Genomic DNA, 72,089 nt, shown 5'->3' with positions numbered 1-72,089 from the left:
GAGTGACTCTTCTCATGTGAATACACTAAAATATGGATATTCTGCAACAGGTATTTCTTATCACTAGTTATGCATAGTAAATATTGAGAGATACAGAAAACTCATAGTATAAGAATATCCCTTTCTGGAAAAATTCAGAATCATAATACAAATAGCTAAATAGTCTTTTAATTAAAAAAAAAAAAACCTGGAGCCAGAAATTGGGATAAATACTGAAAGATCAGAGAGACAAGATAAAAAGCCACCTCTTACCTCAAGGACTTCTGAGCCTGAGAAGCTTTCCTCAGCCATGAGACTTTAGTTCCAATCTCCTCACAACTACATACCTTTCTCTACCTACCCATATCATTTTCTGTCTCAACTTTCCCGGTGCTGGGATTAAAGGTGTGTGACACCACTGCCTGGCTCTGCTTCTCTCCTAGACTGAGTCAATCTCATGTAGTCCAGGGTGGCTTTGAACTCACAGAGATCTAGACAGATCTCTGCCTCCCAAGTGCTGGAATTAAAGGTGTGTGCACTACTGCCTGGCTTCTGTGTTTAATCTAGTGGTTTGTTCTGTTCTCTGATCTTCAGACAAATTTATTAGGCCACACAATATGTTACCACACAGAATTCATAAACCCATATTTTGTAAAAGAGGAACATTGTGATCAGCTTCAGAAAATTAACCATTCTGATATAAATTCACTCTTGTTCTTCATTTTTCAATTGATTCCCATTCCATTTCGATGTTCAGGAAAACAACTGACTTTATCATGAGATGAAGTATGATTTTCACGTTTTCTCTTTGATCTAGTTAGCCTGATGTCTCAAATGGAACAACCCCTTAATTTAGAGCCTTGCTGCATCTGCTTACGCTGCACTCTTTGACCAACACCCTGGGACACTTGCACAGTATAAGACAGTATTGCCACAAATACTTATGGGGACATACTGGCATGTCAGCAGGGGTGTAACTGGGTCTGAAGACATGCAAATCACCAGAACCCTTGGCCTTTTAGGGCAGAAGACAATAAAGGAAACAGATAATAAAGGAGAAAAAAGCAGCCAGCCAACAAAGACAACTCAAGAATCAACACCTATACCTATAATCATCCCAAACCCAGATGTGTAAACACCTGTGTAAAAATATATTCAACAGCAGAAAGGGCAATGTGGTACCACCAGAACCCATTGACCCTCAAACAGCAAGACCTGAATATTCCAACACAACTGAAGCACAAGAAAATGACCTTAAAAACAACTTTAGGAAAATGATAGATGCCTTAAACTGGAAATAAAAAATTTCCTTAAAGAAATCCAGGAAAAGACAAACAAACATTGGAAGATATTAATAAATCCCTTAAAGAGAGACACACAAAGAAACAAACAAAATCATTGAAACAGGTCAAGTAAATGGTTCAAGGCTTGAAAACTGAAACAGAAGCAAAAAAGAAAACACAAACTGAAGCGATTCTGGAAATGAAAAATCTGAGTGAGTATCTTCAACAAATGTTGCTGGGCTGTAGCATGAATCTTAAAAAGTCTTATTAATAAAATCAAACCTGATGCCAGGTATTGGGGTGAATGCTGGAAGATTAGAGAGACAGAACAAGCCACAGCTTCCTCACCTCACCATTTCCTCAACTGATCCTGTTTCCTCAGACTGGAAGCTTCCGTATCCTCATCCCAATGGATCTCAGCTGAACTACTCCTCAAAAACCTAAAAGCTTAACCAGGCTATAGTTCCTCATCCTCATGCCTTAAATACCTTTCTGCCTCCTGACATTACTGCCTGGGATTAAAGGCGTGAGTCACCATGTTTGGCTGTTTCTAGTGTGGCCTTGAACTCACATAGATCCAGGAGGATCTCTGTCTCTGGAATGCTAGGATTAAAGGCGTGTGCTACCACTGCCTAACCTCTATGTTTAATATTGTGGCTGTTCTGTTTTCTGACCCCAGATAAGTTTATTAGAGTGCACAATATTTTGGGGAACACAATACCACCACACTGGACTAACTGGATGTCTTCCTATAGAAAATGCAAATAAATCCATATCTATCAGCCCACACAAATCCCAAGCCCAAGCAGATTAAAGATCTCAACATAAAACCAGATACACTGAACTTCATAGAAGAGAAAGTGGGGAGTACCCTGAATGCATTGGCACAGGACTCAACTTCCTGAGCCAATAGCACAGCCACTAAGATCAATAATTAATAATTGTAACCTCATGAAACTGAAAAGCTAAAGATACCACCAATAGAACAAAACAGCAGCCTATAGACTGGGAAACGATTTTCACCAACTCCATATCTGGCATGGGCCAATATCTAAAATACATAAAGAATGCAAGAAACTAGATATCAAAAACTCAAATAATCCAATTTTAAAAAACAGAAATCTAAACAGAATTTTCAGGAGAAGAAACTCAAATGGTCAAGAAACACTTAAAGAAATATTCAACATCCTTAGCCATCAGGGATATGTAAATCAAAATGAATCTGAGATTCCAACTTGCACCTGTCAGAATGGCCAAGATCAAAAATAAACAGCCCATGCTGGTGAGAATGTGGAGCAGGAGAACACTCCTCCAGTGCTGGTGGGAATGACAACTTGTACAGCCACTTTGGAAATCAATATGGAGGTATCTCAGAAAAATAGTAAAGGATATGCCTCAAGACCCAGCCATACCATTCCTGTGCAAAAACCCAAAGGATGCTCCATCCTATCACAAGCATACTTGCTTTACTATGTTTATAGAAGCTTTATTCATAATAGCCAGAAAGTGGAAAGAATCTAAATGTCTTTCAACTGAATAATGCATAAAGAAAACCTGGTACATTTACACAATAGAGTATTACTCATCTGTTAAAAACAATATCTTGGTGGGGGCATTGAGGGGGAGTGTATTGAAGGAGACTACTAGAAAGGGAGGCCATTTCAGGGTCAGGTAAAAACCTGGCACAGAGAAATCCCCCAGGAATCTACAAGGATGACTCTTAGAAATAGCAGATATGTAGCCTGAACTGGCCATATCCTATGACCAGTCAAGACTTCAAGTAGAAGGTGTGAGAAACCAACCAGTCACATAACCCTCAACCTACAGTCTATCATGCCTATGGGATGTGCTGGGGTAGAGATTAATGGAGCAGCCAAACAATGACTGCTCTAGCCTAAAACTCATGCCAGGAAAGTAAGTAAGACACTGCTAGGAGAACCAAACCCACAGGCTAGATGACCCAGAGGTTAAAAATCAAACATGACTGGAGGAAAAAGATGTCAATGTAATGATGCTTAATAGCATTCTACTATACTCATCGATTGGTGCCTAACCCAGTTGTCATTAGAGGGGTGTCATTCACCAACTGATGGAAACAGATGCCGACTCACAGCCAAATGTAAGGAGTTCAGGTGATCCTTCAGAAGGTGGGGGCAGGAATTGGAGTAGCAAGAAGGTCAAGGACACCACAAGAATACTCTCAAGCTGCCCCCACCAATAGTCCCTCTATGCTTTCCCAGATTATGTGGTTACTCCATGACATATATACACATTGAGGATTTGGTTTTAGAAACCACAGATTTGAAAGAATATGTAGTACTGAGTCCACAATACCTCACTCAATATAATCTTCTCAAAAGTCCATCTGTCTCCCTTCAAATTTCTTATTTTTTATTTGTAACTGAATAGTGTTCCATTGTATATATGTACCACATTTTCATTATCCACTTTTCTATTGAAGGACATTTACATTTGTTCTATGTCTTACCTGTTGCAAATATGTAATCAATGAGCATTATTGAGCATGTACCTGTAGAAATGGATGTCATGTTCTTCTAGTTTATGTCAAGGATAGATATACCTGTATCATATGGTAGATTTATTTTATGGGAGGACCTTTTAGACTAATTTCCCGAGTGGCTGCACCGATTTGCCTTCTCATCAACCGTGAATGATGACTCCTCTTTCTCCATGACCTCACCAGTATTTGTTGTCAGTTGTTCTGTTGTTCTTAGCCATTTTGACTGGAGCAAAATATTTAAGGAAGTCGATCCATTTGGGATGATAATGCTTCCCATAAAAACCACTAAGTAACAAAACCTCCAGTTCTAATTCAGTAAAACCTTCATTCAAATGGTTGGTCAAGGTATGTTACTATGAAACAATACAGATTACCAACATAGTCCTTAGCTTGCTCCCCAGGGGTTGAGGTAGGACCGTGCTGTTGAAGACACCACATACATTAGACAAAGGACTCAGATGAGCCTAACTGGATCTGTTCTGAAAGTCCCTCCCTTCCTGTGGTCTAGCTTTCATGGCTTCAGAAAATAATATGCAAGTTGCTAAGGGAGGGAAGCAATTAAACAGTCCTTCCCACCTGTGATACCTATGAACCATGACAATTACATTAAGATTAATAATGTAATATACATTAAGATTATATATTATATATATTAATAATTAATATACATAAAGATTCAATAAGTGGCACTCACATAGAGTAGACAACCAACAGTTATCTAACTGGACTTCAGGCTCACTCAACAGGAAAGGAATCATGCCTGGTACAGGAAACCTAGCCGTCATCCTGAACTAGTGCTGTCATAAAAAATAATCCAATTTTTATAGACTCAGCATAATCCCTTAACACATTTAAAATATTTTCATTATTCCCACAGATAAGCAGAGCTACCAGCACAGATAAGCCACCCCTCATCAAAGAAACTTCTTTTTACAGAAAATGGAGATCATCACAGAAAAACACAACTGGATGAAGTGCAGAGATCAGTAGGTCCTAGGAATCTCAACCCCAACAGACACAGCTCCAGCACCCATAGTTGGGGAACTTTGCAGAAGACAGGGTAGAAAATCAGGAGGTCTTTCATAGAAATGACTACATAAACAGGACTGTTCAGGTTAACATGAAAGTAGGATGATACCATGGAATCCCACTTCTAGGCAAAAAACAACTGCTGGTCTCTTTCAGAGAGGAACTCTCTTATTGACTGTCCAACACAGAATAATCAGTCTTAAAACCATTTGCACACACACAACAAAAATTACACAGCAGGCTGATTTATAGTATTTGTGTATAAATATACAAATGTGTGTGTGTGTGTGTGTGTGTGTGTGTGTGTGTGTGTGTAACAATAATAATAAAAAAGAGGCTATCAATTTGGGAGTGGAGGGGAATAGAGGAGGGTTTCCAGTGGGGTGACTGGGAGGGGCTGAAGGGAAGGAGGGGAGGGGAGAGTGATCCAATTCTATTTCAAATTGTTTTAAGTTAAATAAGAAGAAAGAAAAAAATACATATGTGCCATCACAGGTCAAGAGATAGGGCTCACTAGAGTCTAATTAATCCTTAAAAGAAAGGTTACTAGACTTTTTAAACTTTGCTTGTGAGCTTGTGAGGTGGCACAGTGGATAAGAATACTGACCACTTAGACTGAAAAGCTGCGTTAAATTGCCAGAACCTATATTATCAAAGGAAAGTGCCTACTTCTGCAAACACTGTAGTGCAAAATTACACCACACACACACACACACACACACACACACACACACACACACACACATTAATATATAAACACCAACACTTATATCAGTGGCCATTATTTCTGGAGTTTTCTGTATATTCTTTCATTTTCATCTGCTTTGAAGTCACAGGGCTTCTTTTATGCCAATGAGTCTATAGCCATGAAATGATGTCTCAAAGATCAAAATATTTAATCAACAATTCAAGAAATTATATACTTCCCTTTGTAACTCTGATGTTTGTGATGGCTAAGCCATAATACTGTTTTTTTTTTCCCTTCTTTTGCTTGTTAACATGGGCTTGTGAAAAAGGAAGAAAAACAGTTGTTATTTAAAACACCTAGAGTTAAAAAGGGGAAAATCTTGTAAGTGATGATACCAAGACATAAAGCTATCTCTTACGAAGTAGACTGTGAAATTTGATGGAGAGAAAATGTTTTCAGCTTTTATAAATTGTGCCTTATCTTTCTTCCCATCACTCATTTTTCATTCTTCAAAATAGACCCATTTCTAGGATATTTTCTTCTCCAATTTGACAGAAATCCTAACTTGGTAGGAAGGACTCTCTGGGCATATATAACAGATAGGATCCAGGAAGAAACGCCAGCAAGAGAATTAGTACAACCGGCAATCAGGGAGCAAACCACAGATGCACTTAGGAGAGTAAGCAGTCAGAGCATACATCATTCCACAGTCTGTTAGTGTTCAAAGCTATAAACCATGTTAACAACGTGTTGAATAAAATATGTTACATCTTTCTATCTTGATAAATTTACTTTCAGAAGGGCAAAATGTGTAAAGTTGTTTTCTATACGACTTAAATTTGGAAAACCATCAAATTTGAATGCATCTATTTTGCACATTTCTCGGTTTTGAGATGAATTGGCTATGTTTAGATGAGTAATATGGATATGCATAATTCATGAAAGTTATATATTTGTTTTATAAAATTTATTTTTATTGATTTCAATTCTACAAATCATTCATTATAGTGCTATAATCAAGGCTGCCACATAACTTGTGTTATAGTGAAGGGTCAGCATATTTGGGGATACAACAATCATTTCTAAACAGCCCTGGAGCTAAGAAATGTTTATAGATAGTTTAAATGATTGAAAATAATAAAAAGTGACATTTTCTGGCTTATAAATTTGCATGATATTTAAATTTAAGTATGCATAAATTAAACTTCACTGGGAGACGGCTGTGCCTGTTCTCTAAGTATTGTCCATGGCTGTTGTCCTATCAGCAACAGAATTTAACATTTGAAGTACATATCTCTGTGGCTACAATCCTAAAATAGTTACCATCTGTACTTTATAGAAAACTTTGTTCTTTTGAGTTAAAAGATCCAAACATAAAGAGTTAAAATATGGTTATATTTTTAAAATAAGCACATTTAGGTTTTTAGAAAATTGTAAAGGAATGAAAGTGTAGAAAAGTTTAATGACTGTGTCTTAAAATGATTTTAGAATGGGGTCTAAAAAGCCAGTTCTTATACCCCAGATAAGTTCTGGTCCCATTGCCAGGGGACCCACAAACACATCAAGCCATGCAACTTTCATCCACATTCAGAGGCCTAATTCAGTCCCACGCAGGCTCCCCAGCTGTCAATCCAGAGTTCATGAGCTCCCATTAGCTTGGGTCAGCTGTTTCTGTAGTTTTTCCCATCATGATTCTGACCCCCCTTGCTCTTACAACTCTTTCTCCCACTCTTCAACTGAACTTTAGGAGCTTGGCCAAGTGCTTGTCTTTGGGTCTCTGCATCTGCTTCCATCAGTTACTGGATGTAGGTTCTATAATGACAATTAGGGTAGACACCAATCTGAGTGCAAGGGAAGGTTAGTTCAAGCACCCTCTCCACCATTGCCATGAGTCTTTTGGTTTGGTTGGTTGGTTGGTTTCATTTTTTTTTTGGTTTTTTTGAGACAGGGTTTCTCTGTGTAGCTTTAGAGCCTTTCATGGAACTCACTCTGTAGCCAAGGCTGGCCTCGAACTAACAGAGACCCGCCTGCCTCTGCCTCCCGAGTGCTGGGATTAAAGGTGTGAGCCACCACCGCCTGGCTCCATTGATATGAGTCTTAGCTGGGGACAATCTGGTGCAATGCCCTACTCAGCCTTGATGCAGGGGGGAGGGGCTAGGTCTGTCCTCAACATGATGTGACAGCCTGTGCTGACTAGCCAAGGGAGGCCTTACCCTCTATGAGGAAGGGATAGGGGTGGAATGGAGGTAGGTGGGGGACAACAAGAGAAGAGGAGGGTGGGGGAACAAGGGTTGGTATGTAAAAAGAAGAAATTATTTTAGTAAAAAATTATATTAAAAAAAGAAAAAAATGATTTTTGATATAACAAAATGTTTTGAATAAAATCAAATGGTAAAAGAATTGTTGTAATTGTGTCAAATTCAATATCCAGAATTTTAATTTTGTGCACTTTACTTTTTAAAAAGATGACTGTTATAATAAAAATTCCATTAATGTGACAATCTACATTAAATATACAGTTCTAATATTTAATCCTACCTCATTGCCAAATTAATAATTTTTTTATTCAAATTATGATTGAACCTACATAAAAATAATACAAAATTAGATTCCTCATCAGTCAACAGCAACCATGCTCAATTGTTCAGAGACTACTAACTTTGACCTAGTCAACAGGACCTCTGAGAAAAGCTAGTACATGGAACTAGAAAATAGTTGCCTCTTACAGAAAAATCTGCTGCTTCCTATTGTAAAGATTTATAATTTGAGAGGGTAAATAATTTTCCATTGTCTCTATAAACATGTCATACCCCACAGCACAAACACTGGCAGTGCTACTCAGTTATGATTTATAAGGACAGAGGACAACCTTGGTTTCGTACAGTGTTAGGACTTACAGCAAAACTGCTGGAAATGGGGGCATGTTCCCAAAGTTACATATGAATGTGTCTTTGCTCTGTTCGATTTCAGGGTGTCATTCTCATTTTTCTTTTGTCTAGGAATGTAAGCTCCTTAAATGTTAGGGTAAGAGGAATTTCAAAACCAAACTTCTGTTTTCTACCAGCCTGTGGGGTATAACTGACAATCGTGTTCTCACTCATGTTGTATCCCCAAACATTTCTAATCTTATCAATCCTACATGCTGGGAAGCTTTGATTGGAATTCTGGCAACTGAAGACTTTTCTTTTGATTCTGGTAGAAGCACAGTTTCTGTTTCCTTATGGAACCTGGCCAGTAAAAGTGGCTTCTTCCAATCCTAAGAAAGATTATAAAATCCTACTGATACTCCAATCTTACTTACTATGTGTTATTCCCTGGAAATGACTGTAGACTGCTGGATCTGAAATGAAGGCTACATAAAAATGAAGGGAATGTGAAGTATGCAGTGGATAAGTCTCAGTTCCACTTTTGCTTTTCAACCTTAGGAGTCCTTTCATTTTGTACAGAGTTATACTTGGTTAAAATTGTATGTTTGGCTTCCACAAAGAAAAGAATTTCAGGACTAGTCAATATTGAATTCGTTACTTTTATACATGTATAAAATACATTCTTATTTCTCTCTCAACTTCCAGTGTCTCCCTCCTACCATATGTCCTATCAAAATGTCATTTTCTTATATTCATATGCATTTGTTTGTTTGCTTCTATACAGTTATATAAAGAAATAGGTAGTTTTAAAAATAAAGTCTTTAAAGAGACAGAAAAAGTAGTATAAAAAATAAGCCACATAAAGATGGATATTACACAGACAATCTGGATTGTGTTGTCTTTGGGATTTTTAACTGAAGAGAGATATTTGATTGTAAAGACAACAGTTAAACCAATATGTATATTTTAAACATACCTTGACTTCAAAATTTAGATGTAAGGATATGTTGCTTTGGAAAGGAGGCTCTGCTTTTGTTTCCACAGAAAGCCAGAGACTATGGAGTTTTTCCAGATTAAGATACATCAGGTTTGACCAGCCAAGACTCCCTAAAAGGTCTCCGATGACACCATGGCCCAGATGATCCAACATCCAGAACGGTTTCAAGGCAACTGGCTCAGATGATACACCCTCACAGACTACTCCATAATCCTAAAAATTTCTTTGTGTTCCCATTAGATACAGTGCCCCCCTCCAGCAGGAAGTAGTAAAAGAAACTATGCCCAAATTCCCAAATATACCAAGCTGGCTTTGGAGATGAAATTGGCTCACTCTTTCTCTAAACCCAAGCATATTCCTAAAATAAAAGGTTAAGAGATTCTTTTGTCCCATATCAGATTGGCCCTCTGGTGTGGGACAAAAACAAAACAAAACAAAACATTTTTATTTAAAACAGGTTGATTATAAATACAATCTCCTTCTAAAGAACAAAAGGGGACAGTATAGATAATGATAAAAGGGTAGATTATTGAATCTACTTTTAAAGAGCAAATTGTTTAAAATGTTTTACATTGCTATGGATTTTAGTTTATTGATACAAGTTTAATCTTAATTTTGTTATATTGTATATATATTTCTATTCTCGTTTGAGGTATTATGTTTATGTAACTCATTTAAATTGTAATGGATAATTTAAAAATACAGATTAATAATTAGTCTTCTATGATAGTCAAACTTATAGTCATGTTAAGTTTTCTATATATACATAGATATATTTCAGATAGATAGGTAATCTTCAAACACTTCAAAGACCTACAGAATATGGCATTTAAAATGTATTAAAAATTTAGACTTTCTGGACAGTGAGACATGTCTGCTCTTGGCAGCACCGATTTACTTCAGAGAGGAGAATGGGCATCAAAGACACTCTATATGGAGTTTATCTTCTTCTTGACAAAAATATTCATTTGGGCAAGAAACTGCTCTTGCCTGGACTGTTTGATCAACTGGACATACAGGACCCATAGGAAGGTGACCACTAAACTTTGCTTAACAAAATGGTCCTTCAGATTCCTGCTTCGCAGAGAAAACTGCCAGACATTCTACAGGACACAGAAAAAAGTGAATGAGAGAATCTAAGCCTATGGGCTAAAGACAGATGCCCCAACTTTACAAAAAAACATTAGGTGACTGTCCAGGCTGCCAGCTGTCTCTATCCACTCTTGCAAGACTCTCAAAAGTTGCTTGCGTCCTTCTCCCATTTCTCAGGTAATATTACATCCTTTTGAGGTCTTTGATGTAGTTAAAGACTAGTTATAATTTCCTCAGTTATGATAAAAGATAAGTTTAGTATAGGCAGGACTAACAGAGAGGAGATAGGAAAGGACAGGAAGACAGAGAGGGGAGATACCAGCTGCCATCCAGGGAGCATCATGTAGAGGCAACAGGTAAAGCCACAGAACGCGTGGTGACATATAGATTAACAGAAATGGGCTTAGTATAATAGTAAGAGCTAGACAATGGTAGGCCTGAGCTAATGGCTGAACAGTTTAAATAATATAAGAGTCAGTGTGTTTATTTTATAAGTGGGCTCCAGGACTGGCAGGGCTTGGCGGGAGCTGGAGAGAAAGTCTCCAGCTACATGCTTGTTTGTTTGTTTGTTTGTTTGTTTTAGGAATCAGCGAGTTTAACCAAGTCCATGTGTGACCATCTGTGGAAATCTCCATTGGAGTATGGGGTGCTCACAATTTGTCACATAGCTTAAGACAGTGGCTCATCATTTCCCATCAACTATCATTGGCCACTAGATCAGTAAAGGAGAAGGACTAGTTCCCTTGAGCCCTTCCCTACCTATGGGAAGAGACAGGACAATTCTTATAAATGCTGAATTGTAGTCAAGGGGAGTTGCACTGAGTTCGTGACTGGGATGGCTGCATCATGTCCAGAAGATGGTGTTCAGTAGCCTGTCTCGCTGTCTTCTACCTTTTACTTTCTGTCCCCTTCTTCCACAATGTTCCCCGAGCTTTAGAATGGGTGCATATAAATGTCTTCTTTAGAGCTGAGCATGCAGTCATTACTTATTTGATAATACTCAATACCTTGGGTAATCATGCGTTCTAAACTCAAAGCATTTCACATCAAAGGAGGCTTCTTTGGTTAAGGTTGAGAGTAGGATTTATCTATGCTAGGGACATAAACGCTTGAAAGATAGTTTGGTACTATGCCAATTTAGTTAAACAACATTAGAAGGTTACACTGTTTGGGCCTATTGTTTCTCTAGCCATTGGGTTACTGAAAGTTACTGAACAAGAAGTTGATTCCCTCCTATGGAACAAACCACAAGTACAATTAATGAGTGGCTGGTTATGCCCATAATAGCTGGACAACTTTTGCAATTGGCCACATTCTGCAAAGTAGGTTAGTATTGTAGTTTTTGATGGTGATTTTCAGCATATAAGAGACGAGAAGAAAATTGGTACCATAAGAAAGACAGGCACACAGAATACCCTAAGTATGGACCCCTCAAACAGAGAGTCAGAATTCAATGTCTTTACAATATTCATATATAGTATTTTGGTGAGATTTGTTCAATGAGCTGTATGGATGTTATCTTTGGCAATGGGGTTGGTCTTCCTGTCAGTTTTCAGGAAGTGACCTGTCCTGGCATCAGCCTGGGTTGTTTAGGGATCTCCACAGGAACCTCTTGGCCAACAATTCAATCAAATGAAAACCAGTCCCACCACTGGAAGTCTGAACTGGCTACAAAAGATGGTCAGTTCAGATTTGATATCCTCCATTAAGAGGAGTTATAACTAAGTATTAATACTATGAGTATTCCCCATAGATTCCAGGAAGTTTCCACTGCACTCAGTTTCTACTCTCCCAATACTTTCCAATTTTGGCTGTGTTTCCCACCATTCTCTCTCTGTCTATCCTTCTACCACCTGATCCCTACATCTCCCATCCCCATCTACTCCCAGTCCACCCCAACATTTATACAAATTCCCCTTCCAATGGAAGGACATGTGCCCCCACACACACACAAGAATTCTCTTTACCTAACCTTTCTGGGTCTATGGAGTGTATCATAATTATCATTTACATAACAGCTAATATCCACTTATAATTGAGTAGACACAAAATTTGTCTTTCTGGCTGTGGGTTACCTCAGTGAAGATGATTTTTTTGTTCCATCCATTTGCCTGTGAACTTCATGGTGTCTTATTTGTAAAAGCTAAGTAATACTCCATCGTGTGAATGTACTATATTTTATTTATCCATTATTAAGTTGATTACATCTAGATTGTTTCCACTTGCTGATTATTATGAATAAAACCACAATAAACATACTTGAGCAAGTATCCTTCTGGTAGGATGGAGACTCCTTTGAGTATATGTTCAAGAGTGGTAGAGTTGGACCTTGAGGTAAATCAATTCAATTTTCTGAGGAACAACAATATTAATTTCCAAAGTGTGTGTACAAGTTTGCACCACCACCACCAATGAAGCAGAGTTCCCCTTGCTCCACATTCTTGCCATCATGAGCTGTCACTTGTGTTTTTGATCTTAGCCACCCTGAAAGATGTAAGATGTAATGTAAAATTAGTTTTGATTTTCATTTCCCTGATGGTTAAATGCTGTGGGACGTTCTGTATGTCAAATGTGTTGCTCTGATTGGTTAATAAATAAAACACCGATTGGCCAGTAGTCAGGCAGGAAGTATAGGCAGGACAAGCAGAGAAGAGAATTCTGGGAAGTAGAAGGCTGAGGTAGAAAGACACTGCCAGCCACCACCATGACAAGGAAGATGTAAGGTACCAGTAAGCCACAAGCCATGTGGCAAAGTATAGACTAATAGAAATGGGTTAATTTAAGATAAAAGAACTAGATAGTAAGAAGTCTGAGCCATTAGGCCAAACAGTTTATCTGAGTGATTATTTTATAAGTGGGCTGTCAGACTGCTGGCCTTAGTGGGAACTAGAGAGAAAACTCTAGCTACAGTTAAAGATATTGACCATTTTCTTAATGGTTTCTCAATCATTTGAGACCCCTCTATTGAGAATTTTCTGTCTAGATCTGTACTCTGTTTTTAATTGTATTATTTGTTTTGTTGATGTCTAGTTTCTTGAGTTCTTTGTGTATTTTGGATATTACAACTCTATGGACTATGGAGTTGTAAAAAATCATTTTGTAGACTGACATTGTGTCTGACTGACAGTGTCCTTTGCCTTACTTAAGCTTTTCAGTTTCATGAGGACCCATTCACTAATTGTTATTCTTAGTGCCTGAGCTATTGGTTTTCTCTTCAAGAAGTTGTTTCAATCTGTTCAAGGCTATTCCCCACTTTCTCTTCTATCAGGTTCAGTGTTTCTAGTTTTATCTTGAGGTCTTCAATCCACTTGGACTCGAGCTTTGTGGAGGGGAAAAATATGAGTGCCTTTGCATTCTTCTTCATGCAGACATCTAGTTTGATGAAACTGCTTTCCTTTTTCCATTGTGTATTCCTGAATTCTTTGTCAGAAATCAGTTGTTCATAATTGTGCAAATTTATGTCTGGGCCTTCTATTTGATTCCATTGATCACCATATTTTATTTATGCCCAAACCATGCAGTTTTTATTTCTATAGCCCTATAGTACAACTTGAAATGATGGATGGTAATACCTCTAGCAGTGCTGTTATTGTTCAGTATTGCTTTAGCTATTCTGGAGTTTTTGTTTTTCCTTATCAACTTGAGAATTGTCCTTTTAAGTCTGATAAGAATTGTATTTAAATTTTGATAGAGATTGCATTGACTCTGTAGATTGCTTTTGGTAAAATGGCCATTTTTACTATGTTAACCATATCAATCCATGAGCATTAGACATACTTCTATTTTCTGAAATATTCTTCAATTTCTTTCTTCAAAGACTTGAAGTTTTTATCATACTGGTCTTCACTTGGTTGGTTAGAGTTACTCCAAGTTATTTTATACTATTTGAAGTTATTATTAAAGGTATTGTTTCCTTGATTTATTTCTCAGTCCCTTTGTCATTTGTACATACAAGGGCTACTGATATTTTTTTTTAATTAATCTTGTATCCAGCCACTTTGCTGAGCTAAAAGTGTTTATCAGATTTAGGACTTCCCTATTGGAATTTTAGGGTTACTTATGTAAACTATCATATCATCTGCAAATAAGGATACTTTGACTTCTTCCTTTCCAATTTGCATCTCCTTGATCTCCTTCAGTTGTCTTATTGCTCTAGCTAGAACTTTCAAGTACTATATTGAATGGATATGGAGAGAGTAGGCAGCCTTGTCTTGTTCCTGATTTTAGTGGAGTTGCTTTGAGTTTCTCTCCATTCAATTTGATTTTGGCTACAGGCCTGCTGTAAATTGCCTTTATTATGTTTGGGTATGTCCCTTGTATCCATAATCTCTCCAAGACTGTTATCACGAGAGGTTATTGTGTTTTGTCAAAGGTTTTTTCCACATCTAATGAGATGATCATGCATTTTCTTTCTTTTTTCTTTCATTTAATTTATGTGGTTAATTACATTTACTGATTTTTCTATATTCAACTATCCCTCCATCTCTGGGATGAAGCCTACTTGATCAAAATGGATGATATTTTGAATGTGTTCTTGGGTTCTGTTTGCAAGTATTTTATTGAATATTTCTACATCTCTGTTCATAAGGGAAATTGGTCTGTAATTCTCTGTATTTGTTGATTATTTTGTGTGAGTATCAGGTAACTGTGGCTTTATGAAATGAACTGGGCAATGTCTGTTCAGTTTCTATTTTGTGGAATAATTTGAGGAGTGTTGGGATTAACTATTGTTTGAAAGTCTGGTAGAATTCTGCACCAAAATATCTGTACCTGGCCTTTTCTGGTTTGGAGACTATAGACTACTTTTTTTCCATAGGGGTATTAGGTCTATTTAAATTTTTTATCTGATATTCATTTAACTTTGAAAAGTGGTAGCTATTGAGAAAATTATTCATTTTTTCATGCTTTCCAGTTTTGTGGAGTATAGGATTTTATATACATCTTTATGATTGGTTCTTTGGAATTCTTTATTGTCTTTTGTTATGCCACATTTTGTTTTGGATTTTTTAATGTGTATATTGTCTTTTATTTAGTTTGGATAAGAGTTTGACTACCTTTTACTTGTACTTCAGGTATGTTGCAATATTCAGTGCCTACTGTGGTAGTATTCCTGGGCTCAGGCAAAGAAATAATGCCCTGGTTGTTAATGACTGTGTTTTTATGCTGGCATCTAGGCCTCTGGGTTTGGGATGATTATTCATTTAGTTATTGATTTCTGTGTTCTCTTTTTGTTGGTGAGTGTTTTATTTCTTAGTTTCTCTTTTTTCATTTTTTTTTTCTGAACTCAGAGAATGTGTTGGCTCTGTGTTGCCTATTTTAATGACCAGATCAGTTGGTGTGTTTATGGCAAATGCTTGTTGGTTTTAGAGGCTGGGAGAAGGGGAGGTCAAGGGGAGATAGTCTGTGGGTCCCACAGGAGGTGTAGACAGAGAGGAGGGACAACTGCGGTAGGTGTTCTGCTGAAGTTCTAGAGGCAAGCCTGAGAATTGGGTTTGGGGTAACATAGAGAGTAGGGAAGGTCCACAAGCAGCCAGATTAATCTTATTGCAGGCAAGACTTGCTGGAGGCTGGAGGTATGGGAGGAAGGAAGAGTGGGGTATCTGTGGTTGGTATGTAAAATGAATAAAACATGGAGTTTCTCTAAAGCAACATATTTGGTAGGTTAGTAATAGAGAAAAGCAGGGTATGGGATTATGGTAAAAGTTGTTGAGTGATGTGAAAAAATGACAAGAGCTAGAAAATAATATCTGGGTAATTGAAAATATTTAAAAATTTAACATGGCCACATCACAAGTATCATTTTAGGAATGTGGTGTTGTTGAATATTGAATAAAATACCTGCAAGCAAGAAAATCAAAAATAATGCACAGAGAGATTTTCCCATACCATGTAAAGGATAGGTGAAAAGAGACTTCTAGAAAGTTAAAAATGCGGTACTGGAATAGTGACCAATTAAGTAAGTTTTTTGAAGTCTTATCAATATTAAGAGTTTTAAACATCAACATAGAAATCAGGGAGTCAATGATAAGTTTTAAGATAGGGGTATTAACTTTCTTATGTTTTACATGGTCATGTAAGTCTACCTAAGGAATAGTTTAAAACTCAATTTAATTATTATAGTATTTTAATTTTTAGAAGATTATACATAATAGAGTTCAGGTTTCAAAGTTTCAGAAAGGATTATAGTATTTTTCAGTTTAGTTAATTTTAACTAAGGTAACCTTGATATGTCTAGACAGCTTTAAAATATCTCTATGAATATTTGCATGAATCTAAGAATAATAGCTGCAGTTTAATACTGCAAATTAGCACGTATCTGTATCATTAAGAAAGTTTTGTAATGGGCCTGCACTCACTCATTCCTTTACATTTCACACATAGCACACAGTTCATTTGTATGCTAATTAAAATTCACTTGTTTTTCCCTTTGTAGGTTTATGCAATGTGATTTTGTATTGCATTTTAACCCTAGTAGGATATGGGAGCTATCCAATCTGTCAAACTAATTGTAATGCTAAAGTTCCAAAATGTAAGTAGTGTGTTGTATTTTGAAGTTTTCTATGACATGCCATTGTTCATGTTAGTTTTAACTTGCTTTGAGTACAATTGCTTCTTACTCTTTCAAGACCTTAATCTGACACCCAAGAGTTCAGAGCTAATCTGTGAACTTCTAAAGGATCAAACGGTCACATCTCTACATTATTCAAATACCTTTGTCCCTTCTTTTAATTTTCAACAGACACTATGCATTTTTCAAGACAAAAAGTATCTCCCTAGATAATTGCTCTGAAGCAAAAAACAAGAGCAAACACCTAAACAGCATATCTACAATTGCCATTACAGACTTAAGATGCAAAATACATTACTATTTCTCTAGAGTTTTACAGCCGTTGAATATTTCCCCTGCTATCTCCACACAGATAAAATTGAATCCTCAAGGCAAATTTTAGCAAATTTCACCTGGGAGTTACTGCAAAGTACCTGTTGTCCATAGTTGTGCAGAAAGAAACATTTCATCTTTTCATGTGAATCCTAGTCCCCAAGTCCCAAACTTAGTTCTTAAAACAAATGAACCAAATACAACATTAATGATTTTAAATTCTTACATCTATGTTTGTTAGTTTCTAATCCATCTTTCCATGTCTGTTTTCACAATAGTCTTATATTATCTAATTTTGTTATGTCCAGGGCCTTTGTTTATATTTCAGTTAACAGCAACAAATAATATTTTGAGGAGTGTTTTGAAGGCATTTATTTTGATACCTTTTCCAACCAAAACATTAATATCATTTTAAAAAGTATTTGGACATAGGAAGCACATGTTATGTTTTCTAATTGAAAAAACAATAAATTCCAGAAAGCAATTAATAAAACAAAATAACCATATCTAAGAATCTTTAATGAAAATGAGACTGTGTGGAATACTTTATCATTATAAAGACCATCAGCCCTGGGACAATCAGGGTATTTTGAAGTGATTTTTTTCAAGTATTTCTACAACTTGAAAAAACTGTATCTACACCAAGATGTGGTAGAGAAATATAAGGACATGAGGCAGGAGGGAAGAAGTCAACTGCTCAAGTATTGGTGAAAATGGACAGGGGATGATTGGTTTAGCAAATGCTGCCAAAGCCAATCTTGGTTAATGCTACAAATCCTTCCCAGAGAACTAAAAGGGTTCTGGACTTCAATTATGAATTTCTACATACACATAGCAAACATATTTTACCATTAATACTGACTTGTGAGCACCAACAACAGAAGGAATGGGGCTTGTGGCAGTTTTAATGAAAACAGCCCCTGAAGGATCGTAGGGCATGGCACTGTTGGGAAGTGTGGCCTTGTTGGAGGAAATGTGCCATTGGAGGTGGGTTTTGGCGTTCTAAATGCCAAGTCAGGCCCAGTGGCACTCTTACTTCCTATTGTCTGCCAATCTGGATGTAGAACTTTCAACTACCTCTCCAGCACCACATCTGCCTCTATGTCATACCGTGATGACAGTGGACTAAATCTCCTAACCTGTAAGCAAATCCCAACTAAGTGCCTTCCTTTATAAGAGTGGTTGTGCTCATGGTGTCTCTTCACAGTAATGTAAACTCTAATTAAAGACAGAAGATGGTACCAGGTACTGAAATATTGCTATGATAGGCTGGACTATGTTTTTGTTTGGAGGAATATGGAATACTTAGGGACTTTGAATTAAAAAAGTGACTGGGTAATTTAAGTGAGGCTTAATGGGCCATCCTAGTGGGAGCATGGAAGACAGTGGTATTGAGAATAATTTGAACTGTGGGGACCTGGCTCAAGCAGCTTCAGAGAAGATGAATTAGAATTAGAGATCAATCTTATGATGTCTTGGTGAAGAATATGGCTACTTTATGTCCTTGTCCAAATAATATGCCTACAGATAAATAGAAGTGTTATGAATTAACAGTCTTGGCAGAGGATATAGCCTAGTGTTAACTGTTTTGCTTGATTGTTAGTAGCTACACTTATGCAGATCTATAATGAAAAGGAGCAAGCTAAGACAGGAAAAATACAAAATATATGGTTTGAGGAGAAAACGGGTACTATAAAAAATAAACAAATTTAAGAAAAGCCTAATGCTACATGGAGTAAAGGGAGAGGTGATCTCAGAGCAAGAACCCACCCAGCTGAGCTTTCAGCATAAGGTGAGATGGAATTAAAGAAAGTTGAAGGGAAATTTTTAAAAAGATTTGGGCTAGGTATGGTGATGCATAACTTTAATGCAAGAATTCAGAAGGCAGAGACTGGACAGTTGAGTCTGAGGCCAATCTGGTCTACAGAAAAAATTCCAGGACAGCCTAGCTTAGGAAGTAAAGTAAAGTAAAAGAGAAAGCTGGTAAAAATGTAATTTAATGAAGGGGCCATGTTCCATCCCTAGTAAGCATCAGAACTTGCCAGCTTCAACCATGCAGTTCTGACTTTAGAGTCAAGGATAGAAGAAAGGAATTATGGGAATCTCACCCAATGGCTAAGGAAAGCCAATGAGGCCAGGTACGCAGCATGGATGGTCCTGCATGAAGGTCCAGAGAGGCCATTGCATGAAACTACAAAGGTGAAACCTGGATTCCATTGGAGACCCAAAGATATTGGCGATTCCAGAGTTGTGAGATACCTGCCAAGGAAAGCTGCTAAGAGGGAGTGGAACCAGCTCCAGACAGAGCATTATGTTACACTCAACAAAACTGAAAGTAGTTGGAGATCTGAAGAGTCTTTGACCTAAAGAATGGGAATGCTGAACTTGGAGTTTGACCTTCTGGTTTTCAGTATTGCTTTGGTCAAGTATTTCCTCACTATGTTCCCTTTCACAGCTTTTGCAATGGTAATATGTATCCTGTGCCATTATATGTTGGAATTATGTGATCTGCTTTTCCATTTTGATTTTATAGGAGATTATAGTTTAGAGATTGCCATGAGTCTCAGAAGAGACTTTTGACTTTAACAGGGTTAAGATTGATTGACAGATAATAAGGATTTTTTTAAATTTATACTGAATGTTTTTGTATTATGCTATGGCTACAAGCCTATGGAAGCCAGAGAATAGAAAGTGGTGCTTTGAATAAAAATGGCTCCCATAGGCTCATAGGGAGAGCACTATGGAAGTGTGGCCTTGTTGGAGGAAGTATGTCACTGGAAGCGGGCTTTGGGGTTTTAAATACCCAAGCCAGGCTTAGTGGCACACTATCTTCCTGCTGACTGCTGATCTGGATGTAGAATTCTTAGCTATCTCTTTAGCACCATGTCTGCCTGACTGCCGTGATGACAGTGGACTTAACCTCTGAATGTGTAAGCAAGCCCCAGTTAAATGGTTTCATTTACAATAGTTGCCATGGTCATGGTGTATCTTTATAGAACTAATTAAGACAAAGTTGTTTGTTTCAAATCAGTCCAGATCCTTGGGATCCATTGCAGATCTATTGAAATCTAACTTGAACATCTACCCACATAATGCTATAAACATTTCATATAATTTTCCTAAATGTTGAAATAATGGACCTTAAAATTAAAATAATTCCAGACCAAAGTACAGAAGCTGATTTAGGAGTTGTGGAGCAGCTTCTCTGGACAGTTGCAGGGATCGAGGCCAGAGAGAAAGCAAGCCACCACATCCACCATCACTGCAGAGCTCAGGTTGAGCCATTCTAGGTTAGGCTTCAGTAGTCAAGAGCCCACTTTTGCTTGGATGACCCTGACCACCAAATGGTCCCAAACTTATAAGTCTTCATTCTAGAAGATCTCAAGTGAGGATAGAAAACTTTGTCAACTCAAACCTATGGGAACATTAGGCACAGAAAACTAGAAACAGCCTTTCAGTAAACTACCTTCAAAAAAGTTACTGTTTCTTACTCTACTATAAACTATGCTAAGCAGTGATATAAAAATTAAGATTTCCACTTGAAAGTAATTTGAAAAATTCCTCAGAGAGAACATAGTCAGCCTCAGAGAAGTACAGAAATAAAACATATGAGATGATAGAAAATATATGCAAAGGATCATTTGAAGCCCAAGATCTCTAGGAGTTATGTCAAAGAATGATCACACAGTATGGCAATATGGCCTTAACATTACTAGCATTTTGATTAAGAAAAATACAATATTATATTTAATATTCATATACACATATAATGTGTTTTGGTAAAAACATCCCTAATTCTCTCTACACCAATTCTTCCTTTGCTCTCTCCAACACTTTAAGTTAATGCCTCCTGAATCTGTTATTGATGCCTATGTGTGTGAAGTGGTTTGAATGAGAATGGCCTCCATAGGATTATATATTTTAAAGCTTAGTCCCCAGTTGCTGAACTGTTTGGGAGGGATTAGGAGGTGTGGCTTTGTTGGAATATGTATGTCAGTGGGGGTGATCTTAGAGGTTTTAGGAGCCCATGCGAAGACCTGTGTGCCTCTACCTACTGTGTATGAATCAGAGTGTAGCTCTCAGCTACTTCTCCAACACCATGCCTGCCTGCATGCCACCATACTCTTCTCTGTGACAGTAAGTGACTAACTCTGAAGCTGTAAGCAAGCTCTGAGCAACAAAGAGGGTGTATTACCCTGTACCTACCGTCAATAAAATCCTGTACAAATCACTGTAAAGTGTTTTAATAAGAACACCGTCCATCTTTCAACAAAAACAAATGCTATTTGAAGCAGAACTTTAACTTTCCTCCATTTAATGAGTCACTATAAATTAACTCATCAAAGCCCAAATCGAATATGTCAATGTTACATTTCTAGTTGAGTAAGGAAAAGGAAATTTTGAGATTTTTGTCAGACCTTCCAATTACAGACAATGTGAAATTTATGTGCCTTGTATTTATTCTATAAAAATATTTGTATTTGTTATATAACTAACACTATAAAAACAAGTCATCATTTCTGATGTAGCAAGGAAATATTTATGAAATATTTTAGGCAGAGATGAAATAAAGGAAAATAAAAATGCATAATATCTTACAGTTGTATCATTAATGAATCCCGTGTGGTCCTAACCACAAATTAAGAATCAAAGGCAACTAAAGCATGTTGAGAGCAGGAGATATAGTCTCCCCTTGGAAAGAGCCCCACTACTATTTACCCAATGGTAAGCAGTCAGTCTCAAACTTAGAAACAGAATTAACACTGTTTGGATTTGGTAGGTTGTAGTTATATATTTAGAAATATATACTTTTTTAAAGAAAATGTTATAAATGTGAGAAATAGCAAGGAGGCTGCACCTGAGAGACTGAAGGGAGGAAAGAAAAAGGGGGATATGATATATAATTGTATTTTGATTTTAGAAAATTCTTATTTATAATATCTGTAAGAAATACATGACCAGTGTTCTTCAGAAGTAATTCTTCTGGTTGTTGTTTACAAAGAAATGGGAGAACAAACAAACCAGTGACTGAACATAATAAGCCAAAGCATCTGTTATGCTTACTGGGGATGTCTGCCTTGTTATCCACCAGAAACATGGGAAGAGGGAGAGAGAGAATGATGGATATTAACAATGTCTACCTAAAACATAAAAATTTAATTTAAAAGTCTAAGTTAACATTAAATACAATATATTTTTCACATATATTGTTCATCTTAATATTTAGTATATTTGAATAAACATGTAATTTTCATAAATTTATAAATTTTTTTTCTTCACTAAATTATCATGCAATAGTGTTCAGTCTCCATGAGTGTGTATGCTTTCTGTAGTTTATATTACTGTTCATATATTTTTTATTCCATTGTGGTCATATAGAATGCAGGTTATTATTTCAATTTATTAATATTTGTTGTCTTGCTTGTCCTAAGATATGGTTGATCTTGAAGAAAGTTCCACAGGCTGCTGAGAAGTCTACTTATTCTTTAATGTTTGAGTGGATACTTGTGTAGATGTCTGTTAAGTTCATTTGACTTATGATGTCAGCTCCAATAATCCTCTGTTCAGCTTTATGCAGATGACATTTGTATTGGTGATAGATTTCCAAAGGTCATTTGAACAAAATATTTCAAAAATAAATGTTCAAAGGATTTATTTTTATCATCTTTAATTAAGTCAATTTGTGTTTGTATGGGAGTGTGTATGAGTACAAGTGCCCATCAAGGCCAGAAGATCCCATTCCAATCCCTTGCAGCTAGATTTACAGGTATATGAAAGCTACTTGGTGTCCACACCAAGTATTCGACTTTGGTTGTCTTCAAAAGCAGTATATACTCAACTTTTGAGCCATTACTCCAGCCTTAAGAAATGATTTAAAAGCTATTATCACTACGTCTGACTGGACCAAGAGGAAAAATATTCCTTATTTCATAGGCTCAATATTTATAACTTTTTCTAAGAATAAAAATAAATAAAAATAATGATTATTGAAAGTCATTGTATATTTTGTGGATTTTGTATGCTAGTTAAACATAGTGCTTCTATTTCTTGGGTGAGAGGAAGGGTGGAGATCTATTTTTTATGTATCTTCTGGATTTCAAAATTTGATTACAAGAATTATCGGCCTTTTAGTCTTTATTAACCCTTTCTGAAAGGTTTCTCTATTCCTAGATAATTATACTTTTCTACGTATGGCATCATTAGTTTTTAGAAAGAGAGAAAATAATTAAGTATTAAAAATTAGTTCGCAGATCACATTAGTGGATGGCAGTCCTCTAGGGTGTCCTGTTAGAGTCTATTCAGTCAGCATTTACAAACGCAAATGAAACTTGGACTAGAAACTAAGTTTTAAAATCAAATGCAAAACTGAATGCATTCTTGCAAATGTGATTACTTCTATAAATCCAGCCAGTAATACAGAACTGACCATGTTTGGACTGCTTCTGCCAGTGCGTCTGAGTTTTCATGCTTACTGACGTTAATCCTTAAATAATATTTCTAACTGAGATCAAATTATCTATTGTCCTATTTATAATAAAAATGAATATTAATTTTTAAGAACATTAATATATGATTACGTATTGAATGATAAATGACGCCCACTGTCTCAGGCATTTGATTCCTTAGTCCTCGGTTGGTGGCCCTGTTTGAGTAGGTCAAAGAGAGAAATGAGGCCTTGCTGCAGGAAGTATATTACTAGGGACAGACTTTGAAATTCAAAGCCACAGGGCATTTTTAGTGTGGTCTCTCTGCCTCATGCTTGCAGTTGAGGAGGAGCACACTCAGCTTTCTACTCCTGGTGTCTGCTGCTATACCCAAATAAACTTTCTTTCATAAGTTGTTTTGGTCATGGTATTTTATCACAACAACAAAATGCACCTATTAGAGCATCTAAAGTAAAAGGTTGGTGCAACTGGCATTTGTAAGAATGCTACAAGTCAACGCATGTTTATTCTTCCAGGAAGACACATCTAGAGGAGACAGCTGACATGTGTACATTAAGAGAAAAAAAATTCTGACTATTCAAATGAGATGCAATGCCATCCTTTATCGTCCATATGCTTGAGAATAAAATTGTTTTCTTTAAAACTGGTACTATGGCCATCCAATTCTAAAGACTTCTCCCATTTTGAAATTTATGATCATAAATTCATTTTATTTAACCAAGAGTCATTTTATATTCATCCATTGCTGTTTGTAGAGAATACTGTCAGTATAACAGTGCCTTTCCAATTACTGCACATACAGAGCTTCTAGAAAAACTACAAAGAAGATGTTTATGTGAAAGCTAGTAAACTAGAATCACTCCAGCTAAAGTGTTCGTATTATTGAAGCCAAGCTGAACATCTGCTAAGATGATAATCAAACATCTTAGAATTTAACTGTTATAAATGTAAGTGATTTATATTAAAAGTTTATCTGGTAATCCACGGAAACTTTTGGGCTTCAAGTATAAAGGAATTTTGTCATGTGTTTTGCACTTCACCACTTTCCTCTCTCTCCTCTCTTCTTGTAGTGAAGTATGAGAGACGAATGACTTGATTCCCTCAAAGGCAAGGAACAGGCAGATATTTCTACCTGTTTTAGTCTTGACAGTATCACACTTGTATTTAATGCACTAGGATTACATTCATCCCCACTCCTGTCTCTAAGCTCTCACATCCCAACAACCACTTTCTTCTCCTCAATTGCATCCCCTCCTACCTGCATATCTCTCTGCTTCCCCCCCCCCGCACCCCAGACCCTATAAAAGCAACCACAGGTGCTGTGATTTTGTGTTGTCAAAGACCATATAATACCAAGGGCACAGGACCCCACTGTATTCTTTCCTTTTCTTCAGCTCTGATAGTCCTTCAAATTGTCTTCTGCAATGTTTCCTCTCAAAGGAAGGAGTGTCACAATTTTAGTTCAAAACAAAGTGTTCACTAGTAATTCAAAATACTTGCATTCATGCCCATGAGTCCCTTGCTATAGGTCTCCCATTTAAAATCATTTGTCTTGATTACTAAGATGTCAAGATATAAAACATCTTTCCTTAAAATAACTATTCCCAAATATGCCCCTTGTTTCAGAGTTAGTCTTACTCAATATAACCCACTTATTCTATTGAGGGTTTGGGTTTAGTCTGCTAATTCCATAATCCTGAATATTTGATAATCTTTAAACTTATCACTTTTAATTATAAAGGTACATGCTCAGAAAATAATGTACATGCAACTAATGTTGATGCATATGACTCTTCTATAGAAAAGATAAGACCTGATGAAAGAGATGTGAGAGCAATGAGAGGAAATTATATTAATATAGTAGACTCTTTTAGAACATTTCATGTAATAGTAAAACATTTGCAGCTGAGCAGTGGTGTTGCACGCCTTTAATCCCAGCACTCGTTAGGCAGAGCCAGGTGGAACTCTGTGAGTTCAAGACCAGCCTGGCCTACAGAGCACGATCCAGGACAGGCACCAAAACTACACAGAGAAACTCTGTCTTGGAAAAAAAAAAAACCCAAAAAAAATCCGTTTGCATATATATTTTAGTTATCATTGTTCAAATCTATAATGTACTAAACACCATTGAGTTGCTCAAGTCAAATATGTGAACACAGTGATATGTGAATCATATCTGAAAGATGCAAAAATATCAGATGATATTATTTAAATAACATTATTCAATGGAACTTAAGTTCCTACTTGAAGTATACAGTTAATAAAGCATAACAAATGTTTACATAAACGAATGGTTCAAAATCTTTCCTCCAAGTAGTGTCCCTTGCTTCTCTTGTATCTCAAGGTAAAACAAAAACAAACAAAACACTGAAAAGATCTCTGTTTCCTTGGGTTAGAAAATTTTCTAGATTTGAATATCAATGAATCCCAAGCAAGCTCTCTTTTGTAAGAATTGGCAGCTTCTAAGCTTCTGTGTACTAATTGTGTGAATATTTTTATATCAATACTGGAGTTTTCTTCTCATCACATAAGGAATTGAGGGCAGGCATACACAGACCTAAAATATTTATCTGTTATGAATAAAGTTACTATAAACATAACTGTATACATAGGTGGGGCCAAATATGTCATGTCTCTTAAGTAAGTAATAAGTTTACTTATCAATGGAACATTTTTTTCATTGTTTGACAGTCTCATACACTTACATAGTGGATTTTCATCCCCTCCCATTCCTCTCTTTCATCCCCCTCCACAAGAAACTGTTTCTTAAAATTTAAAAGACATCACCATTAATTATTTTTGTTTCTCTATACAGTTTCCAACTCTTTGGATTGTCCCTTTGGGGACAGGAAGCGCTCTCTCTCTCTATCTCTCTCTCTCTCTCTGTGTGTGTGTGTGTGTGTGTGTGTGTGTGTGTGTGTGTGTGCATTTCCAACAAAGTTCAGTGTCTGATTCTGCTCAGAACCCTAGGGCTGACTTTTCCCTGGATATGCCAGTGCAATTTGTCTATTGTGCATATGAAATAGTGGTAGGCAGGTTCTGTCCTAATAAAAAGTATTATTATTTGGGAAAATAAAAAGGATGAAAGGATGAAGGAGAGACATGCGATGATCATGAGGGATATGGGGAAATTACGTTAGTTGATGCAGACTATATGTGATATGTACAGAGAGACTTTAATCAGTTGAGCAAATGTTTCTCTAGATGTAAACACATCCTCTGCTTCATAATTAATATCTGAGCTCTCAAGCTCAGATAAATTCAAACCATAAAACCACAGAGAACAATAGAAGTAAAGGTCAGAATATTCCAGAGCACAAGAGAGGTAGAAATAAATTTAAGAATATTATGAGACTTTTTTTTTTTTTTGACACAGGGTTTCTCTGTATAGTTTTGGTGCCTATCCTGCATCTTTCTCTGTAGACCAGGCTGGCCATGAACTCACAGAGATCCACTTGGCTCTGCCTCCCGAGTGCTGGGATTAATGGCCTGTGCCACCACTGCCTGGCCAGACTTTTAATACTGAAAACTGAAAAGTAGATAATGTAAATTCCCCAAATGCTCTCAGCTATCTTTTCACAGCTATATATGCAATTCAACCACACAAACCACTCCTATGTACACAAACACTTGCACACTCTTTACGTCATTAAGATCAACAGAAAAAATTTCCTCAGTTATCTACAAGACAACAGAATATTCAGAGATGACAGAGAGAATAACAAACAGAAGAAAACATATCTTGCAATCTCGTATCTAAAACACCTTTTGTTCTGCCTGATTGAAGAGAGGGAAGAGAAACGAAGAGTTGTTTGCAACACCTTTATTCCCAAAGGTTGCACTAAATTACCACCTGGTTCATGCTTCTGCTTCTGTACTGCAAAGTTGAGTCTGGGTATTGCTGACTTAGCAGGTATAATTCAATCAATGAAACATTTCACAACAAGCACAGCATAGCAAGCCATGCCTGTTGACCTTGACCGCCTCCTCTGGATATGAAGCATCTGGCAATTTTGTACTTTAATATGGCCAAAGCTTTGTGCACAGCCCTAGGACTTCTCTCCTTCATGTTAAAAACTCCTTTAGCAAAATATTACTGACAAAGGAAATGGGGCATGAGGCCCAAATATATTGTGCTCTTTTAAATTGAGAGATTTAAGGTTGGTTTTTATTAAGCATCCAGCATGTTAAAGAGATATTTTCTGTCATAAGATCCCTTGTTTTTGTGATGGAAATAGAAACCTGGGTCTTATGAATAGTAAGAATGTGCTATACTTTTGAGCTATATCTCCAGCCAATCTGCCATAATCATTTTAGTGAAAAAGATTTTCCCAGAGAAAATCTCATTAGGCCTTTAGAACAATGTTTCTTCTTAAGAACAATGTTCTTAAAAAATGTCTGGAACAATATATATGCCATAATGTGTGTATTTTCAGAAAAAGATAAATAATTGTTGAATAAATCAAATACTCTATGCTCTTAACTTTGTAATTAATATTCACTGTAACAAATATCTAAATTGTTCCAGTATAATAAAAAAAACTATCCGGGCGGTGGTGGCGCACGCCTTTAATCCCAGCACTCGGGAGGCAGAGCCAGGCGGATCTCTGTGAGTTCGAGGCCAGCCTGGACTACCAAGTGAGTCCCAGGAAAGGCGCAAAGCTACACAGAGAAACCCTGTCTCGAAAAACCAAAAAAAAATAAATAAAAAAAATAAAAAAAACTTCCAAGTTTTTATAAAGACCTGATAAATCCAAGGACAACAGAAAGCCGATTGGCTGGCCCTCTTTCCATGTTTTCCCTGAACCACTCCGAGGAAATCCCCCAGAAATCTTTTCTCTTCCTGTCCTCTCTAGCAGACTTCCTCAGTCTTCCAAGAACTCTATGGCTAATCTTGGCCAGCCACTTGCTGACTCCGTCCTTTGGTTCAAGGTGTCTTTATTGGCACAGTAGAATGGCTGTATGAACAATTCTCCTATAATTCATGACACATGCAATAATATACAAAGTAAACTTCTTAAGTTTAGTAGTTTAGCTTTAATGTCCCACACTTCAGTGTTGGAGACATCAACAGTGACAGATATCATTTTCTAAACATCCAAATACCCTTTGGCAGATCTACGATCTCTAAGCTGAAAATGAATGTTCACCCCATTAAGTTGCAGATAAGTGCATCTATAAAATACAAAACTTTGTATTTTATCACAATTTGAATTATTATATTAAAATTTAAAAATAAGAGCAAATAATATATCTTACTCACAATTATACCTGTTTCAGAATTATTTAACCTTGCCATTGACTTTTAATTGAAATATTCAACATTTATTGGCAATTTTTGTGGGACTTTTGAGGTTTACTCAAGCTTATGCTATTTATAAAGATTTTGAATCCCCACCAGCTAGATTATCTCTCCTGTGATGCAGGCTAGAATAGACATGTTCTAAACTTAGTTGCATTAGCCCTTAGTATCTGAGGCTCAAAGATCTGGCACAAATATTGTATTATGTTTGCATATAATGAACTTTCTTTTCTGACCTAGTTCTGTGAAGTCTGGAGATGGAATTGTGAAAATGTTTATTGATAACCCACATATTCTCAGTCCTAAATTACAGGCACTAGAAGAGAATCTGTTACTATTATACTGCTAAATGGATATAGTATCAAATTACCCCATAAGTACTTATGTATATGCCCACAGATAAGTGACTCTCTCAACCCTCCACATAGAAGCTTCTTTTTGAAATAGATTGTGAGACCCCAAAATGCTCAACATACAGAGAATTAGAGACTATGGAGTGCTCATTCCTAAACAGTTCAACTATATCACACCCCTCTCCTCAAAAGTATCTTATGTATCAAGGTCCATCATGGAAGAGAGTTCTTAAAGATCGTAAGATACTGGGTAGTGGGTGACTACAACAAAGCAGTCTTTTGCAGACATGACAGGGCCTTTGCACACATGAATTCGCAGAGGCTGTAACTGCACACACAAGACTATACAAGGTCCAGCTGGTCAATATCCAATCATGGATGGAGGAGCGACTCAGTAATCCCACACCCAGCTGCAGAGCTATTTTCAGTTGCTGGCTACAGATAATGTAGTCTAACAAGACAAGGACTAGAGGACGGACATGAGTCCTTATCTGAATCACAGGAGAAGTACCCTTGCAGATGGTAGTTATGGATCTTTATAAAGTGTTCTTCGAAGATGCAGCTCTTGAAAGGATGCTGATGTCATAGTAGATTGCCCTACATTCATGTACATACTAGCAATACAAAGAGGACTTAGTGCATTTAAACAACATAGCACATAAATTTGGGGTGGAAGGATAGTGGTAAGAACTGAAAGAGACAGCCGGGCAGTGGTGGCACACACCTTTAATCCCAGCACTTGGGAGGCAGAGGCAGGAGGATCTCTGTAAGTTCAAAGTCAGCATGGTCTACAAAAGGAGTTCCAAAACAGGACTGTTACACAGAGAAACTGTTTAGGAAAAAGAATAATTAGAAGTAGTAATTTGGGGGGGAGTAGATATAGTCAAAATATCTATATATAAAGTTCTCAAACAATATGAAGGGTTTTTTTTTCCTCTTTTTTTTATTTTATTTTGCAATACAATTCAATTCTACATATCAGCCACGGATTCCCTTGTTCTCCCCCCTCGCCCCCCGCACGTCCGTCCCCAGCGCGCCCCCCATTCCCATCTCCTCCAGGGCAAAGCCTTCCCCACAGACTGAGATCAACCTGGTAGACTCAGTCCAGGTAGGTCCAGTCCCCTCCTCCCAGGCCGAGCCAAGCGACTCTGCATAGGCCCCAGGTTTCAAACAGCCGACTCATGCAATAAGCACAGGACCCAGTCCCACTGCCTGGGTGCCTCCCAAACAGATCAGGCCAATCAACTCTCTCACCCACTCAGAGGGCCTGATCCAGTTGGTGACCCCTCAGCCATTGGTTCATATTTCATATGTTTCTGTTCGTTTGGCTATTTGTCCCTGTGCTTTATCCAACCTTGGTCTCAACAATTCTCGCTCATATAAACCCTCCTCATTCTCCCTAATTGGACTCCCAGAGATCCACCTGGGGCCTAGTCATGGATCTCTGCATCCAGATCTCTCAGTAGTTGGATGAGGTTTCTAGCACGACAATTAGGGTGTTTGGCCATCCCATCACCAGAGTAGGTCAGTTCGGGCTGTCTCTCGACCATTGCCAGCAGTCTGTTGTGGGGGTATCTTTGTGGATTTCTGTGGGCCTCTCTAGCACTCACGTAGATCTCATTCCACTTCTCTGTCATTGGGCGATCCCTGTGTCTTTCTTGGGGTCCTGTTTTCCAGGTAGCCTCCCTGGTGATGTGAGTAGCAGTCCAGTCATCCTTGTTCCACATCTAGTATCCTGTTATGAGTGAGTACATATCATGTTTGTCTTTCTGAGTCTGGGATACCTCACTCAGGATGATTTTTTCTAGATCCATCCATTTGTCTGCAAACCTCATGATGTCATTGTTTTTCTCTGCTGAGTAGTATTCCATTGTGTATATGTACCACATTTTGTTTATCCATTCTTCAGTTGAAGGGCATCTAGGTTGTTTCCATGTTCTGGCTATTACAAACAATGCTGATATGAACATAGCTGAACAAGTGCTCTTGTGGTGTGGTTGAGCATTCCTTGGGTATATGCCCAAGATTGGTATAGCTGGATCTTGGGTGAGATGGATTCCCAATTTTCTAAGAAAGCACCATATTGATTTCCAAAGCAGTTGTACAAGCTTGCATTCCCACCAGCAGTGAAGGAGAGTTTCCCTAGCTCCACATCCTCTCCAGCATAAGGTGTCTTCAGTGTTTTTGATCTTAGCCATTCTGACAGGCATAAGGTGGTATCTCAGAGTTGTTTTGATTTGCATTTCCCTGATGATTAGGGATGTTGAGCAATTCCTTAAATGTCTTTCAGCCATTTGAGTTTCCTCTGTTGAGAATTCTCTGTTTAGTTCTATAGCCCATTTCTTAATTGGACTATTGGGCATTTTGATGTCTAATTTCTTGAGTTCCTTATATATTCTAAATATCAGTCCTCTGTCAGATGTGGGGTTGGTGAAGATCTTTTCCCATTCTGTAGGCTGTTGCTTTGCTTTGTTGACTGTATCCTTTGCTCTACAAAAGCTTCTCAGTTTCAAGAGGTCCCATTGATTGATTGTTTCTCTCAGTGTCTGTGCTACTGGTGTTCTATTTAGGAAGTAGTCTCCTATGCCAATGCGTTCAAGACTACTTGCTACTTTCTCTTCTAGCAGGTTCAGAGTAGCTGGATTTATGTTGAGGTCCTTGATCCACTTGGACTTAAGTTTTGTACACGGTGATAGATATGGATCTATTTGCAGCCTTCTACATGTTGATATCCAGTTTTGTCAGCACCATTTGTTGAAGATGCTTTCTTTTAACCATTGTGCACTTTTGGCTTCTTTGTCAAAAATTATATGTTCATAGGTGTGCGGATTAATGTCAGGGTCTTCAATTCGATTCCATTGGTCCACATGTTGGTTTTTATGCCAGTACCAAGCTGTTTTTATTACTGTAGCTCTATAGTACAGCTTGAAGTCAGGGATCGTGATGCCTCCAGAAGTTGTGTTATTGTACAGGATTCTTTTGTCTATCCTGGGTGTTTTGTTTTTCCATATGAAGTTGAGTATTATTCTTTCCAGGTCTATGAAGAATTGTGTTGGTATTTTGATGGGGATTGCATTCAATCTGTAGATTGCTTTTGGTAAGATTGCCATTTTTACTATGTTAGTCCTGCCTATCCATGAGCATGGGAGATCTTTCCATTTTCTGACATCTTCAATTTCTTTTTTCAGGGACTTAAAATTCTTGTCATATAGGTCCTTCACTTGCTTGGTTAGTGTTACCCCAAGATATTTTATGTCATTTGTGGCTATAGTAAAGGGTGATGTATCTCTGATTTCCTTCTCCGCTTCTTTGTCCATTGTATATAGGAGGGCTACTGATTTTTTTGAGTTGAACTTGTATCCTGCTATGTTGCTGAAGGTGTTTATAAGTTGTATCAGTTCCTTGGTGGAATCTTTGGGGTTGCTCAAGTATACTATCATGTCATCTGCAAATAGGGAAAGCTTGACTTCTTCCTTTCCAATTTGTATCCCCTTAATCTCCTTATGTTGTCTTATTGCTCTGGCTAGAACTTCATGTACTATATTGAATAAGTATGGGGAGAGCGGACAGCCTTGCCTCGTTCCTGATTTTAGTGGAATTGCTTTGAGTTTCTCTCCATTTAATTTGATGTTGGCTGTTGGCTTGCTGTAAATTGCTTTTATTATGTTTAGATATGTTCCCTGTATTCCTGATCACTCTAAGACCTTTATCATGAAGGGGTGTTGAATTTTGTCAAATGCCTTTTCAGCATCTAGTGAGATGATCATGTGTTTTTTTTCTTCGAGTTTGTTTATATGGTGTATTACATTGACAGACTTTCGTATGTTGAACCATCCTTGCATCCCTGGAATGAATCCTACTTGATCATGGTGGATAATTGTTTTGATGTGTTCTTGGAGTCTGTTTGCCAGTATTTTATTGAGTATTTTTGCATGAATGTTCATGAGGGAGATCGGTCTGTAGTTCTCTTTCTTTGTTGTATCCTTATTTGGTTTAGGAATCAGGGTAATTGTAGCCTCATAGAAGGAGTTTGGTAGTGTTCCTTCTGTTTCTATTGTGTGGAACAATTTAGAGAGTATTAGTATTAACTGTTCTTTGAAGATCTGGTAGAATTCTACACTGAAACCATCTGGTCCTGGGCTTTTTTTGGTTGGGAGACTTTTAATGACTGTTTCTATTTTGTTAGGGGTTATTGGACTATTTAAATAGTTTATCTGGTCTTGATTTAATTTAGGTATGTGGTACCTATCCAGAAAATTATCCATTTCTTTTAGGTTTTCCAGTTTTGTGGAATAGAGGTTTTTGAAGTATGACCTGATGATTCTCTGGATTTCCTCAATGTCTGTTGTTATGTCTCCCTTTTCATTTCTGATTTTGTTGATTTGGATGCTCTCTCTGTCTTTTGGTTAGTTTGGATAAGGGCTTGTCTATCATGTTGATTTTCTCAAAGAACCAACTCTTTGTTTCATTAATTTTTTGTATTGTTCTCTTTGTTTCTATTTTATTGATTTCAGCTCTCACTTTGATAATTTCCTGGCATCTATTTTTCCTGGGAGACTTTGCTTCTTCTTGTTCTAGAACTTTCAGGTGTGCTGTTAAATCACTAGTGTGAGACTTCTCCAACTTATTTATGTGGGCATTTAGTGGTATGAATTTCCTTCTTAGTACTGCTTTCATAGTGTCCCATAGGTTTGGATAAGTGGTGTCTTCATTTTCGTTGATCTCTAGGAAGTCTTTAATTTCTTTCTTTATTTCTTCCTTAACCCATTGGTGATTCAGTTGGGTATTGTTCAGTTTCCATGAGATTGTAGGTTTTCTGTATTTTTGTTGTTGTTGAAATCCAACTTTAGACCACAGATAGAACACAGGAGGTTATTCCAATTGTTTTGTATCTGTTCAGATTTGCTTTGTGGCCAAGTATGTGGTCGATTTTAGAGAAGTTTCCATGGGGTGCTGAGAAGAAGGTATATTCTTTTTTGTTAGGATGGAATGTTCTGTAGATATCGATTAAGTCCATTTGAGTCATGACATCAATTAAGTCCTTTATTTCTCTGTTAAGTTTCAATTTGGGAGATCTGTCCAGTGGTGAAAGTGGGGTATTGAGGTCTCCCACTATTAGTGTGTGGGGTTTTATATGTGATTTAAGCTTTAGTAATGTTTCTTTTACATATGTGGGTGCCCTTATGTTTGGGGCATAAATGTTCAGAATTGAAACTTCATCTTGGTGGATCTTTCCTGTGATGAGTATGTAATGCCCTTCTTGATCTCTTTTGATTGATTTTAGTTTGAAGTCTATTTTGCTGGATATCAGGATGGCTACACCCACTTGTTTCTTAAGACCGTTTGATTGGAAAGTCTTTTCCCAGCCTTTTATTTTTAGGTAGTGTCTATCTTTGAATTTGAGATGTGTTTCTTGTATGCAGCAGAAAGATTTCGTCCTGCTTTCGTATCCATTCTGTAAGCCATAGGTGAATTAAGTCCATTGATATTGAGGAATATTAATGACCAGTGATTGTTCATTCCTGTTATTTTTTGGTGGTGATGTGTGTGTAGTTTTCTTCGTTGGGGTTTACTGCTGTGGGTTTATCTATTGTCTGTGTTTTTGAGGGTGTATCTGACTTCCTTAGGTTGGAATTTTCCTTCTAGGGCTTTCTGTAGGGCTGGGTTTGTGGATAAATATTGTTTAAATCTGGCTTTGTCATGGAATGTCTTGTTCACTCTATCTATGATGATTGAAAGTTTTGCTGGGTATATTAGTCTAGGCTGACATCCATGTTCTCTTAGTGTCTGCATTACATCTGTCCAGGTCCTTCTGGCTTTCAAAGTCTCCATTGAGAAATCGGGTGTTATTCTGATAGGTTTGCCTTTATATGTCACTTGGCCTTTTTCCTTTGCTGCTCTTAATATTCTTTCTTTATTCTGTACATTTAGTTGTTTAATTATTATGTGGCGAGGGGACTTTTTTTGGGGGTCTAGTCTGTTTGGTGTTCTATAGGCTTCTTGTATCTTCATAGGCATTTCCTTCTTTAAGTTGGGAAAGTTTTCTTCTATGATCTTGTTGAATATATTTTCTGTGCCCTTGAGTTGGTATTCTTCTCCTTCTTCTACCCCTATTATTCGTAGGTTTGGTCTTTTCATGGTGTCCCAGATTTCTTGGACATTTTGGTTCATGACTTTGTTGACTTTAGTGTTTTCTTTGACTGATGAATCTATTTCTTCTACTGTATCTTCAATGCTAGAGATCCTCTCTTCCATCTCTTGCATTCTGTTGATTATACTTGCATCTGAGGTTCCCATTCGTTTTCTCAGATTTTCTATTTCCAGCATTCCCTCTGTTTGTGTCTTCTTCATTTTTTCTATTTCCCTTTTCAGGTCTTGGACCGTTTTCTTCATTTGTTTCATTGATTTTTCTTGATTTTCTTTCAGTACTTTATTGTTTTCTTCCAGGACTTTATTGATTTCTTCTAATTTGGTTGCCCTTTCCTCTAGTTGTTTACAGCGTTCTTCACATTTTTTTTGTCTTTTCCTCTACACAAGCCTCTAGCTTCTTCATGATGTCATTCATAAGGCTATTTTTTTCTGCTTCTTCCAATTTCTGATGTTCAGGTCTAGGTGTTGGAGGAGGGCTAGGGCCTGGTGATGCTGTATTACTATTCATTTTGTTGTATGTGTTTCTGCCTTGACGTCTGCCCATTTCCTTGTGGTTCGTTCTTGGCCTTATCCACACACTTGGTTCAGACAGAGCTGACAGATTCAGGAAGTCTCTCTCTCTTGTCCAGATGGGAGCTCTCTTGTCCAAATTGGAAGTCCGGGGCAGGATGGGAGCTGTGCTCCAGGAAGGAAGTCTGGGGCAAGATGGGAGCTGGGGGCCGGCCTCTAAGTCTCAGGAAGAGGCTTGGGGCTCAGGCGGATGGGCATGGGGGCAGGGCGTGGAGACTGCAGGGTCTGCCAGGGGTCTTGGAGAAGGGGATCCTTCCTGGTGGGACTAGAAGGGAACCTGCCCGGTGGCCAGAACCTGGGGCCAAGTTGGGCAGGTCTTCCCCGGAGTGGCTGGTGCCCAGGGATGGGGTCCGGGGCAAGCTAGGGGACTCACCTGTACTCCATAAGAATATGAAGGTTTTAAAGAAGCAACTGCTTTGAGAAATAAGGGTAAGGTCTTGTGCAATCATTAAATGAAATACTACTGTACTCTTTGGGAAGTGGTGTTAACATGTAGAATTGTAGTCTTGGACAAAAACTAAATTGTCTCTACATTATTGCTAATTAAATGGGATGGAATTGAGAAGGTGGTTTCACACAATGTATCAGTGAGTGGTACGTATTTTTCCCCTGGTTATTGCAGACTATTCTGTATGAGAGACTTTGCTATTCTCCCATATTACCTAATAAGCCCAAGCAAAACATTGAAACTTGCCACTCACGTAAATTCTCGGGAAAGATGTAACTAGATTCAAGTTCATAATTCCTCCACTAGTCAAAGGAAACTTTCATGTCCCCAGAAGCTACAAGAGTTGGTTATATCCTCATTGGGCAGAGGAATGTTCTTTCAAGTAATAGTCACAAAAGTGTACCTGAACATTGAACATTAAATTAGGACAACTAATAAATGGGAAGAAATCATATGAATAACAATGGTTCTATCTGATTCACTTGTAAAATTGGGAGGCACATCATATAAGAGCAGTTAAGGAAGGGCAGCAAAGTCTGGCTTGTCTCACAGCTTCTCCATCCTGCAATCCTACATCCACTCAGACCAATAGACTATTCTAGCATTTTATAGAAAATCATGCTGCATGGGATTTGTCTGAGATCTCCCTGAAACAGAAAATCTCCTGTGTGAAAACATAGTCATTGGCAATGATTCAGAAGCACTTACTGCTCAAAACTGAGTTCTCAGTAATGAGAATGGTGACTCACTGCAGACTGAGATGATTAACCAAGAAAATCTGGAGAAATTTTTGCAGACAGGTTTAATACCCTCAATAATTTTACCAGCCAAAGAAAGAGACATGGTGACATTATTTGAGTAACAAGGAACAGGTACTTTGGATTAATGAGACTCCTCAAATTAAGTCACCTTATTTGACCCACGTTTCAGTCAGGCAGGATGAAACTCATGAGCCATCCAAACACCAGTGTGACTGCTAGTGCAGAGATAGGATTTCTGAGGCTGAACTGGTGCCAGCTACATCAATGCAAGGAAGTTGTCTAAAACAGAATATTGACCAGGCCTAAAATATTGAGAGTTGATGTGATTGAGCCATGGGATGCCTCCTTGCTTTTCAAACAAAATAGAAATCAAAACCTTTAATGACATGGTTCTACTTCCTGCTCTGTGCTACTGGGGCAGTTTAAGTTTTATCCTAAAATCAGTTGCCTTGAGGTAAATAAAGATGACTAGTGAAGGAGTTCATCTTGCTATTTCACTGAAAGGTATCAAAGACCCTACATACCATCAGGAGTGTGCTGGTTCATGGGTCATGTGTTCTCTTGACCAGGGAAGAAAGCACCATCAAATTTGCCTGATGACTTTAAGAAATGAGTGGGATTATTTGAGCTAATTAAAAGTAATATCACTGTTAACTGTAATTGGAATCGATTTTACACTCATGTCCTTCCTGCAGGATGTATGTAACAGAAGTTAGTCTCTTTTCCTTTAAAACCACCAGAAATAATCAATACATACGTGAATTTTCTAAATCCATGCCCCTTTCATTTTGTAGTCTATGATCAGTCACCATGTTCTTGGATACTTCTACCAATTGACTTTCAAAGTTTCCACTACATGTACAGCGTCTTCTTGGCTGGTAAAACAGGATGTTGAATGGGGTATTATATGTCCATCTGCAAAATCTGCTGATCTACCTCAGTATAACTCAGATAAATGTCTAACAACCTATATTTCTTGCAAAAGTGTGACTAGATCAAAAATACTTAATATCAATAGCAATCAAGGAAGAATTACTTTACTCCACCACAGTAAATAAGGCCAAACACTACAGGACTTTGAATATTTAACCAATATGTGCTTAAGTTTGACACTCTTGGCCATTTATATACATGATTGTGAGCCAATATGCGGTTGCTGGGAATTGAACTCAGGACCTCTGGAAGAGCAGTCAGAGCTCTTAACCAGTAAGCTATCTCTCCAGCTGCCATTTTTGGACATTTATATTGAAGAATCCATATTCAGTTTTGTTTCTTTGGGGCATAAATCTTTAATCTGAACAGAAGCTACCCAGAAAACCATGGCACAACCTCTTTGTGCTTCCACTATGTTAATGATGGTTTTGAACCCAGAGTCTACAGAGCTGATGTTGATGCTATGATTCTCCTTCTTGACATGTTGTTGGAGAGGCCACCCCTGGGGTTGTAGGAACATTACTGCAGAAACACGTCATCCAAGAGTCTGATTAGAGTATGGCTGCTGGTCTCCTTTGAAATTTGACTGCTAAACTTGACTTGGAGTTAGCTTGGATTCCCATTCTTTATGAATTTAGAAAGAACCCAAAACCACATTTGTCACATAGAAGTGTTATAAACAAGAGTGTGAGTGGTCTAACTTGGCACTTATCTCTCCACATTTCTTGAAAGTGGCACACACAAAAGGAGAAAGAAAATCTGGCAGAAATCTCATCATCCATCCCACTGTTTTATACAAAGGGTGCTAGAACCCCTGAGGAGCCTGATTCAGAGAGTTCTCCAAAAAGTCTGGGCCTAGTTCACTGATGGTTTGGCTATGCTCAAAATTGATGGAATCCTCTGGGCTTGCGCGTCTGTTCAACCTCAACACCAGCTGTGAAGAGTAGAAAAATGAGCTGGTGGCACAGTTCAGCAGACAGAACTCAGACATTTTTAGATGTCTGGCCAGTGATCACCTTTGTGAAGCTTGGTGCAATTTTACTGAAGCCTGTGCTCTTGCCAGAAGCCTAGTGTTTGGTCTGCCACTTGGAAAAACACAGGCTGGCAGATTAACACTCCTTTCTTTGGGGCCATGCATTGCAGAAACTAATCACTGCTGCTGATAAACCATCTGGATTCGTCATGCAACTGCCCAAGTTAAGCATTATTATCTGATGAAACCAACTAAAACCATGCTGCTCTTCAAGCCTGAGTCACAACACACCAGCATGTGCTCCTCAGCGCAGTCACAGGTCTATCAGAAACTATTTCTGATGCAAACATTTACACTCCATGTAGACTTAAGGCATTTCACTAGAGATTTTTTTGTTTGGTTGGTTTGTTGGCTGTTTTTTTGTTTGTTTGGTTGGTTTGTTTATTTTTGTGTTTGATAATGTTTTGTTTTGGTGTGTGTGTACTTTTATCTTTCTGAAAAGAAGGCCATATTACCTCAGCCACAGCCCCCTGCTGATTTCTAGATGACTGATCATTTAATGCTATAAAGCCTGTCTTGATATTTCTTATTGTAATTAATGGTGAGCATTTTACAAAAAAAAAAAAAAAAAAAAATCAAAAGCCACCCAACCGTGATCTGTCGTTTTGCATCCGCTCTCATGGTCACTGAGTTCTTGCTCACAGTGGTGGTAACTCTGACTTCACTACTCATGTTGCAGTATGCCTGCAAGCATTTCTCCTGGGCTTCTGCCCTGTGGTCCCTTCATGGCTGATGACAGTGAGTACTTTCAAAGGTGCTTACTTGCCAGCTGTATGTCTCCCAAAGTTAAATGTCTGTTCACAATTTTTCCCATATTCAAACAGCTTCTTCCTTGTATTTGTCTGTATTTCTCTCACGTGTATAGACACTGGGGTGTACTTTGCAAGTAGCGTCTTCACTGTAGCACATGGTGCCACTTCTTTTTAGCTTTTGTTTGTTTGCTTGTTTAATGTTGTTGTTTTAATGTCAGGCCTCGAATTTTTAATGTAATCAGTGTTTTGGTTGTCTGCTGTTTGGAGTCATACTTTGCATATCTGGTGTAAACTTCACAGGTCTTAAGAACTGTCTTTTATTTTTATCTACACTTTGTAATTTTATATTTAGGGAATGAGTTTGTGAATGATCTTGTGTTATCATTTGTGTCTAATTAATGTTTCCCCATGACAGCTCAATACTTAAGGAATATTTAGTGAAAAGGTTTTACAGCTTGAATTAAATTACTTTTGTAATTAAAAAAGTATTTATTTAGATAAATTGATGTTTTATATATGTCTATTTCTGGGACCTCTGTCATTTTCACTTCATATCCTTTGAGGCTGTTTTTTATATTATTCTTTTTATGTTGTTTTTATTACTACCATGCTTTTCCTCTTTCTCAAGTCCTCCATATCTCTAGACCTTTCTTTTTCTGTCTTCTTAAAAACAAACAACCAAACTAAAGAATCAAACAAACCATTAAGATACACAAACAGGCCAGGTGGCAGTGGCACACGCCTTTAATCCCAGAACTCGGGAGGCAGAGCCAGGCAGATCTCTGCGAGTTCAAGGCCAGCCTGGTTCTACAGAGTGAGATCCAGGACAGGCACCAAAACTACATGGAGAAACCCTGTCTCAAACAAACAAACAAACAAACAAACAAACAAAAAAGATACACAAACAGAAAAACAAACAAAAGCCCTCCCCCCAAAAAAACAGGAACCAAAATATTCAAGCAAAAGATCAATAAAACAAAATGATGCCTAACAAATCAATTTGAGACAAAATGTGTACACAAATACCATTGAGTTCACTTTGTTTTTTGTTTGTTTGTTTGTTTGTTTGTTTGTTTTTTTTGGTCTTTCGAGAAAGGGTTTCTCTGGGTAGCTTTGCGCCTTTCCTGGAACTCACTTGGTAGCCCAGGCTGGCCTCGAACTCACAGAGATCCACCTGCCTCTGCCTCCCGAGTGCTGGGATTAAAGGCATGCACCACCACCACCTGGCCAAGTTCACTTTGTATTGTCCATCTTCTGCTGAGCATAGGGCCTACTCTGAAGTGTGCTTAATATAACCAGTAAGAATCCATTGGAGAAAACTATTTTTTCCTTTGCAGGCAGATATCAATTGCAGATAGGTTCTTGGTTATGGGTTTGAGCCCGTGTTCACTTTCCACTCTCAACATGTGGTCCACCACACTGGATATCTTCAGAATACACTGGAATTCTGAAGAAATAGTCTCTAATGCCAGTGAAAGAATGGTCTTGCCAGTGAGTGAGGACAAGCAAGCATAGAATAAGAGCTTTCCTTTTCTGTTTCCTTTATATAGGCTGCTACCAGAAAAAGTGGCCCCAATTTAGGGTGAGTCATCCAATCCCAAAAGACTGAATTTATGGTGAGTTTTCTCATCTCAAATGATCCAATCAAGAAATATCTCTCACAGATATTCCCAGATGCTTGGGCATTAGTTAATCCAAAATGTAGTCAAGTTGAAAGCCAGGAATAACCATCCCATCTACTGAGGTGATAGATCTCTTATTATAACACAGAAGCACATGGGAAATGACTGCTCTGCTTTCACTTGGTGAACAACTGAGACGCAGGCTGCATAGGGCTGGGAGATCTGGTGAACAACTGAGACGCAGGCTGCATCAGCCCTGGGAGATCTGGTGAACAACTGAGACACAGGCTGCATCAGCCCTGGGAGATCTGGTGAACAACTGAGACACAGGCTGCATCAGCCCTGGGAGATCTGGTGAACAACTGAGACACAGGCTGCATTGGGGCTGGGAGATCTGGTGAACAACTGAGACACAGGCTGCAGAGGGGCTGGAAGATCTGGTGAACAACTGAGACACAGGCTGCAGAGGGGCTGGAAGATCTGGTGAACAACTGAGACACAGGCTGCACAAGGGGTGGGAGATCTGGTGAACAACTGAGATGCAAGCTGCATAGGGCTGGGAGATCTGGAAGTCATAAAGGGCTCATCTTGCAAGGATGAAGACCTGAGTCTAATACCAAAAGCTACAGAAGCCAGATGTGATGGCATGCTCCCACTCTCAGCTCTGAGGAGGTGGAGAAGGGCAGATCCTGAAATCGTTGGTCCATTACTATGGCAACTTGCATATGCTAGAAAATTTTATGAAATATTATATTCTAAAATTTACATTATACACTAAGAAAAGCTGATGAAATTAAGACTATATAAAGCTTCATTTATTTGATAAATACATACTTCTTTCCCTCATAAAATCACTTATATATTATATAGTCTCAAAAAAAAACCAACAGCAACAAACAGTATTTTTTTGAGACAGGTTCTTGATATATAGACCAGTCTTACGACAAAATCCTGACCACTTCTCTTAACCTCCTCAAGACCTGAGTAGATAAGCATCACTATGCCTGGCATATTCTGGTGTTTTGATCTAAATATTAGCAGAATTTTTCCTAGCAATAACCATTAGCATGTGCATACATTCTATGAATAAGCTGGTTATTTTTAATCAATTATAAGTTTATATAATAATATGGCATTAAGCACTGCTATTTTTAAGTTTGTATGCCCTTCAAAGTGGAATGTGAATGTTTTAAGTTATAACAATGCAGATTTTAGCACCAGGCAGTGCTTTCCCATCTTAAAGCAATCCTTTAGATGAAGCTGCCTTCCCACTATTAAGAAAACATCTGTTGGAAGCTCCACAATTAAGACGAATACTTTCCTTTCTAGTTGTTTGTGTTCAAAATGAACACTGGGTTACTAAGAGAAGCGAAGGACCTGACAGATAGAAAGCTGCAGGAGAAGGAAGGAACTGCAGACACGGGCAAGAACACATTGCTGCTGTGAACTGTTTTGAGGGACAGACTCTGACTGAATTTGAGAATGGGGTCAAGGCAAGACAGAGCCAAATGGTGCTGAAGGTACGCTCTTTCAAATGATAAGGGAGCAACCCTGAGCAGACACAGCACCTTCCTCTGAGAATGTGGGTAAGCAAATGTCAGAATAGATGAAGTAAACCGTGAATAACCCGGGGTGATGGGTATAATAGGGATGACATAAACCCTCTGAGCTTTACATCTGGTGGAGGTAATTGTCTTTCAGAATTAATGATCTGAAAATGTATTCAAACCTTCTTCAGTCTGAATCATCATTAAAATTTAGACAATGATGTCATTCAACTTTCTTAAATGATTTAAAATTTATATTTCCTAGTGGTTTAACATATAATGATCTGAAAGGACAATAAATATAAAACTGAGTCATTTAAATATTTTTTCTAAGAACTACTCTATTAGCACAATGAAATCAGGATTTTACTCATGAGTCTTATTGTAGACAAAAAAAATAAATAAAAATATAAAAGACCTGCTTCTTAATGTAGCTAAGTCTTTGGAAGTTGTAGTGCAGGTCTAAGTTGCCAGTCTAAAGTCTTCTGACCTCTTTGTGACTTTCTGGAGTGAGCTCCTTCAATGAGACCAATGACAAGAGAAATGGCCCATGCTGGATTGATATTAAGGCTCACCTCTTTTCAATTCCTTTTTCAGTAGTCTCAGAGGAGGGAAAGGATCAGACATGCTCCCTTAATTTTGTTTCCTGGCAATTAACTCCCAGAATAACTCCAAATAATTACAACCATAACATTGCAGAGAAAGTTAGAATAGCAGTAAATGTTACTAAGCTCTGAACTTTGACAAACAAGCCCCTATAAATGGTTCAAGGCCAGTCGGTATGCACCTGAAACATGTTCTGCATGCTTAGAACACTTGGGAAAGACAATGTATTATACTGAAGGGAAAGGCAAAATGTTTGAAGTGTGACATTGTGTTTTGGGAGTAGGAGACAAGAGAAACAACCACAATGAAGATTAATTTTAAAAGGTAGGATCAAAACCTCCAGTTAAATTTCCCTGCACTTATCTGCACATCTATTTCTCTATATGTTTCAATTTCTTATGAGGAGATTGGTAGCAAAAGCATGAGAATACAAACCCTATTTGTTCTCCCTAAGAGTAAACATGTGAGTATATTGCATAGGCATGCTGTGAAATTATTTTCCAAAATGATAGTTAAGAATGTCTTAAACCCCATCAGGCAATATGGAGTTGATATTTGTTACTGGTGAGAATCTAATATTTTAAACACGTTTTCCTTGAGGGAACACTCTTCTTCCATCCTAAATTCCCACACTCAATTGAGAGTGGACCTCGCTACATTTTTTTTGAAAACTGAGTGTTGAATTCTATAGGCATGAACCCTCTGTTTCCAAAACTTTTCACAGTGCTGCCTATTCTCATATAAAGCTGCATTCTACAAAGTCATGGAGAAAACAAATAAATGACTAAAATAGAAGCTAGTTTTTAAAGAATTCATGGACTATTCCTCCCGGAATTTTGACTGAGTCACCTCCTCTGGAGTCATACGTATTCTACCTGACATTCATTAAAAGCATTATTTTTCTCTAGAGATCTTTGAGCCTTTGAAATAATTAAGATGTTATTCCACCTAAAAGAATTCCTGTAAAAAGGGACTGTCTAACTTAAGGCCTACTCAAAAGGCACCTAGCCATGCTTGGTACCATAAACCTGGCCATATACCTGGCTAGTGAAGTTGTGGATCTCAAAGAAGAATGTGCTATCACTACTACTCTAGACCAACATAATTCCTAGTAGCATTCTAAAACTTACACTTGTACCCTCAGAAAAATGCAGCTCTCTTCCTGTCCAAGAAGCTTCCTTTTGCACAGACAGAGACCATTACAGAAAATTACAACTGATCAAAACATATAAAGTGATTATAGAGTGTCCAGCCCCAAAGGATACATTTACACCACAATGCCTAAACTTAAAACTGACAGAACATTGAAGAAGAATATAGAAAGATTGTAAAAGCCAGAAGGCCAATGCTGAGATTGTGTACTTTAGAAATGACAAGGAAAATATATTCATGATACCAAAACTATATGGCTGTCTAAACAAAACCTGAAGAATACAACACCAGCAGCTATGCTAACATGCTGACATGGAAGAGGGGAACCCCACAAGGCAATCCCTTAGGCAAAATACCTGCAACTAACGGCTGTGGAAGGAAGTGCTAGTTTTTCCTGGAGAAGAGTTCTTTAATTGTTTATCCAGCACCAAACATTCAGCCCTAGAACCTTATACCTACAAGCAATACTGAATGTTATATATATATATATGTGTGTGTGTGTGTGTGTGTGTGTGTGTGTGTGTGTATGTGTGTGTGTGTATGTGTATATATATATATATCACATACATGCATGCACACATAAACATATTTGCTATGTATCAAAGTAAAAGAGGCCATGAATTTCAGAGAAAGTGAGAAAGGTTGAGAGACACAGAAAAGGTTTGAGGAATGAAAAGGAAGGGGGAAATGACAATTACAATTTAGTTAAGAATTAAAATTTTTTAATGTAATTAATTTTAATGATATGTTTCTATCTAAACCTTAAAAGCTTAGAAGATTTGTTTTTAAAAGTTTATTTTATTTTTATTTGTGTGTATGTGCATGTGTACACATATATGTTAATGTCCCTCAGAGGCCAAAAAGGGCCGCTGGATATCCTAAAAATAGAGTTATAGGTGATTGTGAGTAAAATGATGTGAGTTCTTAAAAGGGAAGTCTGGTAATTTACCACAGCAGCATTTATTCTTAACAATCGAAATATCTTTCTACCACTAAAATTTGTCACTGGAGGTGGGCTTTGAGGTTTCAAAGCACATGTCAGGTATAGCATCTCTCTCTGGCTCTCTCTGCCTCCTGCCTGGGGATCAGGATGTAAACCTCTCAGCTACTGCTCTAGCACCATGCCTTTCTGTTTCCTACAATGATTATCATGGACTGACCCTCTGAAATTAGAAGGAAGCCCCCAATCAAATATTTTCTTTCATGAGAGTTTTCTTGATCATGATACCTGTTCACAGCAATACCACACTAAGGCACCAAGAATTTGCCTATGCTACCCGTACAAAAGCAATGAAAAGGCGAGAGGCTACAGAACCTGGCTCTTATTCACTGCTCCCTGAAGCGAGCTAACTATACTCTAACCTTGGCCACTACTCGCTTTCTGTTTACAGTATTTGCTTCAGATAGACCCATTTTCTATCTCAAGATTGAGATATTAAAACAGGAAGAGGGGGAACTCTCATTGGTTCAGCAGAAATGCAGATATTCCAAAGAGACAGTTGTGTCTTCCAATTTGATTATCCATAATTTGAATCATTGAACCACTAAGAAATGGGAATTTCCTCAAGAATCTCATACTGCGGAAAATAGAATTTGCCAGCAAGAAAGAGAACTCATTTCTTTTCGTATAGCTTCAGACTATTTTGTAAGATGTGATTGAAGTCCATACATGTCTAGGTCAAAAGTAAATAGGGCCACAGCTTGACTAGCATACCCTTGGTCACCTATTTATACTTTAAGCCCCCAAAAAAACAGGACCCCAAAAATAGACATGGGGTTTCACTTGATTTCTTTATCTTTCTTCCCAATGTAGCCATATTAAATAAATCTACATTTACTAATTTTTCATTATTAAACAAATAAACAAAACTAGCAAACAAGCCCAATTATATCAGAAACAAATATCAAAATACATAATAAGACATTCTCAAAGAATTAATAAAACATCTAATAAAAAAACCACCAGAAGCAGAAATTCGGTAATTCCTCATTGTGCTGGTTAGTTTTATGTCAACTTGACATAAGCTAAAGCAATGATTCTCAACCTATGAGTAGCAACTCCTTTGGCAGTATAATGACCCTTTCACATGAGAAGCATATTAGATATCCTGCATATCAGATATTTATATTATAATTCATAATAGTAGCAAAATTACTGTTATGAAGTATCAACAAAAATAATATTATGGTTTGGGTCACAACAACATGAGGAACTCTGTTAAAGGGTCACAGCATTAGCAAGGTTGAGAATGACTGAGCTAGACTTATTTAGGAAGAGGGCACCTCAACTGAGAAAATACCTCAATAAGATTGGCCTATTGAGTCAATCTTATCAAGCATTTTCTTGATTAATGGTTGAAGTAAGAGGGCCTAGACCATTGTGGGTAGTGACAACCCTGGGCAGTGGCCTTGAGATGTGTAAGAAAAAGGAGACTATGAAAGCTGTGTGTCTTCTGCTTCAGTTCCTGCCTCTGGGTCCTTGCCTCCAGATCCTTTCCCTGACTTCGCTCAGTGGGAAGTGGGACCTGGGAGCTGTAAGATGGAACAAACCCTTTCTTCCCAATGGTAGTTTAAATGAGACTGGTCAACATAGACTTATACATATAGAATGTTTGCTCTATCATTGTTTGGGAAGGATTAGAAGGTATAGCCTTGTTGGTAGATATTTGGCCTTATTAAAGAGGAGTGGACTTTGAGGTTTCACTCAGTTTCCAGTTAGGTCTCCCTCTGCCTTTCTTTCTCTGTTTCATGGTTATTGCCTCCATATGTAAGCTTTCAGCTACTGCTTCACTGCTATGCCCTGCCTGCCTGGACCATGCTCGCTGCCATAACAGTCTTGGAGTATACTACCTGCTGGAACTGTGAGACCCAAATCACATGATTTATCTATTAAGTTGCTAGGTCATAATGTTCTATCATGGAAATAGAAAAGTAACAAAGATACTACCCAAGTTGTGTTTGGTCATGTTGTTTTATCACAACAATAGAAACTCTAAATTACCTAATTCATAAGGTAAAATTAGTTGAGTAATTAGATAACCAGGTAATAAAATGGGCAAAATAAGTTTAGGATATGCCTTAGCCAAAGCCAAAGATATATTCAGTAATATTATTTCATGGTAAATAAGCTTTAACGTGAAATGCACACATATGCAGACAAAAAGAGGGAGAGGGAGGGAGAGAGAGAGAACAATGGAACTGGTATATAGACCTTGAATACTTTAAGTGTTAAGCCATTGATTAAGAAGAAAAGTTTGCTATGTATGTGGATACCTTCATCCTTTACAACATAGTCTAGTTTTAAATATGACATGTTTAATTTATTAACTTTTAAAACAAAATGTTGAGATGTTTTTGATAGTTTACATGCTCACCTTTGACATAAACAATGTACCAATAAGAACTCAAATTTAGAAGTTTGCATTCTTTGTAAGAACTAGTCATTCTAGATTTTTTCCATCTGTTCTCAATGTAGATTTGTTAATACACATATCCAGTTTGTACAATCAAGAGTGATGTCTATTTATGTGAAGTATGACCACATCTCTATAGGACTTAATTCTTCACAGAAATGAGTCAAAAGGGAGTGTCCAGTACCACACCAATTGTCATCTCCCCATTTTACTGATTCAACATCTAGTTTCCTTAAGATTGTGTCACACCCTCTATATCAGATACCATCTTCCTTTAGTTCCAGACTTCACAGCCTTTCAACCAATGACTAATTTGAGTTCAGTGTGAGTTCTCATTCTTCTCATGCCATACTGTGGTTTTCTACTACACATAGACTTAAGCTCTTCAAACATGTATACACACACACACACACACACACACACACACACACACATATATATATATATATACACTGATTCTGTACTTGTTCATAATTCCCAATACTCCTCTATTTTACAATACTACTCTATTTTAATTTACTTAATATCCTTGTTGAAAATTACCAGCAAAAATTCCCATATAATTTGTATCTGATCACTTACCCTATCTTACTGTCATTAACAAAAACGTACTCTCCCACCAGGCATTGGTGGCACATACCTTTAATCCCAGCACTCGAGAGGCAGAGGCAGGTAGATCTCTGTGAGTTTGAGGCCAGCCTGGGCTACAGAGTGAGTTCCAGGAAAGGCACAAAGCTACATAGAGAAATCCTGTCTTGAAATCTTCCCCCGCAAAATGTACTCTCCCTTGAAGGAAAAACATATTTATGAAGCCTCTGGTTATAACGAATGAAATGTACTCTCATTGGTAAGACCTTAGGATAGTTACTCTTCTTCATTAATATTGATACATCATGTTTTCTCCATTTACTCCAAAATTCTCACTTGAATACCCGTATATAACTGCACAATTCAGAAAACATCGTCTGTTTACAAATTGACCTTCCATAATCTCTAACTGGCCTCCTTTTGGGGGCGAGGGTTTAACATGGCTGCTTTCTTAATTCTTGATAAGATTTTGCAAATGGAAATTGATGTTGAACCACTTTGGTTCATATCTTTGAAAAACTTGTACTTTCTGTTACCTATACAGTCACCTGCCAGGACCAACTGGAAAAAGTTGACTTTGGTGATAGGAGAATACAGAAACAACAGACACCTGAACAGAAAAGCTGGGGTCAGATTGAGTGGTCTATGCAATCTGAGAGAGATGACACACAAGCAAACCAGAAGCTCACCACGTTTATAATGTACACCACTAGGATAACACAGGTTAACTAATCTCCACAGGAGGTCTCTATAGGAGGACAGTCTCAGTCTAGTCATTCTCATTTCAGAAAGGGAAACTGTGGCTGACAGTCCCTAGATACATTGGTGTCAGCAAAAGGTCAGTTTTTACTAAACTTCCCTACACCAGTCTGGGAAAGTCATTGTCATGTCCATGGGTCTGAGACCTGGGGTTCTTGATATAGCTGTGCTCATATCAACAATATACACTCACTCAGAACTTCATCATCTTCCCACAGTCAGCCCCAGAGGTCGTAGTCAAAAACAATGAATGTCAGCATGAGGATTCTTTCCCCTCTGGAAAATATTTAATAAAGTATTGAGACATGTTTACTGTCAGACTGACTTAAAAATGAATACTGCTATGCGCATCTAGTGAGTAGAGAATAAGAAGGACGCTACTAAATACACTGTATCACAGAGGCATAGCCCCAGATGCATTTCTACAGAAATATACACAAAATGACTTTTGCAGTCCATTGTCATAGGATAGCTATACAGTCTGTGAAGGTGTATTGCTGTGATTGGTATAATAAAAAGCTGAGCAGCCAATAGCTAAGCAGGAGAGTATAGGTGGGACTTCGGGGCAGAGAGAGAGAAAGAACTCTGAGAAGAAGAAAGGTGGGGAAGCCAGCCAGATGTAGAGTAATCAGAATGGGCAGTACAGAGATGAGGTATTGATTCTAGGTTTAAACATAGGTTTAAAATTATGGGTTAACTAAAGTTATTAAAAATTAGGAACAAGTCTAAGCTGAGGCCAACCTTTTATAATTAATAATGTCTCCATGTAATTATTCGTGGTCTTGGGGTCCTGATGATAAAGTATTACTACAGTCCATAATGTCAATTATGTTGAATTTGAGAATCTGTGTTATAGAGCTCATCATGCCAATATGTAGAAATTATCTTTACTATGAATTCTAAGCTTCTAAACACTGATAATGTTTTGTTAACATTCCAGATCATTCTATTAAGTTCTCTAAATTTAATAATTCATCAGCATCTCCTGATCCTAAATTTGAGTCCTATTTCTCTCTCTTTATATTCACACACCCGAAGGTAATATTCTTCCCACATTTTGCACAATATAGTCTTTGGTTTATGCATTTTTTAGTTTGTGTTTTTATGCATACACATACCTATGCAGATGCACATATCTGGAGAAAAAAAACAGATCTATTCTGACTAGTCTCATTTATTTAATGAACTTGAATCTTAATCAAAACTATTAAATAAATTGTATTCCAATCCATTTATCTTCTAAATAAACATATCATACTGACTTTCACTCTTTAATACCTATGATGTTAGTTACTAGCTGTCCACTCCTATGATGAGGCACAATGACAAACTCAACTTATAAAATTTAATGGAGGATATGTTTACAGTTTCAAAGGGTTAGTCCATGGCCCTTGTGGTGGGGAGCATGGAAACAGGCAGGCAGTCATGGCACTGGAGATGTAGCTGAGAGATTGTATCTAATCCAAAAGTTGGAGGGAGGAGAGACTGGCCTTGACATGGGCTTTGAAGACACAAAATGCACCACCAGTGACATACCTCCTCCAGTAAGGTCACATCCTCTAATCCTTCCTAAATTGTCCACCAAATGAGAACTGGACATTCAAGTAAATGAGCCTGGGGGCGGGGGAATATTCTCATTCAAATTGCTAGTTGTCACAGGCAGTTCAAATGTTCAGGAAATGATCTCAAGCAGGACTACAAGATTTCTGGAGATTAGATAAAAGCCAGAGTTCCTCAAGAAATTGTTAAACTGATTGCCATCTGCTAAAAAGAATTATTAATCTTACTTACCCTGGCAAAAAAAGACATATGACTCTTTATTCACCTATATCTCTGGGTGCTATCAGCATATCAAAGCCCATCCTGGCTTACAGGCTCCCTCAATGTCACACGTGTCTATCATGTTTCAAAGTCTGCACTAGCACCCTCACATTACCCAGATCATCCTCTATCCTAAACTTCCTCCAGATCACAGGCTTGCCTCCTCCCAGCTACTCATATTTCTCTTTTTGCTATTCTCTTTCACTATGCTCTCTTGTTATCTCTATATCTTTCCTACTTCCCTAAACCTGGTCATGTCCAGTCTACTGGCCACATTCAGCCTTTTTTTTCTCTGCCCTGGATTCTTCCAGATATCTGTGGCTGTCCTCTCTCTTATCTACAATAAGAACCATAACCATATCATGGAACAGTCATACTTGATGTGGACCTTCACATGTACAAATCACCACATTGATCTACTTTTTAAATCATATGTTTACATTTTAAGTATCTGATACATTTAAAGAAGAAGAAGAAGAAGAAGAAGAAGAAGAAGGAGGAGGAGGAGGAGGAGGAGGAGGAGGAGGAGGAGGAGAAGGAGAAGGAGAAGGAGAAGAAAGAGAAGAAGAATGAAATCCAAGGGTAAGCTTTTAGCACACTTCAGGTACTTTTCCTTAATTTTGTTACTGTGAATAAAATACTCATCTTCCTCTGAAAGTTAAATACCTCAGTGTGATATATGTATTTCTCTTGTGTCAATATTATTATTACCCAAGAATTAATTGCACTCTTTCCTAGACTCTGATATTCATAGTCTGTGTTATGTTGCTTTCATGTACCAATAAATTGTCACCACTCCCATAAAATCAAATCTTCTTAACCATTTTCACTTTTCTAACCATCTCTTAGTGTCCTCTTTTCTTAAAAACTTTTAAGGAAAGACACTCAGATATTGGGAAGATTTCCCTTTATTATCTACCTGTCCTGCATTTTTCTGTGTTATTCTTCTTTCCATAGATAAAATTTCTTTTTAGATGTTGGCATTGTGTGGCTGGTTCAGATCAGTGGAAACCCTAATCTGCTTTCTGTTGCTGTCATAAATACCATGACCAAAAGTATTTTGTGGATTATAAAAACAAGAAAAAGTATATTTGGCTTAAAATTCCTGATCCAGCACATCATTGAGATAAGTCAGGACAGGAAGTCTAGCAAGAGCAAAGGCAGGAACTATGGAGGAAAACTGCTCACTGGCATTCTCTTAGCATCATATACATCTACATTTCTTACACCTCCCAGAACACCTGCCCAGAAGTGAAACCACTCACAGTTGGATGGTTTTTCCCCTATCAATCATCAGTTATGAAAATATCACAGAGGTACACCAAAAGGACAATCTGACAGAGGCAATTCTCTATGGAGAGTCCCTTTTCCCAGATACTTGTGTTTGTATAAAGATGACAAAAAGCTATCAGTACTATAGGTTTAAGTAACAATATAATATTCTCCAAAATCTCACAGTCAGTTCTTTTATGTGAATTTAAACATGGCATGTCCAAAGATGGCCCAATTTTTGGAAAGAGATTTATGGTTTTATGAACCAATTTGTTGACTGTAATTAAACCTAGAGGTAAGACCTAGACAATGGCAAAATGCAGTCAGTTTTTTTTTTTTTTCAAAACTTTCACAGTAATGGCCTCTACCCAGTTGCTAATGTTATTGGTTATTTTTGCTCTTCTGGGGGACCTGCCACCAAGCTCCCAATTAAATACACATGGAGGCTTATTCCTAATTATAAGTGGCCAGCCTTAGCTTGGCTTGTTTCTAGCCTGCTTTTCTTAACTTTAAATTATTCATTCTACTTTTTGCTTCTGGACTTTTACCTTTCTCCATTTCTATATTTCTTCCTTTCACTCTTACTCCATGGCTAGCTGTGTGGCTAAGTGGCTGGCCCCTAGCACCCTTGTTCTCTTCTCCTTATTCCTTTCCTCCCAGATTTCTCCTATTTATTCTCTCTGCCTGTCAGCCCTACCTATTCTTCTTCCTGCCTTGCTATTGGCCATTCAGCTCTTTATTAGACCATCAGGTGGTTTGGACAGGCACAGTAACGAAGCTTCACGGAGTTAAACAAATGCAACATAAAATAATGCGACACATCTTTGTATCATTAAAAAAAATGTTGCACAACATAAGCAAATGTAACACATCTTAGAATATTCTACAACAAGAAAAAAGCCATCAATAGTCTTTTCCTGGTGCACACTTGGGGACTACAATAATGAATGGACTGGAAAGACAAACAGACTGATGAAATAGTGGCATGAATATCACAGGCATAATCAGTCACATTCTAATTGGAGTTAAGTCTAGTACAACAAGATGAAATCCATGCCTATCACCTTTATTAGGACCAAGAACCTGTTTAGACTGCTCATAGGCCCTAGGGGCGAACCTGTTGGGGGATATTTGTTCTTACTGTGAAACTCTGAGAATCCATCTTCTGGCCTGCAGGCCAAGAATATCCTCCCTGATTCAAGGTTAATTTTTTTAACACAGTCTCAGAATTTTACAGTATGATCAAGCATCCCACAATGGGAACCTATTGCTATTACTCTGCTAATAGACATTGTGGTAAACTGATCTTCATGATAAGTGGGTAGCATTCCTGTCTATCCTGAGGTCAGGATGAAGCCTGAGGAAACTGTGATAGAGATCTGTGATAGTCCTGGCATGCAAATTGGACGGCCACCCTTGGTATAGGGGCTGAACACTAATTGAATCATCCAGTAGCTAGTTTCTCTGAAGTCCCTCAGGATTGCTGGGACCCAATGTGGGGCATCAACTGTTGTCTTTTTCTAAGTTATTCTATTTACCAGTAAAGACTCAGGAATCAGATGTTGGTGTGAAAACCTGCTTGATCAGATAAACCAGGAAGCAACCAGTTTACCTTCCTTTTTGGTTGGAGACCCTTCCTGTGCATTGCTCTACCCATTTTCCTTTGTCCTCCGTAATCTCTATGACTAATTCTTGTTAACTAGTCTCTGGCTCCACATCCTGAACTGAGGGTAATTTTATTAACATAGTCTCAGAGTTTCACAGTGCAAACAAATATCCCACAACAGATTCTCCTCTAGGGTCTGTGAGCAAGTTCTCCTCTAGGGTCTGTGGTTACAAGTTCTTGACCTTAATAAAGGTGACAAATATGGATATGTGATTGCTTATCCTCATTGGCATTCATGCCACTATTTTATCAGTATGCTTGTCTTTCCAGTCCATTCATTACTGTAGCTCCCAAGTGTGCACCGGGATAAGTCTATGGATGCCTTTGTCCTCCTTTAGCATTCACAGAAATTTCTAACACTATGAAAGCTAGCTGATAAAGATGAAACTTACAAGTCAGTTCCAGCTGTAGTTTTTCATGTTATGTGACTCAGTATGTGGTGTCTTCAGTAAGAGGCCCTTACTATCTACTTCTAGAAGGTATTTAAGAGTGCTGACAGTAGCCTGTGATGCTTGGAGTCTCTAGGATCTCATTGTCCAGCAGTTCTCAAGAATTCCATCCTTATCACTGGACTATAGCTGAAAGTTTTCCTGTGTTCACCTGGCTCCTGAGTCCTCATGGTCCTGCAGCTGCTCAGACCCAAATGAACACACAGAGGCTTAATGTTATTTATAACTGCATGACCATGGCTCAAGCTTCTCGCTAGCTAGATCTTATCTTAAATTAACCCACTTCTATAAATCCATACTTTGCCACATGGGTCGTAGCTTACCGGTATCTTTACATCTTGCTTCTCATGGCGGCTACTGACAGTATCTCCTCTGTTCTGCCTTTCTCCTTCCTCCTCTCATTAGAATGTCCTGCCTAACACTATTCTGCCTCACCATTGGCCAAACAGCTTTATTTATCAATCAATCAGAGCAACATATTTTCACAGCATACAGAAAGACTTTCCCCCATCACTGGACCTTTTTTTTTTTTTAGCCTATGATGCCTAGTAGGAATAGTTTTACCCTCATGTAGACTAACTTTTTTAAACTCACCTCTCTCATCTCTCTCTCTCTCTCTCTCTCTCTCTCTCTCTCTCTCTCTCTCTCGATGGGCTTTTACAGTAGTATTGAGAGAGAGAGAGATTATATATATGAAATTTATATAATATGAGTGTATGGGCTTTTACAGTAGTATTTCTATATTACTTATTTTGAAATATCTTCCTTTGTCAGTTGTTTCTTCCCACATTTCATCCTCTAATCTTCCCTACAACCCTCCAAGCAATTTAGCCATTCCTATTTTATTGTGTTCCCCTTTAAGAACAATGTTAGTTTACATAGTTTTTTTAATAAGAATTGTTAACTTTAGGTTAAGTTATTTGAACACTTTGTTTCCAGTTGATATTAGTGTCTGAGAGATGATTAGAGATACTGCCTAGTTGGGAAAAATACATAACTAGAGGTTGGTTTTCAGAGTTCATAGCCTCTCTCCACCTCCTGCTCATTTTAGCTTAATGGTTTAAGATGTGATTTCTCTTAGCATCTTGCTCCATTTTCCTGCAGATACATCTACCCATCACTATAGATTCATATACTTCTGAAACTGCAAAATGAAATAAACTCTTTTTTTTCTATAAGTCACTTTTGGCCATGATGTTTTATCACAGAAACATAAAAATAACTGATACAGATGTTAAGACCAAATAGTAGTCTGCTGCTGTGAAGAACTAGCCATGCTTATTTTTAAGTAATATGGATTAGTAATAAAAGGCTACAAATATAAGCATAAGTAAATAACCATGAAATAATACCAAAATATTATTAATAAATGAGTAACTGATTCATTTATATATTTTATATTGATCATAAACCAATCTAAACGTATTTTTCAAGCAAGCAATTCATAGTCAGTAATATGGAAGTCATTGAAACTTCAGAATAGCAAAAAAAAAACAAACCAAAAAACAAAAAAAACAATTGAATACTTTAAGCAGAGATTATTGGGTCATGGCAGCAGAAGCCTGGAAGACTGTTGTACTTAAAGTAATTTAGAAGGAAGAAAAGTATCTCAAGGAGTTTCAAGAATGGAACAATATTAGCATGTTACGATGTGTTACATTTATTTATGCTGTGGAACATTTGTTTAATGATGCAAAGATGTGTTGCATTCTTTTATGTTGCATTTGTTTAACTCTGTGAGGCTTTGTTACTGTGCCTGTCCAAAGCACCTGATGGTCTAATAAAGAGCTGAACAGTGAATAACAAGGCAGGAGAAAGGATAAGTAGGGCTGGCAGGCAGAGAAAATAAATAGAAGGAGAAATCTGGGAGGAAAGGAATAAGGAACAAGAGAACAAGGACACCAGGGGCCAGCCACTCATTCACACAGCTAGCCATGGAGTAAGAGTAAAAGTAAGAAATACAGAAATAGAGAAAGGTAAAAGTCAAAAGGTAGAAGGGATAATTTAAAGTTACGCAGGCTAGAAAGAAGCCAAGCTAAGGCTGGGCAATTATAATTAAGAATATGCCTCCATGTAGATTTAATTGGGAGCTGGGTGGCAGGCCACCAAAAAGAGCAAAAGAAACCAACAATATTTTGGCATACCAATGTGGTGCTTAAATTTCCACAATGCCTGAGAATTTAAAAAAAAAAAAAAAAAAAAAAAAAAAAAAAAAAAAAGAGGATCACTTTCTGCCTGCTGATGAGCCCTTGACCAGCCGGTATGGTAAGTAGGAAAAAAATAACTAAGTAAAAAAAAAAATATTGAATCTACCATAGTGCAAGCATCAGCATTCTAGAGGTATAGAAATGTTGAATGTGGTTCAAGGTCAAAAGCACCTTAGACTTGGCTCTCACACCAAGGAAGTGAGCAGAGCCAGCCACCAAAGCCATGGGTGGAGGTCCGAAGGTACTACGCTTAGCAGTTTTTTTGCTCATGCAGACAAAAAAGACTAAAGGATATGCAGTGAAAGCGTTCCAGATTGGAAAAAAACTCTCAACAGTTTATAGTTTTATAATGTTTATAGGATTAAGAAAGAAAGAAAGGGGTATGGACAGACATAGAAAGAAATAATAGTTTAAAAATAACAGTTTTTAAAGAGAGAAGTAATAATATAAACGAATAAGCCACTTAGAGATGGAAAATACACAGAGAGTCTGAATCTTGTGTGTTATTGTGTTGATTTTGATTTTTTTTTTTATCTTTGATAAGCAAACAATAGCTGTTAGGAGACATGGGATTGTGAACTGGACTGCTAAATTGAACCAATCTAGATACTATAGGACTGCCTTAACTTTAAAAAAGAAGTCAAAAAATATTTGTCAAATGGAAATAAAAAATGCTTTGGAGTTTTGTTCCCACTGGAGACAAGAGGCTGTGGACTTGTTCCAGGTTAATATGGATGAGGTTTAATCAAGGGAGACCTTCTGAACCTTGACAGGTGCTATCTATCAACAAAAGTTACTGCTGGTCTTCCCAAAACTTGGCCATTATCTCAGTTTTTTTCAGGGGCCCTAAAGATACTTCACCCACAGACAACAGGAAGCAGTTTGGAGAACACAACATCTACGTTTCCCAGAGTTGGGTTGTGGGTGGCTATTATTTGGTGGGTTATGGATGTTTGTTATATTTAGTGAAATATAGGAGTGATAAGAGAGAAGGGTAGATTATTGAATCTACTATAAACTAAGGGACAACTGTTTATCTCAAATACTTTGTATTTGTGGGGACTTTTGTGTATTGAAACAAATTTAAGGTAATTTTTGTTATAGCACACTATGTATATGTTTCTATTCTTATTTAAAGGATTTTTGTACATTGACAAAGTATAAGGTTATTTTTGTTACAACACATTGTATGTCTGTTTCTATTCTTGTACCTAAGCAGTTTATTTAAAAAAAATTTAACGTAAAATTCTAGTTTTTGAAAGCTATTATTATGAACTATTTAGGATAATCAAGAAACACAGGTCAGTAATTAGTCACCTGTAACAATTAAATTTGTAGATATGTTAGGTATGTTTTCAAAATTGTATAGAGATATATTTCAAACAGATAAATGGTCTTCAAACACTTCAAAAACCTACAGAATATGACATTTAAAATGTCTTGTTAACTTAGGGTTTTCCATGACAATGAGACACATCTGCTCCTGGCAGCACCAATTTACTTCATGAAAGGATGATGGTCATCGAAGAAACTCTTTATGGAGTTTTATTTCAATGTGGCAAGGCTATCCATACGGGCAAGAAACTGCTCTTGCCTGTACTGCTTGACAGGATGCTACATAAGCTGGACATGCAGGACCCACAAAAAAGTGACTGCAGAACTTTGCCAAAACAAGGTGGTCCTTCAGGATTCCTGTTTTACAGAAGAAACTACTGGACATTCTCCAGGAAACAGAGGAAGGAACTGATGAACTTTGCCAATATAGGGGATAATCTTTCAGATTGCTTGTTTCACTGAAAAATTTGCCAGATATTCTAGGCCTGTAAGCTGAAGATGGAGGCCCTAACAATATAGAGGAATTTTGCATGACTCTTCAGGCAGCCAAATGTCTCTCTTTAGATATTGTTATATCCTTCTGGGTTTTTTATGGAGTTCAAGACTAAATAATTAGATTTATAATTTTCCTTAGTTATGATAGAATGTAACTTATGTATAAAACTTTGGACTCACTAGGATAAGATAGATACTGCATTATTTTCTCTGAATATGCTAACTACAAGTAGACACAACATTGTAAATATAACTCTTGATGGCTGTTTTTATTGTGTGTAGTTTTACTGTGTTAAAGTTAAACCCTTTCTTTTTATTTAGAGAAAAAGGGAGAAATGTTGTAGAATGTTATGTCTTTTTAAGATGTGTTACATTTTTTTTAATGGTGTGGAGTATTTGTCTAATGATGCAAAGATGTGTTTCATTCTTTTGTGTTGCATTTGTTTAAGTCTGTGAAGTAGTGTTACTGTGCCTGTCTGAAACACCTGATGGTCTAATAAAGAACTGAACAGTCAATAACAAGGCAGGAGAAAGAATAGGTGGGGCTGGCAGGCAGAGAATATATGAAAGGAAGAATCTGGTACGAAAGGAAAAAGTAACAAAATAAAGAGGAGAGGAGGATGCCAGGGGCCAGCCACACAGTCAGCTGTGAAGTAGGGGTAAAAGTAAAATTATAGAAGTAAGAAGAGAAAAAGTCCAGAGGTGAAAGGTATAAAGGATAATTTAAATTAAGAAAAGCTGGCTAGAAACAAGCCAAGTTAAGGCTGGGCATTTATAATTGAGAATAAGCCTCTGTGTGTGTGATTTATTTGGGATCTGGGTAGAGGACCCCCAAAAAGAGCAAATAACAACCAACAACATTCCCTCCTTTAGCATTCATAGAAATTTCTAACACTATGAAAGCTAGCTGATGAGGATGAAACTTACAATTCAGTATCAGCTGTAGTTTTTCATGTTCTATGATTCATTAATTGGTGTCTTCTGTAAAGGCCCTTACTATCTACTTCTAAAAATGTTAATTTTATTAACACTGTCTCAGAGTTTCACAGTGCAATCAAATGTCTCACAACAAAAACCCACCGCTATTATACTGTTAATAGACATTGTGGTAAACTGATCCTCATGACTTCTTTTTATAACCATAGATTATTATTAGAGAAGCTTCTATTTGAAATAGATTGTCATTAGCCTAGAGACCTACCACTGGTCATGTAGCAAAGAATTAGAAGCATAAATGCTTAGCACTAACTGGGTCATAAATACTGCACCCTTTTTAACAAGGATTGGGGATAATTGCAGAATAGAGAGCAGGAAGCTTGTAAGTGACAGAGATGGTGGGTGAGTATAAAAATACTACTGTTTACCAGATACAGAAGGGTTGTTTCACAACTGAACTCACACTGCTTGTGATAGCAAAAGGCCCTTGAAAGCTCAGACCAGGAAAAATTCCAGTGTGGAAAAGGAAGTCAGGTGTGAAGTCACATCCCTAGATGAGGAGTTATTGAAAACTGATTGATTCTGGGAGAGGGATATTCAGTTTTCTTCAAGGATAGGTCAAGTGTGCTTCATTGGAAGGCCATATAACAAGGAGCATAATTTGGACTTTATGGATTTAAGAAAAGAATAGAAAACACAAGGTTGGGTGGGTAGAGAAGAAGGAGATAGAACTGAGAGGAGTTTCGAGCAGGAAATGAACATGATTAACAGTCTATAAAACTCTCAAATGACTATTTTTTAAAAGAAACCTAAACTTAAAAAATATTTCTGATATTTTTATGTATTTAAAAATGGCTTCCTAGCAGAGGTTTGAAAATTAAAAAGGTAGAAGGTTAATGAGTTAGAATTTTATCAGTCTTAAGACATCTGATTCTTGTATAAATGCCATTGGTTTCATTAATTTGAAATTTTATTACTGATAACAAAATAACACTTATCTACACAAATGCTTTTTTTATGTATTTGAAAGTCATTCTGGTCGTTTTTTTCTAATAATAATAATGGAAGAGATGAACAAAGATAACAGTTTACAATATGTAACAAAGCCCCAGTAAAGGAGATGAAGAATCTCCTATACAGTTGTTGGTTGGGGTGCCCAACAATACAGGCTATTGACATAGCCCTTGGTTACCTTCCAGAAAAAGAAAAGAAGACCCTATTGCTAAAGATGCCGTCACACAATTCAGGACCAGAACTTGGAGAAATTGATTCGGATCTGTCTTGGAAAGCTCTTTCCCGAAATAAAATAAATGTCGATATTGAGGAAAATTCTAAAAGTATTGGCATGAAGAACATGCATAAAAGAAAGAAGTAAACATGTTTCATTCAGGAACTCCTCAGCAGCTCTGCCTGTTTTAGCAATAAAGATCCATAGTGCCCAGGGTTGAGATAGTAGAGGACTAAGCCTTCTGTGACTGGATAAGTCCATCCACACCTACTGTCTTCTGCTTATTTTGATCATAGACTCCATAGTTAGTCTCTGCTTGAACAGCTACCTCACTAAGCTGCATGTCACATGACAGTTTTCCATTTATCTGAACACCACAAGTACTAACAGGACCAGGATGAAATTAGTCACTTAAGATTATGATGCTGAATCTCAGAGACTAAAATGTTAGCACTAGGGGGATTAGAATTATAAGGGAGATGGTCTTGGGGTTAAGGGCCTTCTAATCCTTGTCAAAAGAAAAAATATTACAGAATCTGATATCCATGCATCTTGTTCCCAGGTAAATAAAATTCCACAGGAGTTAATGATAGTCATCTCCTATGTGATTTTAAGCCAATGCATATGACTCAGGAATATTGACATATGAGGAAAAGTGAACCCAAGAAGTCTAACAGTATATTCAAACCAGTAAAACCTGAGTTTAGCTGTTAAATAAAAACATATTTATTATAAAAATTATACTGGCCATCTGAAACTCTATTATTTTACAATGTTATGATGCTGCATCTAATCTATTTTTCAATTTGTTGTCTTATTCAGATATATAAAGACATTCTTCCTCTAGCTGAGTTATCCTTAATTTCACTTTTAAAGTTTCTGGAAACAATTTTAGAGTATACACAAACTCTTCTTTAAAAGATTTGGAACACATAAACATACAAACAGACACACACATACACAGACGCACACACCACAAGACAAAACTCAGAGACACCCTCAGGCTACAGCATGAACTCTATAAGTAAAGTACATTTTCTACTATACAGCATTTGACATTTTTCCTTATTTGGCCTTCCTCCAGGGAAATACATCACTGTTTTACTAGGGTAGGTACCAGTGACTCTGTGCTATCTACTTCCAGGCATCCATTTTTCATAAGGATTAGCCACTTCCAATGAAACAAATCACCATGGCAAAGGGTCAGACTTCTTCAGGCAAAGACTAGCCACCTGTCCACCTGTCCACAGGTTCTGCAGGTTCTCATGGACCTTTGCTGTTAGATCTTTGTCAATGATCTATAATTACTAAATTATTTTTTCCTTTATAATCTTGAAACTGTAGAGAAGAGAGAAATAAAGACAAAAATAAAATAGAAATAGAGAAAAAATTTCAAGTTAAAGTATGGCACAAGTATATAAAGGACACTATTCCTGCCGGGCAGTGGTGGCGCACGCCTTTAATCCCAGCACTCGGGAGGCAGAGCCAGACGGATCTCTGTGAGTTCGAGGCCAGCCTGGGCTACCAAGTGAGTTCCAGGAAAAGGCACAAAGCTACACAGAGAAACCCTGTCTCAAAAAACCAAAATAAATAAATAAATAAATAAAGGACACTATTCCTAAAATACAGTGTGCTATACGAGTATCCAACATCAGGTCTGAAACACTCATTAGTACAATGGCAAGAAGTACTAGTAATAAATGCCCAAAGCCAAGTATTTCCTCAGCCCAAAGGCCCAACTGTTTGTGGTCGCAGTGACATCTCTCTCTTTCTCTCTCTCTCTCTCTCTCTCTCTCTCTCTCTCTCTCTCTCTCTCTCTCTCTCTCTCTCTCTCTCTCTCAGTTCCTTTTTGATGTGGAGGCAGATCATAAGACCTCAATGTGTTGTGTGGATATTGTCAACATAAAACAAAGTAAATTCCATTCCTTCCACTTATTTTTTGTAAGAGTGTATACAGAAATCTTATTATTTCTTCTAAAAATGTTTGATAAAATTCATTAGTGAATCTCAAAGGGCCTGAGACTTGCTATGCATGAATGAATGAATGAATGAATGATTATGTTTCTTGGTTAGGAGGTGAGACTGTATGAGAGGAGTATTTGGAATGAGATGAGGAAGGGAAAAGAACATGAGCAAAATACACTGTATGAAATCTTTAAAAAATAGTTTTTAAAAGTGGGAGTGATAAGATTTTATAACTAGATTTTCACTAATATTAAGTTTTATTTAGTAGGTGAATCTGGCCTGTTCATCCTATTCTTTGAGAAATTCGTGCTTTAGAACTTATTTCCTACATGCATAGCCTAGTTACAAATCTACACAGTGATGTTATCACTGGGATTGGAATGCAGCTGGAAAATAGAAGAATAAAAAGATGAGAGGATCTTGAAGAAAGAAGATATATAAAGTTAAATTTAGATGCATTCAGCCATATCATATTATTTCATGAAAATAATTACCTCCTTATTTGTTTGAAATCTTTAGGAGAACTGTATAAAACACCTACACTTTGCAATCTGTCAGCATGGGGGAAATGTCAGCAAACATAGCTGCTCATTGCTTCACATCCCTGGTTTTGCTTTGAATCATATCTTCCCAGAGGAGACAACACCTACTGCTCAAAATGCACATTTTGAAGACCTCTGGAATTTACCTGAGTAATTTCAAGTGTCTGTTTCCCAGAACTGCCAGAGTCCGTACAGAATCATGAACACTGGTAAAAATTGGATTCAGTCAACAGATCATGTTAGGAACTGAGTTCACTGAGAAAAAAAAATGGGACTTCACAATCAAGAGATGGTACATATGTTTGCATTCTAAGCAACGGGGCAAGTAGTCAAGAAGAAAGTACCTGCTGAGGAGAGTAAATAAGTCTAAATAAGTCTAAAATGGTAAAAGTTTACACTGAGCAGTTTATCATGTAACCCAACTTCCTATGGACACTAAACATGTTTGATTACTCTTAAGAATCCAGATATATTCCATCTATTCCTAATAGAGTCCTATTCCAGGAGAAATACACAGGTGCACAATTTACATGCAAGTCAGAATTCTCTCGAAAGAGCCTATCAACGATGAGAACAGACTCACTGTTTACTTGAGGTTTAAATACTTAGCTTTAGCTGAAAAAATTTTGTATTTGTTTTTCTGTTCACTAATTTGAAGAACTTTCTAGAGTTGGCATTTAAGAAGTCTACAATGAGTTCTAGGACTACCCTGTTTTTCTCTTATAGGACTTGATATAGACTCAGCACAAAAGTGTGTATGTTTGTGTTATTGTATGATAGGAAAACAACACATTAGCCTCCTAAAGTCTTTCATTGTATGCGGTTCTTCAGTGGCATGGCTTTTCACTCCTCCAGTCCATGCTTCACAATTACTGTATACAAGATTCTAAAGTAAAAAGCAAGACTTTTATAGCTGCTGGTTTATCCTTAATTCTTTGTTTTCCCCAAAGTTCACATAAAAATATATGAAGATACTCTTCCTACCATCACTTACTTGCTTCAGTAATTGCAAACGTGCTCAGTACATCTTGAAAATGTTGAGGGCAACTGAAATGGCATATGTTCAATTCTGATACAGTTGCACACCCTGAGTTAGAGGGAGCCCTACACACAAACAAGGCCTCTTGGTACCAGGAAAACCTGTGAATCCCAAAGTTAAGTGGAACAGTGGAAGATCTGACTTTCACTGAACCTGATGGCATGCCCCCTGAGTAAGAGCTCAGCCTATGTTACATGTTACCCATGTATCTCAACTTCCTTTCAGAATTTTAGAATTTTGAAAACCATTCCTTCCATTCCCATTTATTTTGGCAACAGGTGAACATTACTTTTCCTTTTCTACAGAAGTTTTCAAATTCATTTTAAGGATTTGAAAAGGTTAGCTAGAAACAAACTCTCATGTACATTTTTCAGTCCCCCATCTTTTTAGAAATACATTACAAGTGCTAAATAACTCACTTTATGGCTTAGCACCTGCACCACTGAAGACTAATTCTCACTGACTCCAACAGAAGTCATTATGGTAAGTTTAATTTTGCATCCATTTTTAAAAGCATAGTACACAGCTGGGAACTCTCTTAAGGGCATCTGCAACGTGCACTGCATCCCTCTCCCAGTAGCCTCATCACGTCATGCCGAAGACTCATGGCCTCTGGCTGACATGCAAAAAGCTGTGAATACATAATATGAATGGATACTCAAATGCCCCAAATTAATTATTCTGTGAAACAATGTACTGTGCTTATCTTCAGATGCACTCTAAAGAAATAAAAAGAACAAGGCATTGCTGGCTTTTCTTTGTTTTATTAATAATACCTTAATATTTCAAGCAAGGGCAAATGCATATGCTTATGATTTCATTATTGGTATATTGTTTTACAAAGCTGTGATAAGCCCAGTCTGTTTTAATTTTTTTAGAATTCTGGAAAATCTATAATGTGATTCAAGTATTTTTTATCTCATAACAAATCATAATCAGTCCCCAAACCCTAAAGAAAATATCCACTGTTGTGATCTCTATAATTTTCAAAACAAAAGCAGGTCCTGCATAGAATACTTTATCTTAGGACTTGACAGTAACATCTATTCACTTTGCCAGACTATCAAATGTGTGTGTCGGTGAGGAATCATTAATTTCTGAAAATAAACTTGCTAGGTACAGGCATTTTTGTTTACTGTGTCCATTTCTAAAACCTATGGGCAATGCCTGATTGCATTATAAACACTAGCAAAACATGTACACAGCCATTGAAACAGACACCAAATTAAAAACATTAATTGATTTGCATTCAACATGACTTAATTACCTCTTTAACCAATAGACCTAACCATAAGATGTTTTAATCTATCTGTTATTATGCATTCAAAATGACCCAGGAAAACAAAAGGACATAGAAAATACCGGGGCATAATTTATTTGACAGCCATTGAATCATCCCATAGCTCAGAAATACCAAATCAGGAAACATTTTCCAGTGAAGTATTGAATTTTATTTTGTTACCTCTATTTGTATTTATAATAACCAATATATACATATCTCTGTATACATATGTGTTTGTGTGCACACATGTTGCCTACAACTAACAAAATCAATATGCATTACCGTTTTCATTTTATAATGAATCAGAATAGAAGACAAAGAAAGCTTAACTTGCACAATTATCCTTAACTAGTTAAATATTTTTGGTTCTCTTGCAGTAGTTGTTTCACTGTGTATCATATCAATGGGAATTTTTCTCCACTTATCAGAACTATGTATTAAGCATGAATTGAAGCATGTGCCATGACTTTTCCTATTAGTATTCTTCCTAGTCCTTGTTAGACATCATATTCCTGATATTTCCAGGCTATAGAAAGCCTCCATCCTTTATTTTTGTTTGAAAGTTCATATCTTCAACCTATTAGCAGCAAGCCAGGATACAATATCCTCACCACCTCACATTTAGTTCAGTTGAACTTATGAAAACCACTCAAGAGATTCTTTAACAACTTAATACCCGTAACAGTGAAGTTATTCTACATTTCTGAAAAAGGATCCATTGTTGTTTTCTGTGTTCTTTAAAATCCCAATCTAACTAGCCATGGCTCATTGTTTCCTCCTTATATTTTAATGATGGTTAGTGATATGGAAAAATTTGTACAATGATAAACCATTTCCAAGTCTAGTTTAGAAGTAAATATCTATTTACACAATGTATCCCCTATTAAATGATTGTTTTGCTGATATCAGGCTAATTGGGTTCTCGTATATTCTCGATATTAATTGTTTGATAATTTACAAATATTTTCTACTGTTTTCTGGGCTATTTACTCTGTTGAGTGTTTCTATTAATATGCAGAGGCTTTTTAGTTTGCGATAATTTTATTTGTGCATTTATTCTTTTGTTGTCTGTTCTTTTGAATTCTTCTTCTTGTTTTTCCCTCTCGGTGAAAACAACTTTTTGCCTTTCTCACATAATATATCTTGATCACAGTTTCCCCATCCTCTTCTCTCCCCAGTTCTTTCTCGCCTTCCCTCACATTCAGATCTACCTACTTTAAGTTTTCTCATTAGAAAACAAACAGGATTCTAAGGTATAGGGATAAATTAAATTAAAACAAAATAAATAAAAAACTAGCATTACAATAGGACAAAAAAAGGGAAGAAAAATAGCTGAAGAAATGGCACAAGAAACAGATAAAGATGCAGAGACCATGTTGTTTACACACTCAGGAATCTCATAAAAACACTAAATTAGAAACTATAATATATATTCAAAGGAGCTGTGGAACAGGAAAAGTATATACACATACATACACACACACATATATACATACATACATATATAAATTATCTTTCATATATGTGTGTGATGGGGGAATGTCTTTCTGTATGCTGCAAATATGTGTTGCTCTGATTGGCGGATAAATAAAGCTGTTTGGCCTATAGCAAGGCAGCTTAGAGGAAGGCGGGAAATTAAAAAAGAGAGACAGGAAGAAGTTGGGGAGAGACGCCAGCCAGTCACCCAAGGAGCAACATATAATAGGACGCATGTAAAGCCACAGAACATGTGGCTATATATAGATTAATAGTTATAGGCTAGCTCAGGCACCCTCTCGATCATTGCCAGTAGTCTATGGTGGAGTCATCTTTGTGGATTCCTGGGGACCTCTCTAGCACTCCGCTTCTTCCTATTCCCATGGTGCACTTATTTATCATGGTATCTCTTTCCTTGTTTTCCCACTCTGTTCCTGATCCAGCTCGAACCTCCCACTTCCCTAAGATCTCATTCCCCTGTCCCTTGCCCTCCATTACTGCATCCCTCACCCCCAGCTTGTTCATGTAGATCTCATCCATTTCTCCATCGCTGGTGATCCTTGTGTCTTTCCTAGGGTCCTCTTTACTATCTAGTCTCCCTGGAGGTGTGGGTTGCGGTCTGCTTATCCTTTGCTAGGCCATCTGGATAAGTGAGATAATTGTTTGGCTTGAACTGTTTGGGGGGTCCCCAGGCAGTGGGACTGGGACCTGTTCCTGGTGCATGAACTGGCTCTTTGGAGCCTAGTGCCTATGGTGAGACACTTTGTGCAGCCTTGGTGCAGGGAGGAGGGCCTTGGACCTCCCTCAATGGAATGTACCAGGCTCTGCTGACTCCCCATGGGAGATCTTGCCTTGGAGAAGGTGGGAATGGGTGGTGGATTGGGTGGGAAGGCTGCGGGGTGGGAGGAGGGAGGACGGGGGAAATCTTTGGTTGATATGTAAAATGAATAGAAAATCTCTTAATAAAAAAGCAGCTATGGGCTAATTTAAGATATAAAAGCTAGCTAGCAAAAGGCTTGAGCCATGGCCATGCAGTTATAATTAATATAAAACACTGTATGTTTACTTGGGTCTGAGTGGCTGCAGAACTGGTGGGTGAGAGAGATTTGTCCCGACTTCTGGTGGGCCAGGACACAAGAAAACTTCAGCTACGTGTATGATAAAATTAAGAAAAAAAGACAAAGCCCAGACATGACATTATGTTACAAGGAAATTCCAAAAATGTCCTTGGCTTCATTTCTGTTGGCCGTCCACTGCTGGGCATACTGCCTATCCTTAAGAGTGAGTAGTTTGTTTTTCCAGTGAGACTCTCTTGGAGAAAACTAGATTTTCATTTGCAATTGATTATCAATTGGAGATAGGTTCTGACCCAAAAATTGAAGCACATTTCCACTTTTCCTTTCAGGTCTCAGACCCATCCAGTATAGACTCTTGCATGCCCTGTGTGTCCTGCCTCAATCTCTGTGAGTTCTTTTGAGCTTTGATTATGCTTGTTTAAAGGGTCTTGTTTTCATGGTGTCCTTCACCCCCTCTGCCTCCTACACTCCTTCTGCTTCCTTTTCCACAGAGTTACCTAAGTGCAGGGGAACAGGTGATTTGACTGAGACATCCCCTGTAGTGCTGAGTGTCCTAAGGCCTCTCATTCTCTGCATATTGTCTCACTGTGGTTCTCTCTATTTTTCCCACCTGCTGTAGGAGGAAGCATCTCTGATGATAAATGAGCAAGGCACTGATCTATGAGTACAAAGGAATGCCAAGAGGAGCCATTTTATTGCTACATTTTGCTGTTGTTGTTAGGTTTTATTGGAACATTAGTATTCAGTTTTATCGTAGGCCCTGGGTTATGTAGCCTTTTTCTTCATCAAACAGTATTGGGTATGGATTCTATCTTTTAGAGTGGGATTTAAGTCAAATCAAACATTGCTTGGCTATTCTCACAAGATTTGTGCCACTACTGCTCTAGCATATCCTGCAAGGAGAACAGCTTTATAGATCACAGGGTTAGTGTGTGGGTTGGTGTTTTTGTTTTTCCTTTGGTAGTGTGCAGACTATTTTCCTATATCAAAGACTGATAGGCACATAGGACTGAAGGCTCTAAGTAGGTAAAAGCTTGATATCTCAATGTTCAATGAGTTGTGTAGCTGTTGTCCTCAGCAACAGGGCCTTGATGTCAGTTTGTGGAGATTAATTTTGTCAAAGTAAGCCTTGGTAACAGCCTGGATCCTCTGTGTATTCCCATGGAACCCCCCCTGGCAAACAACTCAATTAGTTGTAACCCAATTCCTGTGCTGGAAGTTTCACTTGGTCACAAGATATGACTAACTAAAGCATCTACCATATTAGGTTTTTATACTACCCCTAAAATGTGCCTTCATTCCCACATACCTTCCTAGTGCCTCTCTTCCATTCCTTCCCATTTGATGTTCCAGTTCTAGTCCCTCCCACATCAATCAATAACTGTCTATTATATTTCCCTTTCCTGAGAAGATCTATCCCCTTCCCCTAGTCACTTATTCTATACCTAAATTCTATGGTTCAATAGACCACAGAATTTAGGTATTTGTTTATTTTTGACTTTGCATCTAATACCCATATATAAGAATGCATATCATATTTTACCATATTTGTCTTTCTGGGTATGAGTTACCGCACACTGAATGATTTTTTTCTTGTTCTATCCATTGACCTGTGAATTTCATTATTATTAATTAATTAATTTATTTTTTAAATTTTATTTTATAATTTAATTTAATTTTACATATCAGCCACGGATTCCCTTGTTCTCCCCCCTCCCACCCCCCTATCTTCCTCCCAGCCCACCCCCGATTCCCATCTCCTCCAGGGCAAAGACTCCACTGGGGATTGAGTTCAACCTGGTAGATTCAGTCCAGGCAGGTCAAGTCCCCTCCTCCCAGGTTGAGCCAAAAGTCCCTGAACAAGCCCCAGGTTCCAAACAGCCAGCTCATGCACTGAGGACAGGTCCTGGTCCCACTGCCTGGATGCCTCCCAAACAGATCAAGCTAATCAACTGTCTCACTTATCCAGAGGGCCTGATCCAGTTGGGGGCTCCTCAGCTATTGGTTCATAGCTCATGTGTTTCCATTCGTTTGGCTATTTTTCCCTGTGGTTTTTCCAACCTTGGTCTCAACAATTCTTGCTCATACAAACCCTCCTCTTTCTTGACAATTGGACTTCTAGAGCTCCACCTGGGGCCTGGCCGTGGATCTCTGCATCCGATTCCCTCAGTCATTGGATGATGTTTCTAGCATGACAATTAGGGTGTTTGGCCATCCTATCACCAGAGTAGGTCAGTTCTGGCTTTCTCTCAACCATTGCCAATAGTCTATTGTGGATGTATCTTTGTGGATTTCTGTGGACCTCTCTAGCACTTTGCTTCTTCCTATTCTCATGTGGTCTTCATTTATTATGGTCTCTTATTCCTTGTTATCCCTCTCTGTTCTTGATCCAGCCCTGAAAAAAGAAGTTGAAGAAGATGTCAGAAAGTGGAAAGATCTCCCATGCTCGTGGACAGGCAGGATTAACATAGTAAAAACGGCAATCTTACCAAAAGCAATCTACAGATTCAATGCAATTCCCATCAAAATACCAACACAATTTTTCACAGACCTGGAAAGAATAATACTCAACTTCATATGGAAAAACAAAAAACCCAGGATAGCCAAAAGAATCTTGTACAATAAAACAATCTCTGGAGGCATCACGATCCCTGACTTCAAGCACTACTATAGAGCTACAGCAATAAAAACAGCTTGGTACTGGCATAAAAACTGACATGTGGACCAATGGAATCGAATTGAAGACCCTGACATTAATCCACACACCTATGAACATATAATTTTTAACAAAGAAGCCAAAACTGTACAATGGAAAAAAGAAACCATCTTCAACAAATGGTGCTGGCATAACTGGATATCAACGTGTAGAAGGCTGCAAATAGATCCATATCTGTCACTGTGCACAAAATCCAGTTACTCTGAACCTGCTAGAAGAGAAAGTAGGAAGTAGTCTTGAATGCATTGGCACCAGAGATCACTTCCTAAATATAACACCAGTAGCATCCTTGGAATCAGATGTATCTAGTACATCTCTAACTTTCTGTTCTTGATGTGATTAGGAGGGCACAATGAAATTCCTGTCTCCACAACAAAGGGGATTTTTTTTTCTGAAGAATTATTTTGTTTAGAGAGGCTATCATTATACACATTTTCATCCTTTACCAAAGTCCTTACAAGATATCCCAAAGGATGCCGGGCGGTGGTGGCGCACGCCTTTAATCCCAGCACTCGGGAGGCAGAGCCAGGTGGATCTCTGTGAGTTCGAGGCCAGCCTGGGCTACCAAGTGAGTTCCAGGAAAGGCGCAAAGCTGCACAGAGAAACCCTGTCTCGAAAAAACCAAAAAAAAAAAAAAAAAAAAAAAAAAAAAAAAAAAACAAGATATCCCAAAGGGAAAGGCATTACTATTGAGAACCATTAAGAATAAAAGTAAAAAGGTGCTGTAGAAGTGTGGTCTGCATTGTTAAAATGCTGAAACTTTGTCAAGTAGCAAAAAGTAGCTTCCTTTTTTCAACTATAATTTGCTAAAAG

Source organism: Peromyscus eremicus, chromosome 15 (genome assembly GCF_949786415.1).
Source record: "Peromyscus eremicus chromosome 15, PerEre_H2_v1, whole genome shotgun sequence".
In the NCBI taxonomy this organism is placed as follows: Eukaryota; Metazoa; Chordata; class Mammalia; order Rodentia; family Cricetidae; genus Peromyscus; species Peromyscus eremicus.
Note: the sequence above shows the minus strand (reverse complement) of the source record.